The sequence below is a fragment of the Xenopus laevis genome, chromosome 3S (assembly GCF_017654675.1).
Source record: "Xenopus laevis strain J_2021 chromosome 3S, Xenopus_laevis_v10.1, whole genome shotgun sequence".
Lineage (NCBI taxonomy): Eukaryota > Metazoa > Chordata > Amphibia > Anura > Pipidae > Xenopus > Xenopus laevis.
Genome location: NC_054376.1, coordinates 44779826 through 44851914, shown reverse-complemented (window position 1 = coordinate 44851914; position 72089 = coordinate 44779826). Strand labels below are relative to the sequence as shown.

The 72089-nt window shown below is 39.4% G+C and overlaps 2 protein-coding genes across 5 annotated transcripts; one reads left to right on the top strand and one right to left on the bottom strand.

Moving 5' to 3' along the window:
• The first annotated feature begins 8502 nt into the window (after positions 1 to 8502).
• On the top strand, positions 8503 to 22887 carry rlbp1.S (retinaldehyde binding protein 1 S homeolog). The gene is made up of 8 exons (XM_018255323.2): positions 8503 to 8763; positions 10192 to 10231; positions 10818 to 10946; positions 12387 to 12591; positions 18195 to 18373; positions 18656 to 18814; positions 20229 to 20339; positions 21681 to 22887. Exons 2-8 carry the CDS (start codon positions 10220 to 10222, stop codon positions 21837 to 21839), a joined length of 954 nt encoding a protein of 317 aa, XP_018110812.1. The 5' UTR covers positions 8503 to 8763; positions 10192 to 10219; the 3' UTR covers positions 21840 to 22887.
• A 14742-nt stretch (positions 22888 to 37629) lies between these two features.
• abhd2.S (abhydrolase domain containing 2 S homeolog) lies at positions 37630 to 70792 on the bottom strand. Of its 4 annotated transcripts, XM_041588229.1 has the most exons (12): positions 70767 to 70792; positions 63825 to 64032; positions 53280 to 53354; positions 52348 to 52548; positions 51476 to 51651; positions 50774 to 50941; positions 44328 to 44511; positions 43879 to 43971; positions 42318 to 42428; positions 40313 to 40382; positions 39699 to 39783; positions 37630 to 38677 (listed from the first exon to the last, which is right to left on the bottom strand). In XM_041588229.1, exons 4-12 carry the CDS (start codon positions 52539 to 52541, stop codon positions 38478 to 38480), a joined length of 1281 nt encoding a protein of 426 aa, XP_041444163.1. In that variant the 5' UTR covers positions 52542 to 52548; positions 53280 to 53354; positions 63825 to 64032; positions 70767 to 70792; the 3' UTR covers positions 37630 to 38477. The 4 variants fall into 4 exon arrangements, with proteins under 4 accessions (XP_041444163.1, XP_018110810.1, XP_041444165.1 ...); XM_018255321.2 differs by lacking the exons at positions 63825 to 64032; positions 70767 to 70792 and adding an exon at positions 61981 to 62110; XM_041588231.1 differs by lacking the exons at positions 52348 to 52548; positions 63825 to 64032; positions 70767 to 70792 and adding an exon at positions 61981 to 62110.
• Positions 70793 to 72089: the final 1297 nt, after the last annotated feature.

Genomic DNA, 72089 nt, shown 5'->3' with positions numbered 1-72089 from the left:
TTATCCATCCTAGATACTGAAGCAGCTCGATGGTTCTGTTTAAATGCTTCTTTAACAGCGCTGCTGACACTGCTGTAATCAGCCAGTCGTCTAGATAAGGTATAAGAGTTATCCCTTCTTCTCTTAGAACCGCTGCTATCGAGGTCACAACCTTGGTGAACACCCGAGGTGCCGTTGTTATCCCAAAAGGAAGAACTCTGAACTGATAATGGTGCAGAACTCCTTTGATGAACACAGCAATCCGAAGAAATTTCTTGTGAGCATGAAAAATTGGAATATGCAGATAAGCATCTTTGAGATCCAAAGAAGCCATATAGTCACCTCTGTCTAGTATGTTTATCACCGACCTGATGGTTTCCATACGAAAAGTCTTCTTGTGGATGAACTGATTTACTTGTCTTAAGTCTACAATCGTTCTGAAAGTCCCATTTGGCTTGGGGACTAAAAAGACCTTTGAATAGGTTCCTCGCTGAATCTCCAGTGGAGGCACTGGTTCGAGAACTCTGGCTGAAACAAATTCTGTGATGGCCTGCTCGAGAGCCAGCTGTTTGTTTGGAGAATTTAAGGGAGTAAGAATAAACCTCTGAGGAGGTAGACTCAGAAATTCTATTCTGTAGCCTTCTGCAATTAATTGGAGTATCCATGCGTCTGCAATGGTTTCTTTCCATTCTGGAAAGAAAAAAATTAATCTGCCCCCTACCGGCAGTAAACTTCTGGCGTCAGAAGGATGGCCTTTTCTTTGGTGGGAAGGTTTTCCCAAATCCTCTCTCACCTCTGGAAGAATTGAATGCTCTATTGGGCCGAAAGGAATTTGTATCGTTCCTTCTTCTGTCTCTTTGAGGTGATGTTCTTCTATTCCGGAAAAAGGAATTTTTGCTCCTATTTGATTGGTTTTCCTGAGGAAGACGCTTATTCTTAGAGCCTGACAAAGATTCCAAAAGTTTATCCAGCTCTGATCCAAAGAGACGACCTGGTTCAAATGCCATGGCACATAAGCTGTTTTTGGATATTGAATCAGCTGACCAGGTTCTTAGCCATAAAGCTCTTCTGGATGCTGTAGATAAAGCCATAGTTTTCGCAGCTAGCTTAATACTTTCAATGGATGAGTCACACAAGAACTCAACTGCCATATTGACCTTTTCCAGAGATTCCAGAAGCTCCTCACGGGATATGTTGTTGTTGATATCCTCCGTGAATAGTTTAAGCCAATGCCTGGTTGATCTAGCCACTGCCGAGGCTGCCAAGGCTGGCTTACAAATAGCTGTACCCGTATTATAAACTCTTTTAAGTAAGGACTCCATCTTGCGATCCATAGGATCCTTTAATCCTGAACCATCTTCCACAGGAATGAGTGTTTTGTTAGACAGTCTGGCAATGGCTACATCTACTTTCGGAGGAGTCCCCCAGGACTGTATCTCCTCTTCCTGAATGGGAAACAAAAGCTTTTGTCTTTTTGTTATAGACGGAGGCTTTTCAGAATTTTTCCACTCTCTAGTCATTAAATCTTTCATGACTGGGTGAACCGGAAAATTTTTAGATTTCTTAGCTACCTGAGAAGTGGTTGCCTGCGAATCCTCGCTTTCCAGAGATTCCATCGTTAACCTTACTCTCCTGATCAATTTCGCAGTGCTTTCCACCGGAAACAAGGCTAAGATTTCTTCCTCATCCGAGGATGAATCCTAAGTTGATCCGTCTAAAGATATAGAATTAACTCTTGTAGGAGAATTCACAATATCATCCGCAATAGGGACTGGGCCAGGTTGCAACTGGTTAAACATATCCTTCATAGTTGATTTTATAAACTCCTTAATCCACGAAGAAGAAGCTTCAGGAAGTGCTTCAACATCCTTGTGAGCCAGATAGGACAGACAGTAACTTCAGCACACCTGATCCGCATCATCAGTGTAAACATCTCTTAACCAATCACGTCAACTCTAAGTTGCGTGTCATAGGTTATCGTCGCCATTTTGTTTATGGGCAACCCTCGGCTGCACAGTCTATTGCGGCGACGGCAAAACCTAAGAGGCCACTCGCACCTCCGACTGAAAGACCCCTTGGGTAATGCAGTCTACGGTCTTCAAGTCCCCTAGGGACCTGGCATCTTTAACCTAGGAAAAAAACAGAAAGAACGTTAATATGGCATCCACCTTTACGCGGATAATACACTCACCTGCCTACGAAGGTAGGACAAAAAAACACTAGAGGGGGTTGTGAGTAGCTGGTATTTATGGGTGGGGAGAATTAACTCTTTTTTTCTCACTTGTCCTACATGAAAGGGAAAGCAAAATAAATCTCATGGTGCTGCCGTAGGGGACGTAAGGGAATTACCTTTTCTTCATCCTCTCTGCATCTCGAGACGTGGCCCGCCCTTTTTGCGGTTAGATCCCTCAGCTCTGCCCCTTTTTGCATCACGACCCGCCCCTTTAGTTCCCGCCCCCACCACTGGCCGGTAAGTTTTTTTTAAAAGATGGCAACCCTACTGCCGACCCACAACCCGATCCTCTTCTACTACCCATGTCCCCCTAGCCAGACCTACTATGCAACACTGTCTGCAAATATCCGAGTTTGTACTTTTAACTATTGTCTAATATCGTAAATAATTTGAGCTAATTGAATATGGCAATGGAAGTTTCCTAATTGCTCCATCAACCAGGCCCGGATTTGTGGAAAGGCCACAAAGCCTGGGCCTAGGGCAGCAGAATTTTAGGGGGGCAGCATGCTGCCCAAACACGCCCACTTTGGCTTGCAAGCACTGGGGATTTGCAGGCGATACAATAGTTTTTAAAATGTCCTGTGCACCAAATCCCAGTACTCCGGACCTGATGCTGAAAATTTTTTTTGCATGTGCACAAAGGGGGGGGGCATGAACAGCAGCGGCCCTAGGGGCACTTTCTATGTAAATCCGGCCCTTATATCTACTATAGCACATTAGATGGGGTTATCCATTTTATCTAGATGGCAATTAGCATTGGTAGACAGAGTTTAAAATGGACCACATTTACCACTACAACATTATAAAGAAGTCACATGCCAACATTCCAAGTTCTGAATTAAAGAAAGGCTGTCTCCCATAGACTCCATTATAATCAAATAATCCAAATTTTTAAAAATGATTTCCTTTTTCTCTGTAATAATAATAATAATAAAACAGTACCTTGTACTTGATCCCAACAGATATATAATTGATCTATATTGGAAGCAAAACCAGCCTATTTTTATATACAAGGGTCTCCTTGATATTATCTTCATTGTCTTTATTTTTATGGGTTAGGGTGTTTTTAATCATGCTGACTAAAGGTATAATTGATTAATAAATTTGACTTTTTCTTTAACAATAAATATTTATGTTTAGTTAAGTCTAAGCATCTGTGGTTTAAGTCCTTAATGTGTTTTGGACTTACCATCTGACCTGGGACCATGAAACCACAAACCAGAAGTGACGCCACTCAGGTGCCTGCTCCGATGCGTAAGGGGGAAGAAATGATCATATACCCAGTGTAGGGTGGTTGAGATCAATAATGCACCCTAGGGAATCAGGGCTTTATGCCTAAAACTCAACCATTTTACAGGTATATTTCACAGGTACCCGACATGATGCAGGACCCCCAAGTACACCGACCTACTGTATCTTTTTATTACTCATTATTAGATGAAAAATGTATTTCTTAAACGGAACTATAGGAAACAGCACTCATGTGTTTGTCAGCTTTCTGAATAATGGATTGCCAGATAACAGATCCCCGCGATCCGACCGCCCATTGCTATTCGTTAGGATCCGATCGTTGGGCCCTAGGGCCCACGATCGGATCAGCCCGATATTCCCCACCCCAAGGTGGGCATATCGGGGAGAGATCCGCTCGTTTGACGACATCGCCAAACGAGTGGATCTCTCAGTGTATGGCCACCTCTACCCTGTATTTAAGTAAATGTATTTCTCTTTGGATCTGGATTGGGATGTACTGTGCAGTCTCAGAGAGAGCGACAAAAAACAGACAGGAAGATTAGATGTGGCTGTGCAAGAGACATTGTTTAAACTAGAACTTTGTGATATGATGGGCTTATAGCAGAAAAGTAGATATGGATGGTTATAAACCGTGACCTCTGTGAAGCAGAACATGATAATGAATGTCGTTCTACTGGGAACATAACTTGTATCGCATTGTTCCACACTGTGGGAATGATGTCAGGAAATCTGTTATTCACCTCACATTTACACGCTCGAAAGAGTCTTTTTACATGAGTAAATATGTACAAAAGCCAGACAGTTTCTGGGGTAATTATTAAAATTGTTTTTTTGCCAAATTGTTGTTTTGTACAGGGTCAACCCCAGCCTGTAACACGAAATCACATGTGCACAAATGAGTCCAGACTAGATCCAAGCCTTCAGCCAATGATTTATCTGAGAACAGTAACCACCGATAAATATGGTTTCCAAGCAAAGGGAATCTGTGTGCATTTGATTCAGTGATGGGAGCTGTCTTTGCTTATTATTATCTGTCAAAGACTGAACTTATAACATTTATAATAGGAAAACAAAAACCAGGGCACAAAAACAGCAAAGAATCTAATAGTTGGGACAACGTTCATTTTGGGTGGTTTGATAACATCAGATTTTGTTACGTAATAATTCTAATAAACGATATGTTCATTTTGTATTTTTGCAGAAAAGTCAGCCAAAAATAGAGATAATTATTTGATGCACTTTTTTAATACATCTGTGCTAGAATTTTACCATGCATTTGGTGTGACCACAAAGAAAAATCTTGTTTTTGTCCTTTGCGGTACAAAAAAATAAACCCCCACTGACTCCAATGCATTTGGCAGGGAAAACAAATGCAGAGGAAAAAAATGCCCATTGACTCCATCGCATTTGGCACGAGAAAAAACAAGGCAAAAATAGTCCATTAACTCCAATGCTTCTGGCAAAATTTTAGCCATACCTAGGCTTGGGCGAATTTGACCTGTTTCGACTAATGTTTGGTGCCAGTGAAAAGTCACTGATGCCCATTAAAGTCTATGGGCTTCAAAATATTGACGTGCGTCAATTTTTTTTTGACGCGTCAAATTTTTGTTGACGTGCGTCATTTTTTTTGACCCACGATGCCATACAAGTCTATGGGCATCATTTCAGAGGCAAAATTCACCCATCCCTACATACTAACCATATTGACAATTTTTTCATATTTTCCATGTTAGCCATACTGACATTTTTTTATAGTTTGGCAAATTTTACTAAAGTAAAATGGGGCAGTTTCACTCATCACTAGTCAGAATGTATTCTATTTAAATCAACAGTAACACCAAAAAATGAAAGTTTTTTAATGGAATGACAATATAATGCACTGGTGGCCTGCACTGGTAAACCTGGTGTGTTAAAACTATTATAGTTTGTGTAAAAAAGCTGCTGTGTAGCCATGGGGGCAGCCATTCAAGCACAGGATACACAGATAACAGGAATCCAAAATTCAAATAGGTCAGCGCTAATAAAATCTCAAGGGAAAAAAATAAAATGAAAAAAGGGAAAAATTAGATAATATAGAGTTGTAGTTCCACAACCTCTTATGGTCTTACTTGACCTTCAGTGCAATTAACCTTTTACACTTCCCCACGTGTAGTTAGTTTATTTGGGTACTTACAGACGTTCAGATTAAATTGTGCTTATCAAATTTTGTAGAGTATGAAGCTTTAAATTGTTCTCTCTTGCTAGAGGAAGTTATAAAGCGCAAATAGTATAAAAACGTCTTTATTCTATAATAATAAAAACCAATTGGTTGCACTCACATTTATGTGATTAAACCAGGCAGAACATCTCTCTCCGTTTAGTTCAGGTTGTTATAAGTGTTCTTAGTGGTTTGCGGTTTAGGTTCCACACTCGATGACGATTCCTTGAAAATCGAAACGCGCCGTAATAATCATGAATAATTTTATTTCTACATCGCCTAAAAGTTGTTCATTTGCCGTGAGTGCTCTCGCCAAGGACACTATATATATATATATATATATATATATATATATATATATATATATATATGCCAAGTAGATGTTTACATCACTGCTGAGCAGACTGTACAAATTCACACCTTATAATTTTTAAAGGTGCTGACTTTATCCAGCATAACTGAATTGTGCAAGAGCAGAAGAATTATAGATAAGGCTAGTGTATCAGAGTTATTTTGCAGAAGCAGTTCAGTGACAATGAGATCCATTTCAGCGTTTATCCAAGGGATGGATAAACGCTTGGGGATGCACCGAATCCACTATTTTGATTTCGGCCGAATCCTTCGCTAAAGATTCGACCGAATATCGAAACGCATCCAAATCCTAATTTGCATATACAAATTAGGGGTGGGAAGGGGAACATTTTTTACGTTTGACAAAAAGTCATGTAATTTCCCTAATCCCGGCCTAATATATATATATATATATATATATATATATATATATATATATATATATATATATATATATATATATATATATATATACACACACACAAATACAAGAGTCCTCTGCACTCAACCCATTATCAATATATTTAAGACAGAGACATTTTGTGCATACTTCTACTGAAAAATGTCTTACCCTTTAAACAAAACAGGGGTTGTTTGTCCATATATTGCAATATATTTAAGATGGCCAACTACGTCAAAGTCATCCCATATCTGGCCAGTCCTACGCTTAATTTTCATCTGATTCATTAAGAATTCTATTGCTTCATTATACATTTTTCAAAGGGACTAAGTTTTACCTTTCCCTTGTTTGTTAAATCTCCCCAGAGGACATTAGAAAGAAAGATGACAAGTGTAATATGTGTAATATGTGTGTGTGGGTTCAGTAGTTTTCCATATTCTTGTTGGCACTGCATTTGCAGCCTCTATGTGAGTCCTGTAATATGTTGGTTTGTCTTTAAAGGGATACTGTCATGGGAAAAAAATTTTTTTTCAAAATGAATCAGTTAATAGTGCTGTTCCAGCAGAATTCTGCACTGAAATCCATTTCTCAAAAGAGCAAACAGATTTTTTTATATTTAATTTTAAAATCTGACATGGGGCTAGACATTTTGTCAATTTCCCAGCTGCCTCTGGTCATGTGACTTGTGTCTGCACTTTAGGAGAGAAATGCTTTCTGGCAGGCTGCTGTTTTTCCTTCTCAATGTAACTGAATGTGTCTCAGTGGGACATGGGTTTTTACTATTGAGTGTTGATCTACCAGGCAGCTGTTATCTTGTGTTAGGGAGCTGTTATCTTGTGTTTGGGAGCTGTTATCTTGTGATAGGGAGCTGTTATCTGGTTACCTTCACATTGTTCTTTTGTTTGGCTGCTGGGGGGGAAAAGGGCGGGGGTGATATCACTCCAACTTGCAGTACAGCAAAAAAGAGTGATTGAAGTTTATCAGAGCACAAGTCACATGACTTGGGGCAGCTGGGAAATTGACAAAATGTCTAGCCCCATGTCAGATTTCAAAATTGAATATAAAAAAATCTGTTTGCTCTTTTGAGAAATGGATTTCAGTGCAGAATTCTGCTGGAGCAGCACTATTAACTGATTCATTTTGAAAAAAAATGTTTTCCCATGACAGTATCCCTTTAAGTAGATTTCCCTTTGGCTAGTCAGCTGCTGCATTCCCAGGTGTGTCTGAGCCCTCTCAGCCTGACTCTCACGTGATATTGACACAGCACCACACTGAGCTTAACAGAATGTGTGTTTTGACTGTCACATACTGTACATTCTGTTCGCTTTATGGGCTCAGGTGCAGGCTTTATAGAGCAAATGGATAAGTGAATTTTATATTGCATATAAAAGTGGAATCTTTGCAGTGATGTAAACATTATGCCCAGGAGAAAAAGGACAAGGCAGTCCTGTGTACGAGCAAGAAGTTAAACAGTCCTTCAGAGCTCATGAAATCTTTTGCATTTGGTTTAAAGCAGCCTGAGTGCAAACACAGCTTGTAAATATCAGAAAGCTAACCAAAGCCTTGATCAAGTATCCGATGCCCGCCAGATTAAATGGCATGCTCTACAACAATGCTGCAAAATATGGAGCATATATAAAATAGCAGCAGGAATGTGATTGTTCAGAGCCAATGGTCCCCTTCATAATTTCTCCTTGCCCTTTGTTGCCTCCAAACATTCTTCATGAAGAACAAGGCCAAAAATCTCTAATATTGGTATTACCATATACCCTGGATATTCAATCTGCTCCTATAGCGATCTGCTGATCAGAACTAGAGTGATCTCGGGTGCTTGGAAATGTAGTTCAACAAATGTTGGATTCATTTCTAGGAAGGGAATGAATGAGAATGTCACAACTGTAACCATTGTATTTAGAGAATCATTAATATTAGGGCTCATGTTGGGTGCTCAGTTTCTAGTGGATGAAAGTCCATGAAGTTAACACTCTACAGGATCTAACCAAAGGGTCGGCAGTGCATAGCAAAGCTGTAGTCTCAGTTGATTCCATTGGATCACTCTGAGGGTTACTGTCCCAGCCCCCAATCCATTCTTCTACCGACCAGTAACTTTTCTCCTCCTTTCTTGTGGCACTTAATGGCATGGAGTGTTTTGTGCTGATTTAATTAATAAGCCTGACTGAGTATTGCCTTGTGACGGATAATCCTAACCCGATGACTATAGAAAGCTTTCGCTGCTTTTTCTCTCAACAGCACAGATCTTGGTTACAGCCTGTCCATCCGTCCTGCTTTATTAACACCTTGACTTGCTTTTCGTAGCTGAAGACAAACCAGCACTTGTACCACTATTCAGCGGTGAGTACTGGGCATAGGGCAATTTGCTTGGAACTGCTGGTTTAGCTGTTTTACCAATGCCTTTAACTAGATAAGAGATTTCCCTTCTTCTAACATGACTGGTGAGTGAGAGAGAGATGATTATTCCCAGTAAGGGAAACAGATGTTTTCCATTTAATGATAACAGGGGCTTCTCAGGCTGCATTAGTACCAGCATAACCAGAACAGAAGGAAGAGTGTTTCCCTGGGTCCCAGACACAATGGGGTTTTCTTTCTGAGCATCGGAGTCTCCACTCATTACACATTGCTAGAATGTTGATGGATAGATGACCATCCCAATCAATGTTTGACGCTCTCCAAGTATCCTAGAATTCCCTTCGCCTCATCTCGAGACCCAAAGGAAATCATAAAAATATTCTCTAATGTGCCACCTGTTTTTTAAATTAAAATTCCATTCAGTGAGACTGGGGGGAAAAAAAGTGAAAGAGTGCTTAAATGTAATGCTTTCTAATGTTTCAGTTTAGTTACCATGGAGCAAAATAATCTTGCAAATCATATTCTGCGAGTCTGTTATACTAATATTTCTATTCAGACAGTGGGACTTGTCCTAATCCAGGTGGAAAATACTATATTTATGGTTTAATGTATTGTTAAAGTTATAATTATGTCCTTCAAGTTATTGTCATATTTTTCTGCATTCATTTATAGGCAATAGCTTAAACTACGACACCCTTATCTTTAACCCATTCCTATGGTAGATCACTAATGGGAAGGTTCTAAATCCAGGCTTTGGTGTAAAATGTGGCTAAATCCTCCAGCTATCTGCAGAATTCAGACCCGGCAGAATCATTATTTGTTACATACCAATTTGTGTAGTGGGTCATGGGAACTCGTTTATAAAATTTGCCTCTGGGCAATAACCCATAGCAACCAATCCGTGATTGGGTTTTTTTCTTTCAAATAGCTTTACGTAGAACAATGAATGCAATAATTTGATTAGTCGCCATGGGTAACTGCCTACAGGCAAATTTGTCTTGTGTTAATACATGACCCCCATGGAGAAGAGGGTGCCCTGCATGTAGTACGATTGGGGCTCCGGATTATGTAGAGTGGCTGGACTCTATGATTGTAAACCTAAAACTCCTTTTGGATGTCAAAGGGATTTTATGAGCTGGTGATCGACAACAGATGGAGATGTGCAAGCAGCACAAATCTGTTGTTTTAATCTATTTCACAAGGGCAAATAAAGTCTGTGTATGAGCAAGAAGTTAAACAGTCCTTCAGAGGTAGTCTTACCTGAATAAAAAATGCAATGGGATCTAGGATTGTGCCTGTAGGAGAATAGAGGGAGATTTAGAAAGGGCAGGGTGTGCTGTATATAAATATACCAAGTGTTTAAACAAACCCATTGGTGTCTCACACTTCATCTTATTGTAAATATTTTCCCAGCTCCTTGCGTGAAGACAGAAGAAGTCAAATGTCAGAGATAGTAAGTATTGTGCTAATGTTATAGAGACTAGCAATACAATCTCCCTTGGGCATGTGTGGCTTATCTGCTTGTCTTTGTTTGCTTAACGTGTGCTTTTCCAAGTGTAGGGAGCTCCTGATAATGGAGATACATGTGCGGCAATATACACCTAGGTTAGCTCAATTAAACATTTTATTTTTTTGGTCATTGTTTAATTAAGAAATATCTATTGTCATATTTCTTGCAATTAAAACCACAGAACAGTGACACCAAAACTACTTTCATTTTTCCAACACAACAGTAACAGTGAACCCCAAGTCAGGGCAGAGTGCAGCTAGTGTAATAGGTAGCCACTTACTCGGAGGCAACCCTTAGTTTAATAACATGTGCACCTACCCACAGCAACCCTATCATCTTCTTCATTTAACAAAGTCTGAAAAACACCAGTGAATCTGTGTGCTGCTTTGGCCAAATCAGAAGGAAAAAATAACAATATCAGCAAATAAAAAGCAAAAGGTTTTGGTATATAGCGACAAGTTCTTTATTTCTGACATGGTACATAGAGTTCAATTAGAAAAACACTTTGTCTTTCTGTTTTTGGCTACAGACTGGAACCTATCGCATTGTCTCTGAGGAGGAACAGTCTCTCAGGGCCAAGCTTGAACGGCTCACTACTAAAGACCATGGCTCAGTCTTTGGTAAATGCGGGAAGTTGCCAGAGTACACCGTGCAGAAGGTAAGGACAAATCAAGTGGGGTTTCTGGGTGAATTCAGTATAGAAGGGTTATTGTGGGACCTGGCTTGAAACATAGCATATTTTTTCCCTTAAAATCTGAGCTGCATTTTGCTCTTCGTTTTTTTATCACTCTCTTAATTTTGGCTGTTTTCTGCTATGTCAGCTCCTACTTACAGGACATTATTCTAGAACAGGGGTCCCCAACCCAAAGCCACATTCAAATGTAAAAAGAGTTGGAGAGCAACAACAAGCATGAAAATATTTCCATGGGGATACCAAATAAGTGTTGTGATTGGCTTTTTGGTAGCCCCTAAGTGGACTGGCAGCCTACAGGAGGCTCTGTTTGGCAGTACAACTGGTTTTATGCAACCAAAACTTGCCTCCAAGCCTGGTATTTAAAAATAAGCATCAGGTTTGAGGCCACTGGGAGCAACATCCAAGAGGTTGGTGAGTAACTTGTTGCTCATCAGCCACTCGTTGGAAGAAAGTTCTAGAAAGTTATCTCCCTACCATTCTATAAAGCTATTTCATGGGGGCTTTTGCTCCCATGGGTTTGGGTTTGATTCAAGATCCTTGCTATGAGCTGACTCAACTCTGTGACACCCCAGAAGTGAGGAGTGCAAACAATTTGCAGTATTCACTAAAAAAAAAATCACATGACTCATGGCATTCCAAAAACTTTGCATGTGAAGAGACTTGTTTAGGGTTCGACAAAGGAGCAAAACTTGCATTCATTTGTACCCATTTTTGTGAGTTGGAGTGGGTGAATCCTGGTCAGAGGGCTGGGTCTATACAGTAAGGCACGAGAAAGCCCATCTGGCATATGTATTAAAGAGAAACTGACACCAGAAAATAACCTTTTTTAGTATCTATCGTAACATTATCTTTGAATGCTATTTATAATGTTGCCATAAAAGTATTTGCCTGATGCTTTTACATTAAATTATAATTTATTTGCTGTGCCAAGAAATGATGGTTTATGCATATTTACATTATTACATAAGGATGGGGATTGCCATATTACTGTCTCAGATGAGGTATTTTCCATTAACCTTACAAGATCAGCACCATCCAGGGGTTCAATATGGTGTACTGTTCAGCTGAATTATATAATAAATGCTTTTGACAAGGCAAGCAACATGGAAGCCCTTCTCGCACATAGCCCCTTAGTTGACCTTGCCATGTAAATACGCAGTGTGAAAAAGGTTGAAGAATAACTCTGAAATATAAATTTAAAGGTTTGAAGGACCTGAGACACCTGCATTCTCCTGTCTCAGTAACAAACATGTCTTTACATAGCTATGGTCATCTAAACCCCTGCCACCATTGCCCTTTGGATCCATGCCTATAATTTGCACAATATTATTTCATCGGTGGGATAATGAGAGTTTCTACAACCACCTTGTTTAGTGCCTAGCTAGTTCTTTTTCATTTTTTCAGGCCAAAGATGAATTAAACGAGACAGAAGAGAAGAGAGAATCAGCTTTGAAAGACCTCCGGGCGCTGGTTCAGGAGAAGGCCAACGCAGGGGGGGAGCTTTGCAAAGCAGTGGCCGAGAAAGTCAAAGACAAGGAAGATGGCTTCTTCCTCAGGTTCATTCGAGCCCGGAAGTTTGATGTGAGCAGAGCCTATGAACTCCTGAAAGGTAGGATCATTCTCATAGGGGCAAGGAACACTAATGGTGGCTTCAGTTTTATATTAATATAATGGAGCCAAGGATACATTCACCTGTCTATAGCTGTTATACCTACTTTGTTCCTGTAACTAACATAAATATCTATGCATCTCATTGGATTTTTTTATAATAAGATATACTCTTATTCAGACGTATAGGAAGCCTGGAGTCAGAGTTGACACCTTTGAGTTAACTTTTAGTATGATTTAGAGATTGATATTCTGAGACAATTTGTATTTTTTTTTCATTTTTTATTATACGTGGATTTACAGTTATTTATCTTTTTTATTCAGCAGCTCTCCTGTTTGCAAGTTCATCTGGTTGCTAGGGTCCAAATTAGCCTAGCAACCATGCGTTGATTTGAATAAAAGACTGGAATATGAATAGGAGAGGGCCTGAATAGAAAGATCAGTAATAAAAAGAAGCAACAACAGTACATGTCTAACCTTACAGAGCATTTGGTTTTTAGATGAGGTCTGTAACCCCCATTTGAAAGCTGAAAAAGGAAAATAATTAAAAAATAAATAATGAAGATCAGTTGAAATGTTGCTTAGAAATGGCCATTCTATAACATATTAAATGCTAACTTAAAGGTGAACCACAGCTTTAAAGGGCAGATGTCCATTGACCTTTTACTTTAGGGTGAGCACATCGCTTCTCACCTTTGCATGGGAGGGCTTACACCCATTACAATATTACAGGTGCCCCAAGCATCTGTGACTGTGTACATAGATCTGTCTCAGAACCTCATCAACCAGGACAGGCTGAATATGTCTACTGTCATTTGAGCTGCAGCTGACCCACGAGGTTTATTAGTTGATACATAGGTAGTGATGGGTGAATTTGTCCCTTTTTGATTTGCCGAAAAATTATTACATTTTCCACGAAATTCGCAAAATGTCGAAAAATCAGCGAAGCGGATTACAGTCAATGGGCGTCAAAATTCATTTGACGCACGGCAATTTCTACGCCAGAGACAATTTTTATGCGCGTGCTTATTTTGTCAAAATATATTAAAGTCAATGGGGCAAACTTACTAAAGGCTGCCAGCATGACGTCATTTCGGCACTTCCCTGATTTACTAACAGTCGCTGGTCGTAACATCGCTAGCGAAGGAGAAAGACTCTAGCGATACTTCTCTCCCTAACATCTGGCGAACTTGCGCTCTGGCAAATGGGCGTAACTAAGCAATTTCACTAAGATTTTACTGAACGTTACCTCTTGCGCCAGACTTGCCTTCGCCACCTCAGACCAGGTGAAGTGCAATAGAGTAAATAGGACTTCCTCAAAATAAAATTTAACATTTTTCTAAGTCCCAAAAAACGCTGGTGAGTTTTTATTTTTTCAGGGTGATAGGCTGCAAAAGAGCGTAGATTTTTTTTGGGGTAACCCACTTCCCCCCTACATTTCCTAACATAAGGCACATAAACTATACACTGGGCTCATGTGTAGGGCAATATAACAACTCAATTTTCTTTTATTAAGCTTCCCTGGGCTTGTGTAATGTAATGTATTTGCTGCATATATGTCCATTCAGCTTTATAATTTCCCGCCGTATGCAAATTAGCCAACACTAGTGCAACTTCGCTTTGGTTGGCGCAGTAACGCTAGCGCTACTTCGCCAGTGTTTGTCGTCCTGGACGCAACTTCGGATTTCAGTGAATTAGCGCTGTCCTGGTGAATCTACGGCTGGCGAAGTGTTGTGCTGTGAGCGTAGCCAATGGGCATCCGAACAATTTTTATGCATGTGACTTTTCTGACGTCCCAAATTTTTTTGACGAGGCGAGTTTTTTGGCGCAAATTTTCTCTGAATTTATTCGCCAGTTTGCCGCAAATTTGCGCCTGCCGAATTTATTCACCCATCACTATCCATAGGCTAATAGTTCTCTTAACAAGAAATCCAAAAATGTTCCTGCTTTTGCCATAGATACAATATGGATTAGATTTCTGTTTTGCACATTACATAATAACATTGTGGCCTGTCGATTAGATTACCAGGTACAAACTGAGGAGCTTAGTGTTATCTTAGTGCGCGGATGTACAGGAAATTGCCTACAAGATCTGCTTTCTTTTAGGGATGCGCCAAATCGACTATTTTAGATTCGGCCAAACCCCAGAATCCTTCGCAAAAGATTTGGCCGACAACCGAACTCAATCCGAATCCTAATTTGCATATGCAAATTAGGGGTTGGAAGGGGAAAAACATTTTTACTTCCTTGTTTTGTGACAAACAGTAAAGCGATTTCCCTGCCTGCCCCTAATTTGAATATGAAAATTAGGATTTGGATTAGGTTCGGCCGGGCAGAAGGATTCTGCTGAATCCAAATCCTGCTGAAAAAGGCTGAATCCTGGCCGAATCCGGAAACAAATCCTGGATTTGGTGTATCCCTACTTTGTTTAAACCAACGTTAATATGATAAAGTGACTTTACACATGAGGCAAGAACTAATATGCAGAATTAAAAGAGAACAAACAGAACCATTATATTAACACAATACTTTAATAGCTTCTTGCCAATTTTACATAATGAATCACTAAAGAAAACAGCTTTTAGATTTGAGATTTTCTTTTTATATATTAGAAGAGTGGAACTGCTGAACATGCAGAGGGGTAGAATTTTTTTTCAGTTTGATCAAACAATACATTAATCTCCTTTCTACCAGCAGGTGGCGCCGGTGCACTACATCAGATTTTGCCAATACTCAAATGTGCCAAGACTTTACCCAAAATGGTTTGAATGACTATAAACACTCCCGTTAGTCTTTGCTGTCTCATGATTTACTCTGTATGTTGTGGTATTGTCTTTGTATTGTGTGGGTGTTGAAAGGTAAAATATACCACACAAGTAAATTCAACCACATTCACCATGAATATAATGAATCAGGTTCTGTCACTACCGTTTAGCTGTTTGCTTTATGATTAGTTTATTCCATACAGTAGGAAAACACTGCAGGATTAAACAACAAGAATAGGATGGGTGGATGCACAAGGATTTTACTATAGAGTGCTGTTCTTAGATCTACCAGGGAGCTGTTATCTGGTTACCTTCCCATTGTGTATGCTGATAGGCTTCTGGGGAAGGGAGGGGGGTGATATCACTCCAACTTGCAGTACAGCAGTAACGAGTGACTGAAGTTTATCAGAGCACAAGTCACATGACTGGGGGCAGCTGGGAAACTGACAATATGTCTAGCCCCATGTCAGATTTCAAAATTCAATATAAAAAATCAGCTTGCTCTTTTGAAAAATGGATTTCAGTGCAGAAGTCTACTGGAGCAGCACTATTAACTGATGTGTTTTGAAATGACATTATCATGTTTCCCATGACATTATCCCTTAAAAGACCAGTAACATAAAAAAATCTTTATAAAAAAAATTCTCTACGAAAATAAAACACCAAGACACTTTTAACTTTAAATTCACAAGGTCTTTATTAAGAAATAAGTTACCCATTCTCCGCTTGCGCTCCTCTTCAGAAACAGCGACAGGGAGGCGATCCATCGCGCGGCACTCAATTTCTCCTGCCTGCCTTCTATAGGAGATAGACAGGGAGGAGAAATCGAGCGCCACACAATGGATGGTCGTCCTGTTTCTGAAGAGGAGCGTAAGCGGAGAATCGGTGAGTTATATCTTAATAATGACTTTGTGAATTTAAAGTTAAAGTATCTTGGTGTTTTTTTTTGTTAAGTACAAACACAATTTTTTAAAAATGCAAGTGCTTACTAAATGACACAACTTTGCACCCCTTTCACATCTAAAGGATACACAAATAATGACCATCACATCTTTTATGACCCATCATTCTGCTCTGCATGCTAAGCTACAGTTATATAGAGGCTCTGCAGCCCAAAGATTTCGTAAATGACATTTGGCTGCTGCCTAGCACAAATACTGTAAGATAAAAAAAAGGTTCTTTTAAATGTATATGGTTATTTAAATACTTTTTAGACACTAACAACTCATTCGTCAGGTTTAAGTTCTTTTACCCCTATTTAAATCCTTTAATAGTTTCTTCATTAAAGGTTCTCTAACTCATTTTTTGGAGACTTGAAAACACAGTACAGAGGATGGAGTAACAAGAGATATTTAGGTAAAAATAGGTGCCAAACTCCCACCTGAGAGCGAGAGCAGCACCGTTCTTACGAAGTTGAGGGTCAGTGACAGAGACATATAAGATAAAGGGCATTGACAAGAGGGCAGGACCCACATGGAACCCGGGCAAAAACTTGGAACAGACAGACCAAACAAGGAACAGGATCCAGCCTAATAAATAGGCCATAAATAGCAGGAGCATGGTAGGAATAGAATCAGGAATCCAAGAACAAACAACATTCTAAGGACCTGAAACAATGAGACATAACTGGAAAATGAGAAGCACAAGGGAAGGAACATACAGGAAAGTGCTGCTGGGAGGTATTGGGGACAGAGCTCCTGCTACTTCATGCAGTGCAACTGTAAGTAATAAGCAGAGCTTGAACACAGAAAGAAGAAACCCTTAGGTGCAATAAATTCTGCAGTCTGTATTTGTAGTCCAGAGATAAGGCCAGTAAGCCACAGACCCCAAGGCCCTGGTTTTAAATCCAGCAGCTGATCAGAAGCAAATTTTTAAAAAGATTAGAGAACAGCAAGAGAGAGAAAGTACAGGGTGAATGGAAAGAGTTGGGAGACACAAGAAACAAAAAAGCTAATGAAGGGGTGCACAAAAAGAATGGCGACCAAATATGGAAGCAAGGAGAAAGAAAAAAAGAGTGTACAAGAAGGTAACAACAGACAATGTATTATAGCAGTGCTGTCCAACTTCTGTAGTACCGAGGGCCAAATTTTTACTGGCCTATGTGTTGGAGGGCCGATAATGGAAGTCAATGTTGGCCACTCCCCCTTTTAAACCACACCCACTGAAACCACACCCATGTTACCACAAGAACTTTTAAGACCATATCCACATTAACGGTAGCACACCAAAAAACCAAATGGTTGGATGTGAACAATAGAGGTGTGAACAATACAGGGGATTAAAGTCTGAATTCGAGATTTAAACAATGCAGGGGCCAGTTTATCTCTGTAGTGATACCTGTTAAAGTTTACATATGGTAAACAGACACAGCATATGGGGGGTCACAGAAGGGGGGGTCGCCAGTTGGACAGCCCTGTATTACACAATGGAAGCATAAGAGAAAAGGTGTGTGAAGAACAGAAAAAGATAGAAAGGAGAGACAGGCAATCAGAAGGGTGAAACTGGCTCCAGGGTTGGCTGGTATTTTACTGGTCAGGCTGCGGAAATACTGGCCTGGTGGCAACCCTAACTGCAATTTTGAAGTTGGAAGGAAATTTAAATCTTAAACACTCAATACATTTATTTCAGGGGAAACAATATTTACAATATGTATAAACACTACACTTGTGTTTATTCATAGCATATATTACCAACTTTAGCATTTGTAGCTACTTAATGTTAGCTCAACAAGAACAATGCTGATTTGGATCAGGTTGGTTCATGCCCTGCTGCATCAGTTGGTTGCACGGAAAATAATATTTGTGATATGAAATATTTCCCTGTTTTTTTTTCCCATTAGGATATGTAAACTTCCGGCAGCAGTACCCAGAACTCTTTGAGCACCTGACACCCGAGGCGGTGAGGAGCACTATCGAGGCCGGATATCCAGGAATCTTGACCAGCAGAGATAAGCACGGCAGAGTTATCCTCCTCTTTAACATTGAAAATTGGGACTATGAAGAGATCACCTTTGATGAGGTTTGTTGAACTGCAACTTTTTGTTATAACACACCCTGCCATTGGCTCCAATACAGTGGGTATATTCTCTCAAATACAGTTTCATGGAGATCATTGACTTAATCAGTAATCATGATTACTCACAGGGGTCAGTAAGAAGATAAGCAAGTACTTTCTGCCTTGTTCTGTAGTAAAGGCATAAAAACACCAGCTATATGTGCCCAGTATTGCATCCTTGCTTGCAGAATATTCCGCTTTACCATTGATTCAAGATAAATACAGTATGTACCCGGTGCATTTCAGATCCTGCGAGCTTACTGCATTATACTGGAGAACTTGCTGGAAAATGAGGAGACTCAGATCAATGGCTTCTGCATTATTGAGAATTTCAAAGGATTCACCGTGCAGCAAGCATCAGGCATAAAGCCATCCGAGCTGAAGAAAATGGTGGACATGCTACAGGTAAGTACCGAGAGCTAACAATTCTGTATTATTAGCTGTAAGGCAGCATTATACAGCTATTTAAGTAGTCTTTGTTTCTACTGCATGGGCCTGTAGGATTCTGTAGCTCCGAATGCAACTGATTTAATAGCAGGGGGCGCTATTCAGCTCACGGACTGATCACATTTTCCATTACTAATTATGGTGGCCAATAAAAAACATATTACGTCTCCTTCTAGCCTTTTTACTTATCATCAGAACAGTTACATAATATTGTTAAAGTCCGTAGTCATGAAACAAACCCTGCAGTCAATGGATAACGTTCCGATGACGTGAGTCATGCAAAACCAGTTGGCCTCCAAGGTTAAAAGAGGAATTGGCAGCTGAGGAAAGAAGTCCAATTTACAATTAAAGTAGAAACAAAAAGAGAAACTATATACCTCTTTGACAATTTGGTGAGCAGTGTAGATGTGGATTCAGTGTTTGAAGCTTATACCGAATTCTCAGCTACTTAAAATAAAATTAGAGTTTGTGAATGCAAGAAACATTTTGCGTTTCACGCTGTACATAGTTCTTATTTATAAGCCTATGAGTAATTGCTAGGTGCAGCATGATACACAAGCGGCTGAGCTGATGTCTCAATGAAGTCATTTTGATTTTACAAGCTTGGATTACAATGATCCTCTGGAGGACCTGCCAACTATTTCTATGTGGTTTTTCTGCCTTCCTATGATGTAGGCTCAGGGAAGGGCACTTTGACCTCATTGTACTGGTGATTCACCTTTAAAGCGGACCTGTCATCTACACATAAAATTAAACACTGAACACAAATAATTTTTTTCATTAAAACATCAATACCTGTTAGAAAGCTGTTTAAATATCTGAGCTGTCAATCAAATATTATCTGCCCCGCCTCTATGCCTGAGGCAAAGAGGTGGGGCAGTCAATTACTTTCACTTTCCATTCAGAACTCCACATTTCCCCTTCCCTACTCTATAATTGTGTAGGGCACTGCGCATGGGCATAAGGTCCCTCATTTTGGTGCATACACAAGATTTACACAATTGATACACAGGTGATACACAATTTGTCTTAATAACAGTGGCCACAAAATGGCTGCTGCCTGCTTGCTGTGATTGCGTAATTTCACTTCACAATTAAAATAAGAAGTATAGTGTACGTAAAGTTTATTTTGCTCAACTAACATGATAGTAAAGAATTTGGAATTATTTCTTAGGGTGACAGGTCCCCTTTAAGTTACTTTTAATGCGTTATGTAACCAGTATCTAATACCGAGCCAGCAATGCTGAGATACAGAGCAACAGGATACCATTAGGAGTCCTGCTATTATTGCTGGATTCCCTGTTGCTAGGTCAAAACTGATTTTTTTACGTTATCCAGCCAATGATGCTATTTGAATGTTTGCTTTTAACAGGACTCGTTCCCAGCCAGATTTAAGGCTGTGCACTTTATCCATCAGCCCTGGTACTTCACTACCACATACAATGTTGTGAAACCTTTCCTGAAGAGCAAGCTACTGGAGAGGGTGAGTTGTGCTCATAGCTCACATATGTTCCTGTTTTATGTTCATATCAGCAACATTACATTAGGTTAAGGCTGAGTGCGGAACAACTAAATAGTTTGCATAATAGTGATGTGCGAGTCGGTTTTTCCTGATCCGCAACCGCCCTCCCTCCCTCCACCCGCACCCGCCCCAACCCGACTTCCGGCTTCTCTTTATAGACCCTTTATAGGGCGAGCAGGTGCGCGGCTATAAAGCCAGAAGTCGGAAGCCAGCAGTTGAAGGTGAAGGGTGGGGAGAGCAGGAGGAAGAGCTCGACCCGGACCCACCTGCCACCTGCAAAGGGGGGTGCGTGGTCGGCCTGAACCTAACCAACCCACGGGTATACGGCCGGCCCGCACGTCACTAGTGCATAAATAATGTGACTGTAGATAGTACTATGTAACCGAAATTGCCCTTAATTGGACATAATCATAGCAATGATACATAAGGGCTTATTTAGGAAAGGAAGTGAAGAGTCCAAAATGCAATTTTAGATGCAAATCACCATATTTTCTGAACCTTATAAAGCATTAGTTTCCAGAATCCAGAGCAATTGCATACTTTGACACAAATAATCACACCTAAAATTGTCTGAATCCGGATGGAGTCATTTCTGTTTGAATTTAAAAACCAGACATTTGGCTCTTAATCTTACCAGTTACTTGTGGGGCACTGCTGTCAAAGGGGCTGCTGTAAGATGCCATAGAAAGTCACTATTTAGTGGGCTAATTGTGCTGTTTGGGCCTCTGTGTACTTGGAAAGCAAGGCCCTTTTTTGACTCCTAGTCCAGCCCTGACCACTTGTAATTGTGTAATTAATTGTATAATTTACACATAGATCAAAGAAGGTCTAAAGTTACCTGTGAGTATTGTTACAATTAGAAGACAGAAATTAGTCAACTCTGTGCAACACAGATGTGCAGCAGTTCTCAGAAACACTGCTTTTATAACTAAATATTAGTTCAGTGATTCAAAGGAAAGCAAAATCTTGAAACATGTTTCAGTGAATGTTTGAGTTTGTAAAGAACAACGCAGACACTGCTATTTTTTTTTGGAACAGCCTAATATTCCCTTTTCTTCACTTTCTGTAAAGTCCTGTAAAGCTTTCTTCGCTTTTTTAAGTACACTGCTATTATTTTCAACACAACTGTATTGCAAGTCAATATATCTTATATGTTGTTTTATAAACGTACACGGGTTAGCACAGGGTAAGGATTCTATAGAATAAACCAAACAATTCGCTTTTCTCTAAACATGGTCTTTGAAACGTTCCAGCTTTGCGTAGACACATAATATGTTCTTCTCGCCATTTCATCCTGCCTAGGTGTTTGTGCACGGAGACGACCTGGAAGGCTTTTACAAAGAAATCGATGCTGACATCTTGCCAGCAGACTTCGGAGGGAATCTGCCAAAATATGACGGAAAGATTATCGCTGAGGAACTTTTTGGGCCACGCAATGAATCAGAAGACACGGCTCTTTAAAGTGAAATGTATGTTTTAATCCCATGGTTGCTTAGTTCTAGCTCCGTCAATGTTAATTAAGCCCTTACTATTCCCTCCTAGATGTATATACAGTATCTATTTTTTTGTAAGAATGCGTCCTTCCGCTCTTTGTCCTGTGATATACAATGCACAGCCAAACAGTACGGCTATAATAATACATTACTATAGAGAAATTATATTTTGTATTAGGGGGTAGTTATATCTTTCAGCATTTCCTATAGACCAATTTAATCAGACTTGCAAACCCTATGCCCACCCAGACTAGCCCACTTTTAACCTTATTCCACCCCTACCAGTAAACCAGGGAATTAGGGACTGCAATGGAAATGTGGGGCAGCTGGCAGGTATGATGAGTTCTAAACATTAAGGGGCCCGTTCATGAAACTATTCATAATGGTGATTAAATACACCAAACATGGACTTCTAATCCTCAGGCATCACCATGTAAAAAAACAATGTATTTGTCAAGCTGTTTCTGCATAAGATTTTGGCATCAAAACCAATGGCGATGGGTTACAACATAAAATAATGGCTTATAATAATGGGGCTAAAGATGGTGATTGGGAGGCATAAAAGACAAGGCACTCATTTTTTTACCCTTTCTCCAGTGGAAATAATATTATACAGCATTATAAATAAGCCCCGAAGTGTCGCAATCAAGGATGTCCTTATATAGATCCTATGGTTCTCCAGCAGGGTCTCTGACTTAAGTGTAATTTCAATATTTGCTTTCAAATCTAATCTTCTTACTCAAGGTTTGGGGATCAGTGGGCCACTACAGCAGACTCCTTTTTTGCATAAAACAGAAATGTCTACCTCTGGGATATTACATCAAAATGATCGTCATCCACCCAACAGCTGGATAATGGATATGACAGTTGTACTTGATCTCAGTACATCCCTGGTATAAAATAATCTAAGGGAAACATTAGCCATGATACATACAGTGTTGCTCAAACAATTTATTCTACAGGTCTTACAAATATTTTTATTTAGTCATGAACTGGAATAAAAGTATTATATTCAATATGCCTTTTGTCTTCTGTAATTATACTAAACCATATTTTGTGATAAAAACCATATTCAGAAAAATGCATATATATATATATATATATTCCAGTTGCCCCAATTTGTACCTTTATTCTGGACTCTATGGGTCAAATTTACTAAAGGGTGAAGTGACTAACGCTGATGAAGATTCGCCAGCGTGACATCATTTCGGAACTTCCCCGATTTCCTAACGGTCGACGGCATAACTTCACTAGCGAAGGAGACAGACTCTAGCGGTACTTCGCACTCTAACGCCAGGCGAATTTGTGCTCTGGCGAATGGACGTAACTACGCAAATTCACTAAGATGCGGATTTTAATGAACGTTACCTCTTGCGCCAGACTTGCCTTCGCCACCTCAGACCAGGCGAAGTGCAATAGAGTAGATAGGACTTCCTCAAAAAATTGTTGAAAATTTTTCTATGTCCCAAAAAACGCTGGCGTCTTTTCCTTTTTTCAGGGTGATAGGCTGAAAAAGAGCGTACATTTTTTTGGGGGTAACCGGCTTCCCCCCTACATTTCCTATCATATGGCACCTAAACTATACACTGGGCTCATGTGTAGAGCAATATAATAACTTTAGTTTATTTTATTAAGGTTTCCCGGGCTTGTGTCGTTTAATGTATTTGCTGCAACATATACGACCGTTCAACTTTAACTTCCCGTCCATGCAAATTAGGCAACGCTAGCGCAACTTCGATTCGCGCAGTAACACTAGCGCAACTTCACCAGCGTTTAGCGCCCTGGACGCAAATTTGGATTTTACTGAATTTGCGTTGTCCTGGCGAGTCTAGACCTGGCGAAGTATTGCGCTGTGAGTGAAGCCGTCACTGGCGAATTTTCGGAGGTTAGTAAATTTGCCCCTATCTGTGCCAAGTGCCATTGCTTTCCTACTCTGCTCAAATGGGAATGTCAATCAACCACAAGTATTGAACACCTTTACTCTTTAAAGGAACAGCAACAACAAAAAAACAAAAGTGTTTTAAATATGGCAATATAATGTAGTGTTGTTCTGCACTGGTTAAACTTGATGCAGTCCGACGCTGCAGTAGTTGAAAGGGAACTGCATTTTGGAAAAACAAACCATAATTCAAACATAATTTAAATAAGGCAGAAGTGGAGCAGAAACCATCATGAGTATGTGCATTAATTACTCTCTCTTGAGTGCTCTCTTTGAACATTGGTTGGCACAAAAAAACACATACATTCCCACAAATTATAATAATTAGGGAATATCCGGTGATTTACATTTGCAATGAATAGTCTTCTCATATCATGTAAAAACCCTTAATTTGGCAAAACATATATAAGTAGAGAAGAACAATGGCACATTCTGGAAGGAATGCCTGAACAAATTAAGGAGGCATTTGGTTTAATGTATTTATTTTTTGTCTGGGTTCAGGCAATCCTTTGGAAATATTAGGAACTGATATAACTTCTGGTGAAACCACAGTAAAATCAATCATCATAAGAATAAGGTATAAGCTTGGCTTTATTAGTCTATAAAGTTATATAATCCCAGCACTTCAACACATGGATTGATTTGCCGAATAAGCCCTTCGTCTCATTTTTAATATTTCCATGTATCACCCTGCTAGTGATGTATAGGAGAAGTAAAGAGAACAGTAGCTCAGCTATTGACATGACCCATCACAAGCACAAGCCAGACATTCATCTTTTAATCTGGCTGTGATTCAAATCAAACAGGATGTATAGAATGGAGTTGCTTATAGAGAAGGGAGTCCGTTGGTGAATGAGCAGCACTGTACATGTTAAGTAAAGGCATTCGTAAGATATTATGAGTTCCAAGGCGGCTTTATAAAACACTGAAGTTCCTTTTGCCTGTTTTATTAAATTACAAAGCAAGTAGAGATGTCGCGAACTGTTCGCCGGCGAACTTGTTCGCGCGAACATCGGGTGTTCGCGCTCGCCGGAAGTTCGCGAACGTCGCGCGACGTTCGCCATTTTGGGTTCGCCATTGTTGGCGCTTTTTTTTGCCCTCTCACCCCAGACCAGCAGGTACATGGCAGCCAATCAGGAAGCTCTCCCCTGGACCACTCCCCTTCCCTATAAAAACCGAAGCCCTGCAGCGTTTTTTCACTCTGCCTGTGTGTGCTGAAGAGATAGTGTAGGGAGAGAGCTGCTGCCTGTTAGTGATTTCAGGGACAGTTGAAAGTTTGCTGGCTAGTAATCGTTTTGATACTGCTCTGTTATTGGAGGGACAGAAGTCTGCAGGGGTTTGAGGGACATTTTAGCTTAGGTAGCTTTGCTGGCTAGTAATCTACCTTCTACTGCAGTGCTCTGTATGTAGCTGCAGTGGGCAGCTGTCCTGCTTCTGATCTCATCTGCTGACTGCTGCAATAACAGTAGTCCTTGTAAGGACTGCTTTTATTTATTTTTTTGTTGTTTTACTACTACTACTACTACTACTACTATAAGAGCCCAGTGCTATTAGTCTAGCAGTGTTGGGGAGTGGGACTGGTGTGCTAATCTGCTGCTCCTAGTAGTTCAGCAGCACCAACTTTAATTTTTTTTTTTTAATATTCATTTTTTTTTTATTTTACTTTTTTTTATTTTACTACCGCTGTAGTAGTGTATAAGTTGACCTTTTAGGCATTATTTGCCCTGTAGGCATTATTTGCACACTGTTTTCTTCAACCCGCCATCGAGCTGTGTGACCTTGTTCCCATTCTGTCTAAATATCCATAATATTACCGTCTCCAGAAAAAACACCGGAGTCACTTTTTTCAAGCAGCATTCATATATTTTACGTAATCCGTATCCACCGCTGTAGTAGTGTATACGTTGGCCTTGTAGGCATTATTTGCACACTGTTTTCTTCAACCCGCCATCGAGCTGTGTGACCTTGTTCCCATTCTGTCTAAATATCCATAATATTACCGTCTCCAGAAAAAACACCGGAGTCACTTTTTTCAAGCAGCATTCATATATTTTACGTAATCCGTATCCACCGCTGTAGTAGTGTATACGTTGGCCTTGTAGGCATTGTTTGCCCAGTTTTTTTGGCCGCAGCCACTGAAGCACAGAGGCCAGAAAAAATATGCCATATAAATGCTGAAAATAGTCATTTTTTGCCATACGTTGACTCAACGTATATGGCAAAAAATGACTATTTTCAGCATTTATATGGCATATTTTTTCTGGCAACTGTGCTTCAGTGGCTGCGACCAAAAAAATGCATATTTTCTGCATTTATATGGCATAATTTTTCTGGCCTCTGTGCTTCAGTGGCTGCAACCAAAAAAATTTATATTTTCAGCATTTATATGGCATAATTTTTCTGTCAACTGTGCTTCAGTGGCTGCGACCAAAAAAATGCATATTTTCTGCATTTATATGGCATAATTTTTCTGGCCTCTGTGCTTCAGTGGCTGCAACCAAAAAAATTTATATTTTCAGCATTTATATGGCATAATTTTTCTGGCAACTGTGCTTCAGTGGCTGCGACCAAAAAAATGACTATTTTCAGCATTTATATGGCATATTTTTTCTGGCCTCTGTGCTTCAGTGGCTGTGGCCAAAAAAACTGGGCAAACAATGCCTACAAGGTCAACGACGTTGACCTTGTAGGCATTGTTTGCCCAGTTTTTTTGGCCACAGCCACTGAAGCACAGAGGCCAGAAAAAATATGCCATATAAATGCTGAAAATAGTCATTTTTTGCCATACGTTGACTCAACGTATATGGCAAAAAATGACTATTTTCAGCATTTACGTGACATATTTTTTCTGGCAACTGTGCTTCAGTGGCTGCAACCAAAAAAACTGGGCAAACAATGTCTACAAGGTCAACGTATGGCGAAAAATTACTATTTTCAGCATTTATATGGCATATTTTTTCTGGCAACTGTGCTTCAGTGGCTGCGTCCAAAAAAACTGGGCAAACAATGTCTACAAGGTCAACGTATGGCGAAAAATGACTATTTTCAGCATTTATATGGCATATTTTTTCTGGCAACTGTGCTTCAGTGGCTGCGTCCAAAAAAACTGGGCAAACAATGCCTACAAGGTCAACGTATGGCAGTTGTTTAAAGAGAACAGTAGATTACTAGCCAGCAAAGCTACCTAAGCTAAAATGTCCCTCAAATCCCTGCAGACTTCTGTCCCTCCAATACAGAGCAGTATCAAGCAGATTACTAGCCAGCAAACTTACTATCATCTGTCCCTGAAATCACTAACAGCTCTCCCCCTACACTATCTCTTCCAAGCACACACAGGCAGATTTTTCAGATACATTTTTGCCCTTGATCCCCCTCTGGCATGCCACTGTCCAGGTCGTTGCACCCTTTAAACAACTTTAAAATCATTTTTCTGGCCAGAAATGTCTTTTCTAGATGTTAAAGTTCGCCTTCCCATTGAAGTCTATGGGGTTCGCGAACCGTTCGCGAACCGCTCGCATTTTTGCGCAAGTTCGCGAATATGTTCGCGAACTTTTTTTCCGACGTTCGCTACATCCCTAAAAGCAAGTCTCAGTAAGTTATCATTCACCATCTCCAGATAAAACCATATCATTCCCTCACAGTTATTACCCTGAAACATTCATCAGATTCTTTACTTTTCCCTTTTTTTGCACAGATTTACCAGAGCAGGTAAGTCGCAGCTGCCACATATAGGCAGTACAGTGGGCAGTTGGACCAAAAATGATTTGCTGGTGATTCACATGAAATTAGTAACAACATCACTTCTGATGATACAGATAACACCCCAGGTAACAACAATACAGAGTGCATCACACAGCTTAGGGTTCATTTGCTAAATAAGTGCAGAGTGAAACAAATTATCCCATAGTTTTTTTTATCCACATTATGCAACATTTTCCCCAGAATTTCAGCATACGTTTGTCTACTGCAACCAGCAATGGAATATGACTTCCGATACCAGGAATGCACAGGTATGGGACCTGTTATCCAGAATGCTCGGGACCTGGGGTTTTCTAGATAATGGATCTTTCCGTAATTTGGGTCTTCATGCCTTATGTCTACTAGAATTTCATTTAAACATTAAATAAAGCCAATAGGCTGGTTTTGCTTCCAATAGGGATTAATTATATCTTCGTTGGGATCAAGTACAAGCTACTGTTTTATTATTACAGAGAAAAAGGAAATTTTTAAAAATTTGGATTATTTGGATAAAATGGAGTCTATGTGAGACAGCCATTCCGTAATTCGGAGCTTTCTGGATATCGGGTTTCCGGATAAGGGATCCTATACCTGTATATGGATGTGCACTTACACAATTTTTAATTGCGTGTGATTCAATTGGCACAACATCATCACAGAGGAAGCTATTAATCCAGGTTGTATATAGGGGAGGAGCACACCAACTCAGACTGGCAATTGCCTTTATCACATTTTATTGCAGAAGTTGAAGCACAAGCTTTCGGGGACCAACCCCTTCCTCCTTTGCACTTAAGGAAGTGGTTTGGCCTGGAAGAGGTCTGGGAAGTGAATGCACCCCATAGAGACAAGTAAGTGGCGTGATGTAGAATCGGTTGTTGTTGGAGTGTTGTTAATACCATATGGTCAAGCTACAGGACCCCCTGAAATATATTTCAATAGTGTTGGGTCTCACGTTTTAATGCCAAAAGCTCACATTTCAGTCTCTGCACTCAAAACCTTTTTATAAAGGAGATAAAAGTGGAAATAGTTTTAAGGAGTCATTCTAGGGGGCATGTATTAGCTAAGGATGTATTGGGAAGGGGAGCTTGGGTTTGTGCATTGTGGAGGTTCATGTGCATGCATATTAATTAATAAATAATGGGTGCTGTCCAGGATGGGACCTAAAAAGAAAAGAATAAAAAAACAGTTATCCCTGACCTTAAAGGAGAAGGAAAGGCTTGGTGCACTTGGGGGTGCCAAATGTTAGGCACCCCCAAGTGATTGTAGTTACTTACCTGAAACCATGGGCAGAAAAACTGCACCGGCTCGGGGGTTATACCAGTGAGCACCACGGAGCGATACTCTTCTGGCTTCTTCTTGCTTCAAATTTCCTGGGGCAAACGCATGCCATTGAACGAAATAGCAGACTTTTTAATTAAAGTTCGGCTTTTCGTTGTACTGAGCATGCGCGGCCGTGAGAAGAAAGCAGAAGAAGATTGCTCCGTGGTGCTCACTGGTATAACCCCAGGCAGGGGGAGTTTTCTGCTGATAGGAGCACCGCCCGAGGCTTCAGGTAAGTCAATACGATCACTTGGGGGGGCCTAAAATTTGGCACCCCCCCCCAAGTGCAGGATGCCTTTCCTTCTCATTTAACTTTGGGAAAAGTCTGAACTCTGGAAATGTGAGCACAAGTCCATTTGGCATTTGCTGCCTTCTGGGAATATTAATATGCAAAAATATGCAGAATCGCAATGTAGCCATCTACAAATATTTTCTTCCTAATCTGTAAATTGATGGTAAAAAATTCACAGTTTAGGCAAGATAATTCCCCAAGATGTTTTTTTTAATGCACACTTGTGCTTTTGTTCTTCCCTTTGCAGAGCTGTGAAATGTCCCCAGGGTGCCTGTTTCTTTTGTTGGCGGATAGAAAAGATTGAACAATTCTTTGCCTGGACGCCATTTAAAGCAACAGACATACATTTTTGCCAGCATCAGTTTGTCTCTTTTAATTACACATTGGGAGAAACAGTTAATTATGTAGCTTTTTTTCACTGATCTAACCCAGATATGTCCCTTGTTATACTCAGCTTCTAGTATACTACAGTTACTGTAAGTATTTCTGTCTGGAGATTGTTGTATTTGTAGCTTTGGTTCTATTCTTAGGTACTTTGTAAGTCATTCTCTGTGCCTTAAAGGGACCCTGTCATGGGAAAAATGTTTTTTTTCAAAATGAATCAGTTAATAATGCTACTCCAGCAGAATTATGCACTGAAATCCATTTCTCAAAAGAGCAGATTTTTTTATATTCAATTTTGAAATCTGACATGGGGATAGACATTTTGTCAATTTCCCAGCTGCCCCTGGTCATGTGACTTGTGCCTGCACTTTAGGAGAGAAATGCTTTCTGGCAGGCTGCTGTTTTTCCTTCTCAATGTAACTGAATGTGTCTCAGTGGGACATGGGTTTTTACTATTGAGTGTTGTTCTTAGATCTACCAGGCAGCTGTTATCTTGTGTTAGGGAGCTGCTAGCTGGTTACCTTCCCATTGTTCTTTTGTTTGGCTGCTGGGGGTGGGGGGAAAGGGAGGGGGTGATATCACTACAACTTGCAGTACAGCAGTAAAGAGTGATTGAAGTTTATCAGAGCACAAGTCACATGACTTGGGGCAGCTGGGAAATTGACAAAATGTCTAGCCCCATGCCAGATTTCAAAATTGAATATAAAAAAATCTGTTTGCTCTTTTGAGAAATGGATTTCAGTGCAGAATTCTGCTGGAGCAGCACTATTAACTGATTCATTTTGAAATTTTTTTTTTTCCCATGACAGTATCCCTTTAAGGCAACAGTGACCACTTTTACCAGTTTGGGCAGTATGGCTACATTAGTCTTGACTTGACCCTCCATCTACATTACTGAAGACTGTCCAGACTGAAGGGACTAGGTTAAATTGAATCAAATGCCCTACTGCTGTTCTTTTTAAGCCTCTGTCTCACACTGAAAGTGTCCAATGTACTAGTATTGAATTGACATAGAACATGGATCCCACGTTTTTTTACCTGCGAGCCACATTCAGATGTAAAAAGAGTTGGGGAGCAACGCAAGGGTGAAAAAAGTTCCTGGTTGGTGCAAAATAAGGGCTGCGATTGGCTATTTGGTAGCCCCTATGTGGACTGACAACCTACAGGAGCCTCTATTTGTCAGCTAACCTGATTTTTATGCAACAAAACTTGCCTACAAGCCTGGAATTCAAAAATAAGCACCTGCTTTGAGGCCACTGAGAGCAACATCCAAGGGGTTGGTGAGCTACATGTTGCTTCCGAGCCACTGGTTGGGGATCACTGGCGTAAAAGTAAAATGTCAATTCACATCCTTTTTTATTACCATAATAGCAACCGGGGTGAGCCATAGCCTTTGAGCATTTAACTGAGCCATCCCCTACGTTATCCAATTGTGGCTAAAGTTGGTCTCTGATGGATACTGTATTTTCTAAACCAACTTGTGATTTTTAGAAACACATGAAAAAAACATAGGCCAGTACTGATGTGTGCGGTAATATGCTTATAATTGTGGTCTAATGTAAATATGACTCCATGGTTAGGACTGTTTCATTGCTTTGCAGGGGTCCTGAGTTGATCCCAAACTCTGTAAAGAGTTTGTATGTTCTCCCCATATCTGTAAGGATTTCCACCAGGAACTTTGGTTTCCTCCCACAACAAGTCTCCTGAAGTAACTTCTGCTAGTGTGAATGTGATAGGAACCTTAGACGTGAGCTCCGCTTGGGGAGAAGCTGCTGTGAATAATGGACATTTTAATGGAATAATCTTATTAAAGAGTTTCAAACATCTGTTGGGACACTGTTTTATTATTACAGAAAGTAAATTTTGAATTATTTCAGTAAACTGGAATGCTTGGATGATGGCGATTGAGAGCTTTTTGGATAACGCGGTCCTATACCTGTAATTTATTTTCAAAAATAAGTCTGCAGACACAAATACATGAAACATTTTTTATTTTTTATACTTATTTCAGTAAGGTCAGAGTTAACAAAATGACATTTTCTGACTGCAGTGAACATTTTCAGGATCACAAAATTAAAGTCACAAAAAATGAAAAGTAAGTCAAAGAAAATATACATTTTCAAAGTAAACCATTTTTAAAATTTATATTGCATTGTTAGTTGCAATTCTCCTCTCTACAAGTGTCTGGCCCCTGGCACTTTCCATTACAAAGTCCTAGGCCTGGACTTAAAACAACACTTTATATCTAGGGCAGTATTTAAGTTCAAAACAGAATAAGAAATCATATGTGTTTTTTCTCAATGTCCAGGAGCAACGCCAACTTAGTTGGATGAATCACATCCGTTTGCACGTGTCTGCACCGGTGTTGATTGTTTAGTGCTTAGTAAGGCAGTCGTCTTGGAGTAAAAATAAAACAAAGAGGAAGATTAATGGAACATTAGGTTATATGTATATATCCCTTTATTTATAAGGCGCTACTTGTACAAGTTCAGTAGCAATAATATTATGTCTATTGAATGTTGTTGATGTGATTTATTCTGCAAGGAGGGAATGTAAGAAAATGGAATATAGTTATAAGGATCATGGCAGGTTGGAAAGACGGCACCTCAACAATAACTACAGATATGGCTTGCTCCAAAAAAGGCTTTTTGCTTATTCCCCCAATAAGACTGGAAAGTAATAAGTATTTGCCATAAAAATAGAACAAGCTTGCAGTAGTGGCGAGAGTGCAGCAACGTTCCAATTTCTGTTGAACTATCAGAGTAAATTTTTCCAGCTGAAACGGATTCCTCGGATTTGGTTTCTCTCTCCTAAACACTAAGGGGCAAATTTACTAACCTCCGAAAATTCGCCAGCGATGGTTTCGCTCACATCGCAACACTTCGCCAGGCGTAGATTCACCGGGAAAGCGCTAATTCACAAAAATCTGAAGTTGCGTCCAGGGCACAGAATGCTGGCGAAGTGGCGCTAGTGTTACTGCAGCAAGCGAAGTTGCGCTAGCGTTGGCTAATTTGCATATGGCGGGAAGTTAATGTTGAATGGACGTATATGTTACAGCAAATACATTACACTACACAAGCCCAGGGAAACCTTAATAAAGCCAGCGTTTTTTGGGACTTAGAAAAAATGACAACTATTTTTTGAGGAAGTCCTATCTACTCTATTGCACTTCGTCTGGTCTGAGGTGGTGAAGGCAAGTCTGGCTCAAGAGGTAACGTTCAGTAAAATCCGCATCTTAGTGAATTTGCGTAGTTAGTTCATTCGCCATAGTGCAACTTCGCAAGGCATAAGGGAGCGAAGTACCGCTAGAGTCTATCTCCTTCGCTAGTGAAGTTAAGCCTTCGCATATGTGAATAAGTGTAGTGGTATTGAATTTACGTCTGGTGAAGTGGTGCGAAGTATGGCGGAGCGTTCACTGGTGAGCTCTAGGTGCACTCACATCAAGAAGCTTTTTCACTTGTGTAGTACTAGTGAAGACAGTCGCTATCCACCGGTCACTGCTCATATTGTCATTTGCTGGAACGTGCTCTGGCTCAGGCACTCTGGGCTGACAGGCAGAAGTCTGCCCAAAGAGGTCCATCTATCACATCAAATCAGAAGTGGCCAAGGTGAAGCTGATTGGCCAGAAAATAAATTTGATGCCTTGGTTTTGCCCACTAAGCTATAACAATAAACTGCTATGTAAACAAAACTGCATGGAGGCACTGCTTTAGAGAAACACTACAGGGCCACAATCATATCACAAACACACTGTAAGACGCGCCGGGGCTGGCAGGGCACGGGCGCTTCCGGTGCTGACGTCATGTTCTTTGAAGAGACGGTGGCGTCGTTTCGCCAGTGTCGATGCTGGGATTCATGACATCATCATTTGGTGCAGAGTTAAAAAGCCAATTCTTATTTTGACAGTTCCCAAGCTGGCGACTGTTTTCAGATCCTGCCGAGGCATTTCTACTATTTGGAATTTCCTGGTTTTTTTAACTCCTGCCTGTTTTTGACTCCAATTCAAGCGCCTGTCTTGACACTTATTGCCTGTTTCCCGGAAAACGTCTTGCCTAATCCTTGCCGGTACCTCGTTTACGGACTTATACTATTTCACGCACTAACTCCTTGTTGGTTACGCAGCAGAAAGCACAGGGCTATGAAAAAGGGCGTTGGTGAACACCAGAATCCACAGGGGTTCCCTGTGCATCTGAGTGTACCCACTGCTTTCAAAATTTCTAACAGACCAGTACGTTACACACACATAGAAGGAGCGGGATCATAAGTCAGAAAATTTGATTTTGATTGTATTCAAAGAGAATAAACACTTATGTTTAAACACATGGAAAGAAAAAATGTTTAGGGCACTCACCAATATCCAAACTGCTTCCGAAAATAATTCAAACCGGTTTTAGAATTTCTCAGAAAATGTTAAACTGCCACTGATTAGCTAGGCTTTTTCTGTGTACCTTTAAATTAGACAATAATGCTTATTGACACTATGAAATCCTTCAGTCCATTATGAAGGGCAGACATTCCCCAAACATTGCTCTAACACAAATACAGTAGAAATGTGCGCACAATATTGTAGATTTCACATAGTAGTCACATGAAAGCAGCTACACACAAAGATTCATTGGCTTTATTAAATTGACAAAACTACTGTACATATTCCTACAGCTTAGTGCTGTCCTAATTATGTTCAATATCATTGATTCATAGATTGCACCTTTGATGTCTTGAAGGGATACTGTCATGGAAAAAATGTTTCCATGACAGTATCCCTGTCATGGTGCTACTACAGCAGAATTCTGCACTGAAATCCATTTCTCAAAAGAGCATACAGAATTATTTATATTTAATTTTGAAATCTGACATATTGTCAGTTTCCCAGCTGCCCCCAGTCATGTGACTTGTGCTCTGATAAACTTCAGTCATTCTTTACAGCAAGTTGGAGTGATATCACCCCCTCCCTATCCCCCCAGCAGCCTAACAACATAACAATGGGAAGGTAACCAGATAGCAGCTCCCTAACACAAGATAGCAACTGCCTGGTAGATCTAAGAACAACACTCAATAGTAAAATCCAGGTCCCACTGCAACACATTCAGTTACATTAACTAGGAGAAACAACAGCCTGCCAGAAAGCAGTTTCATCCTAAAGTGCTGGCTCCTTCTGAAATCACATGACCAGGCAACATGACCTGAGATGGCTGCCTACACTCCGATACTACAACTAAAAAAAATTTCACTTGCTGGTTCAGGAATTACATTTATATTGTAGAGTGAATTATTTGCATTTCAAACAGTGTCATTTAGAAATAAAAACTTCATCATAAAAAGCATTACAGAATCCCTTTAATGAATTGTATCTGGATATTGGTTATAATGTAGATTTACATCCAGAAGCGAATAGAGAGTTTCCATCGAAGGTCTTTAGTAAAAAAGATGTACAATTTCAATGCTACATGAGTGGGGTGTGCAAGTCAAGGGATCAGAATTGAACAACTTGTGTTTGGGTGTAAGAAGGGTCAAAAAATGGAAAAAAAAAAAAAACCCCTTCACAACCAGCACAATTGTATTCAGCCCAATTAATTCATAAGATCAAGCCCAGTATAGTTTGGTTACCATTTATGTGTAAGGGTGGCTCTTGCACTCTGCATGGCTTTCTGAACAGGACCCTGCCTGACAAATAGATTTTGCTAAAGAAATCACTAGCCCCGATAGAATATAATTTATATAATTATACTATAATATAATTTATAAAACAGGCCGGATTTCAGCAACCAGCAGCTCTAATGATCATCCGGACCGATAGCTCTGCTGACAATGAGTGATAAAGTACAACAATATCTTTAGGACCACAGGGTGCTCATCTTGAAGATCGTTTCCATCCCAGAAACTATGATCTATTACAGGAGGGTTACAAACGTATCATCACTTCCACTTCCTGGCTGGATAAAGCCACTTTAGTCAATGTAGGGTTTTAGGAGAAACCGTCCATACGTGAAGTGTGTAAAACTTAGCTTATGTTCGCACCTTAACAAAAAGGGACATGGGGGGATCGAGGTACAATAAGTACTAAATCAGTGTTCTCTGAAGCTGCAGCTTATTGCACTGCTCTCAAATGTGTTTGTGCAGCACAAGGGCCCCCCCTGCAGTGACAACATTGGATTGTACTTTATCGCTTTATTGCTGGTTACAAAAAAAACAAGCCAATCCAAATATGAAAAAATGCACCATGGAATCCATGGATGCAAAACTGGAGAATTTTAATGCGCAAATTCACTATCAATCAAACTTGAATTTTATTAACAAGCACCATAATATAATCTCCACTGCATAATTTAAGCAGTGCACAGGTTTGAATGCCATCCTCACTTTCAGAAAGTGCCCTTAACCCAGGACAACCATTAACACTAGCACTATCCCTGAGTGTTAAATGGAAAATTTTGCAAAGAATGCCTTATAGCTCCATTTATTGGGTCCCAAGATATTGATTGACTATAGATCCCAATGCGCTTTAATGGGGAACTATCACGAAAATGAAAATGTAGTATAAGCTTCAGCATACGGACATAAGAAGTTTTCTAAATATAATCAATTAAAAATTCTGTAGCGTTTCTGAAATAATCAAGTTTATCTTATCTATCCCTCTCTAATCATATGTTTTTCTTCATTCTCTCTTCATGCAGGAGTTGGGTGTCAGATAATCAATGACAGTTAGATCCCATTTATCTTACGGGGGGGGGGATCCTTTTGCCTAGGAGATGTATTAGAGCTCAATCTATTAAAATCACCAAACATCATGGGGCACATTTACTTAGCTCGAGTGAAGGATTAGAATGAAAAATACTTCGAATTTCGAAGTTTTTTGGCTACTTCGACCATCGAATTTGCTACGTCGACCTTCTACTACGAATCGAACGATTCGAACTAAAAATCGTTCAACTATTCGACCATTCGATAGTCAAAGTACTGTCTCTTTAAAAAAAACTTTGACTACCTACTTCACCACCTAAAACCTACCGAGCACCAATGTTAGCCTATGGGGACCTTCCCCATAAGCCTTCTAAGCTTTTTTTGATCGAAGGAAAATCCTTCGATCGATGGATTAAAATCCTTCGAATCGTTCGGACAAATTTTCCTTCGATCGTTCGATCGAAGCATTTGCGGTAAATCCTTCGACTTCGATATTCGAAAAGGGAGTGTAAACACTAAACAGATGATTTTAAGCAGTAAATAAGAAAGAGTCACACGATATTAACTATTCTTCTCTATTCTTCTCTAGGAAGTACAGTGTCCAGATTATGTTTCCTGATATCAAAATAAAAAATCAGTACCAACTAGAAAACGTAAAAAATGTCACTTCTGCTAAATAGACTTACTGCAGTGTCTTGATAAACAAGACAAATAATATGCGAGTAATAAGGCATAGCCTCACCATAAACATTTTATAGATCCTTTATAAAGGAGGGAATGTGTTTGAACAGGGGCTGTACTAGGCACCCTACATGAAGGCAAACCAACACATGTAGGGGCAGATTTATCAAAGTGTGAGATTAGAACTCACCACAGAAAAACTCACCCATCTTCTATTCATTCCAATGGGATTTTCAAAAGCATATTTTTCAAATGATGAACTATCGTAGTGATAAATAAGATTCTACAAATCCCTCAGGATTCAGTGGCAGTACAGTCATTCAAATAACACATGCAGTGAAGCAAACCGACCTCATTCAACAACCAACCTTTGCCAATGTTATTCCTTTAAATCTACAAAACTCTGTGCCTTTCATTTAGCTTGGGGTGAAAATAATCATATTAATGTATTCTTAAGAACATTAAGGTGAGTTCTTGCTCTTCCTCCCAGGAGACCAAGCTGCCATTTGTAATCTTATGGAGGTTGCCAAAAGGTGAGACCCAGTAACAAATTTGTTTACAATGATGATGTTGAATGTAACCATGGCATCATAGGACTGGGAGTAACTCTTCCTGATAGTAGGTTTATACCTCAACCCTATTTTGGCTTGTAGAGAACATTTAAGGTTTATTTGGGTGAAATGTCAGGAGCCGAAGGATGATCAGTCTCTGCCAAAGAGCATATTCCTTTTACAAATTAAATACCTAAACCTAAAGAACAGATCAATGCAACTTAAATATTGACATACTTTAGCTTTGGTAAATGCAGAACAAAATAAAAGAAGTGCTTGTATAGGTACCACTGCATAAAGACTTTGCTCCAAAAGGTAACCTATTCTTTAACAGCTGTTCCTTTGAGTCAAAAAATAAAGAAAACACAATATTATATCATTCTAACACTATACTTATTTTAGGTTCAGTCTCCAATAGGTAGGTGCAAACTTTACCTTGATATTTGTCCACCAAGTCATTGCCCTGTTATGTGCAAAGGGACTGCCCAATGTTGCAGCGGCCCCCACTGGCACGTAAAGCTTACTAGGCACTAGCCAAAGCAAAAATCCTTCTATATATATATGCAGGTGTGTTACTGCAAAACGCAATGACTTGTTATAGTCAGTCAGTCCATTATGCAAAACATGTACTTTTACAAAAAACAACTTGTAAACAGAATTCTCAACATTTTGCTGGAATTCAGTTCTCAGCAAATCCTACAGAAAGAAAAAGTTCAATATAATATTGACTTCAATAGGGCCAACTATACCTGTACATGGAAATGGAAATGTACTGCCCAATGGAAAATACAGCAAGAAAACAATAACAACTAATTAATGCACTTCAGAGATCAAAGCAAAGAGAACTGTGTGGACTGGAGAGACTCACAGTGGGAACATGGCCTCTTTCCAAGTTGAGTTACAATGGGCAGACCCCTAATTAGAAAAAAACAAAAAACAAAGTAGAAAGATTCCCCTAAAAAGTATGGTCTCTGTAGGTAAATCTAAAGTCTCTTTGGGAAGATGGTTGAAGAGTTAATTTCATTTATGGTCAGACTCAGCAGCCTGCTTCACATCAGAGCACTGTGGTTTATTTCTCTCCCACTGGCAAATGGCATTGGAGTACTGTACTATAAGTTTATCCATCCATGTTAGTGGTTCTGGGAATAGAACAGCACCCTCAAAGAAGCCAAGGTGCCCTCCATGTAGAGGCAATACCACCAAAACATTTTCTTTCTTTTCTGTATTACCGAGAGAGAAAAAAAACAAAAAAGTTACTTCTTCCAACCAGGTTGTACCATAGAACAATTCATGCTGCCCTGGCTGTATCCAATAATTAGGAAAACTATACCCCCCAAACAATGTAGAGTTCCGTCTTTGCTTCCACACTTCTTCCTGTTACAGTTAGAGCTACAGTATATCTGGTCAGGTGACATCTGTTGCTTAACTATTCGTTTTGGGGGTATTGTTTTCCTTTAACAATGCTTGGCAGTGATGCTGACAAGGCAATATGGAATAACTATTTAATGCAGAAGTGCTATGACTAAAGGTGGCCATACACGGGCAGATTAAAGCTGCTGATATCAGTCCTTTAGATCGATTCGGCAGCTTATCTGCTCGTGTGTGGGGGCTCCCGACAGGTCCTCCCAAACTATATCAGGCCACAAATCAGGCAGATATCAATTGGGCAAGTTTGATTTTTTTCTATGATCTAAGACCGCATCTGCTAGTTGATGCCCATTCGCAGCATTGTAATCCGATCGTTCAGCCCCAGAGCCGAATGTTTGGATTCACCCGATATTGCCCTGGCATTAGTGTACAAATAGGGTTAAGATCCACTCATTTGGTGACCTCGCCAAACTAGCAGATCTAATATTGTATGGCCACCTTAAATATCCTAAGGATTTCTTTTTGTTTTGTAGAAATCTTTTTTTCAGGGCTACAGTAGCCTAAAAATACAACTTTGCCTCTTCATGGGGCATTGGAAATTGGGTTACTCCAACAGGGAATAAGGAACACCAACATGACTTCCAGTGCTCCATCAATATAAATTTAACATAGATAACTTCTAGATTTACTGCTATAATTAACTAAACCTGTACATTGATTATAGATCTATATTTCCATTTTTTAATTTTAACACACACTTCAGTAAACTGTAACTGCTCAAGCCATAATGTCTTCTGTTTAACACAGAAAAATTCTACCATTTAAAACCCCAAACCTAAGGTTTAATATCGCTATACAGCATGATCTACTGACCTGCAAGAGTCTTTGGAATTGTTAACAAACTGTCATGTACCAATGGATCATCCACTGAATTAACCAGCATGAGGGGAACATGAATCTGTACAGAAAAAGGAAACAATTAGGACAAGATATTCCAAATTCTGAATTGACACGTTAAGCATGTGGTTCTCCAAGCTAATGAGGAAAAATAGCTATTTTCTTAAAACTTTTATATTTTGTCTCATGTTTTAAAGATAACATAGAATGCATTTAAATTTGTCAGATAAAGACAGACTATAAGAATATTTTTATATGTATATAAAGATTATATATATATATATATATATTAAAGAAGTGAGAAAATTAGTCATCCGTAGCAGATCAGTTTGAATGATCATTTGTCTTATTATCAAAATATGAAGGTAGGCAATTTCACCGTGATCAAACTGGATCTCGTGAGTAATTGGTTTAACTTGTGGCGATCTTAACGTTCTGCTTTAAAACGTCTTTTACGGGAGATTTACTGCAGTAGCAAAGAGTTACCATGTGCCATTGCCCTAAATGTGACACTACCCTCCTGTCATCAGATGACCATAGTGTTCCCATTTGTGGCGTGACCAATATTCTGATATATAACTTTAACTTACGTTGTGCAAATAACGAATGCAGCTTTCAGCTTCATAATATTCCTGAACAGTCTTGTAACCGTGGAATTTCCTAGAATCCAAAAGTAAAATTTTTTAAGTGTCACCACGTGCAAGCACTCATCTGTACATTTACAGTTCTTTTTTACATAATGGAACGTTTTCTGTGTTCATTTTATTATTGTACTTTGTCTCTATTTGTATCTATTACATGTAATGTTTGTTATATTAATTTATTGTACAGCTGTAGTGCTGTGTAGTGTACATAAGTAGTGATATATATATATATATATATAATACACAAAAGCTATGAATATCTTGTAAATTATATCCTTATAAACGGTGAATTCTGATGTCATCAGTTATAAACGGTGAGTTCTGTCACATGACTTGTGTATTATAATAAATAAAGTACCCTCTGTTGCAAAATATGAGGATATTAGAAGTTACCTCAGAGTTCCATGCCTCGTGTTTTTATATGGTCATGAAACTCCTCGGTAATTTATAATATCCTTATATTTTACAAGAGGGGGTACTTTATTCACTATATATATACATACATGCATACACATACAAATGCATGTTTTGTGCCTACCAGCAATAAAAAGAAGTGGGGGTACGTGGCTACGTGGCCAGTAGCCAGAAGCAGAAGGACTTTTCAGCAGCACTATGTATGAAGCCACACTAATATGCTTGTTCTCAGTCTATTTCCCCTTTAACAAGCATTGTTACTGTATGTTTGATCACACTCTCCAAATGGCTTCCATGTACCCAATCTTTCAAACTATAGGGCAAATTCACAAGGACAAATTTTATATGGCGAAGGCTTCACCACACTTCGCGCCACTTTGCCAGGTGCAAATTCGCTACCAGTACAATTATTCGCTAAAATGCGACGTTGTGTTTCAGCAGTGGAACGATGGCGAAGTTTCGCTAGCGATGATTCGTCAGCGTGAGCATTTCATACCGAACTTTTGCTAATGTTCATTTCTGCCTAGCGAAAATTGTCCAAGGAAGCAAAATAAAGACAAAAGAGATCCTCTAATGCCCTAGACATGAGCGCATCCTAAAACAAATGTGGCATGCCCCTCAAATGGTACAAAATTTAAAACAAAAATTTGTAACAATTACAACTTTTAAAGACAATCCCCCTTTAAAATATGCAAAAAATGCCAAAGTTTTTTTATCATTTTAATAACTTTTTGGCATACAGGATATGATATGACTGACTTAAGATTGAGGAGGATGTAACTTCTTCTTATCAGTTCGCCATATCTAAGCTGGGGAATGAAGATCTGGCGAAAGAGGTAATGTTCTGTAAAATTTGCACTTTAGTGAATTTGAGTAATCATCATTCGCCTGATCGAAAATTGCAATATGGTGCAAAACTACACTAGCGACGGTCTCTTTCTATAGCGAATTGTCATCTACATTTGTTAGTAATTTTGTCCCTGCGGATGGGATTTCTGGCAAATTTTCTCTAGCAACAGCCACTTCACCCTTCAGTAAATCTGCCCCGATAAGCATATATTTGATATATACAGTATACTTGTTCTTTGGACACAAGTGAAACCAATACATTAAAAGTAAAAAATGGGGTTCTTTTGGATGACAAAGTGGTGATAAAATAAAAGTTGCAAAGTGTGCTTAAGGTCTACTTTTTTCTATATATCAAAATGAACAGGTAGCATTTACCGAAGAAAAATAGTAGTAGGAATTAATTTCAGTTTGTGCACACAGCACCTTGCCAGTAGGTAGTGATAATTAGTTTGGGTGGTGGAAAGAAGGGGGTTTCTTACTACTATTTTTCTTTGTTAAATTAAATGCCATTGAGAAATGTATACCGCCTTCTTCCCAGGAAGAGAATTCCTGTAAAATAGCCAAAGTTCAATATTCTCCCTTTCTTCATTAGGTAGCATTTTCCGGTCAGCAAACTGTCTGTTGGTTGCTATGGGTTACTGCACCTGGGCAAACTTTCTGGATGAAATTTTCATGCAGCTAAGCTTACCTCATTACAACATCATCTATCTGCATAAGAGAAGTTGCAGTATAGAGACGGCTTAAATCTGTGTCTTCTAAAACTCGATTTGCTTTGCTGCCATCACCGAAGAGTATATGTCTGTTCAATGAAATAAAAGCATTATAAAATCTTATATTTTTCAATGGGAAAAAAATCTTTGCAAGTTTCTGCTTCCTGAACTGTATGTACACAAGATATCAGTCAACACATACAGTAATAGTAAATGTAATTTTAAAACAAATGTAGAACACTTCATAGTCTTACGGATTTCGTGCATTCAGCATTTAGTCATAGTGAGCCTGTGATTAAGTGCATAAAACAGCTGGTGTGCCCTACATTTGTTTAAAATAAAATTTACTGTTAATTTTTACAACTGCTGTCTGTGGGATCTGTGAGTACCTGCTATTATTATTTTACTGTTTGTGTGGATAAACCTCCTGAGGCAGAGCTCCTAAATCCCACTTTGCTATTGGTGACTTCTTTGCAGTGGCTTTAGACACCGTTTTCCTTATTTTTCACCTACACTGTATGCATGCAAGTATGAAATGCGAATTGCTACCTCAGTGAACTTTGCACACCAGTACACCTCATATAAATCATCTATCACTGCAGCACAGGTAATGTCACATCTGCAGAAAAAGTGCTGAATGTTCTGATTGTTTGAGGATCAGCCCACTGGGATTTACAGATTTTCTGGAACATGTATTTCTTATTTTAAATAGATAATGAATGGAGTGTCTTTTTCCTCCTCTGTCCTCATAGCGAACATGTCCAAAGCAAAATACTTATTATCATTCTGATTTCTTCCTTGCCATTAGCAATTGGTAGGGGTTTTGCGTCAGGAGTAATTCCAATTCAAGGCTAGCTCCTTTTCTAATATTCATTCTTGTGAATTGTTGATTTGACACAGAATGACCACATATTTTTATGTTGGTCATAGTGATGATGCCAAAATGTAATCTGACAAATGTTATATATTAGGCTATTTCTGTAATAATATAAGATCTGTCCTACCTAATCAGAGGGTCCTAGAATACCTACATAAAATCATCTTTATAGAATCAATATGACTAGTCATAACTCTTTTGAGATTATCTTGTATGTTTTTCAGTTTGTGTACAATATTATACAACTGCATGGTATGCATCTCACTTGTATTAGAATAAAGTTTCATCTGAACTTTGTGCCCCACACAAATATACAAACCAAAAAAACATGCTGCTGTGTTTAGGGATGCACCGGATTCGGTTGAACCCCCGAACCCTCCGCAAAATATTCGCCCGAATACCAAACTGGGTGGAAGGGGGAAACATTTTTTACTTCCTTGCTTTATGACAAAAAGTCACGAAATTTCCCTCCCTGCCCCAAATTTGCATATGCAAATTAAAATTCGGATTAGGTTCGGCTGGGCAGAAGCATTCAGCCGAATCCTGCTGAAAAAGGCTGATTCCGGGCCGAATCCCGAACCGAATCATGGATTCGGTGCATCCCTAGTTGAAGTAGGTTTTCCTAACATAATGTCGCCAGGAGAAAGCCCCTTCTGATGTACCTGTGAGACAGGATGATTTTCTTCATGTTGTCAGCCATTAGAAAGTTGTAAACCCGTCTTAATTGATCCCATTGTAGAAAGGTATCTTGTGCACTGCAAAACACACAAATTATATTAACCAAACTATTCTATAGAAAAATAGAGTTTGTAAAAGGGAAGAAACTCATTAAGGTGTCTCATTAAGAATGTAGAAATTTATGAGGTCCTGCCACAGTCCAGTCTGAAGGAGAGGCAATGACAATATTTTGATCATTTGGCCTTTCCAAATCTTCACTTAATTCAGGCACATAACAGAACATAACATAATGTCATAATTATCTACTAACATCTAGCAGGTTTCACTTAGACATTTTTTTTTTCAACCTCATCTATGTTACTATGTAGTACTTTATTTACTGAATTAAAAGTTGCTTTTTTTAAGGAAAGACATCCTATTTAGCAGTACTTACTGAGATGCACTGTACCCCTGGCAAACGCTGACACAGCACATCACTCTCTCTTGGTTGGATGCAGTCTCGCCAAGATATTTGCAAACAATGTTTCCTCCCAGACTGAAGCCGACAACAATTAACTGAGTTTGAGGAAAAGCCTTCCTGATGTAGTTTACCATAGCTCCAAACTCCCATGTGCATCCTAAGGCAAAGTAAAATAAAATAAAAATGAGTGCAATTAGTACAGCCAAACATTTTGTACACACTTTTTCAATACATGGTAATGGTACCTAGTCTCAAGTTGAAGAAGACTAGAAGTGTAGTGTTCTCCCAGCAACAGTTCATTCTTACCTAATAAACTCTTTGTCTAACATGTTATCGAGTGAGTACCAGACTCTCCAACAGCTAAGCACTGGCATAATTGAAATACAGCTCAGATCAACTTGTTGGTGCTTTGACTTTCTATAAATCCCTTATTAAAGTACATAGCTAAGTAGCAGATAAGGATCGAAAGACTTCATCACCCATTCATCAGATTCAAACTTCTGCTCAGTGTATGACTGATCTAGACTGAGGAAGTTGATAAAACCCCATGTAAAGCCATCTCCAATTTAACTTAGAAGGTGAAAACAATTCCAGAAACAGCCAACATCAAATCAGTACTCTATGTTTAACAGCCCATTATAGAATGATTTGCTGCTGCCCAAACCTAGAAAGCATTACCGTCAGGCCCGGGATGGGATTTAAAATAAGGCACTTGTAAAACCAGCTCCCCACTAGCCCAATAAATAGTCTATGACATGTTACAGAAACACCTTTGGCATTTGCCAGAATCCAGAGATTGCTAGTCCAGGCCTGAATTCACAGTTATGATTTAAGAACCAGGAAAAAACACAGGAAAACAACTACTAAGGCTTCTTGCGCATTAGTATTTGTTCTCTCAATCAGAGGGTCAGACAAGTAGCATCCTTTCCTAGTAATGCACTGAAAATAACACATGGTCTGTAGTTTGACTCAATCTGCTATATAAGAAATAGCATTACCTTCTTTTAAAATCTCATGCATATCTATGGATCCATTTTGATCCCGTTTTACACTTAGAATGCACCATTGCCTTTAAATATCCAATATGGGTATGATCAAAAACATTAGGCTTTAATACCACCTTGTCTTTGAGGACAATTGTTTATTGTTCAACAGATGAGAGAACAGAGAGAGAGTCAACGGAGAGAGTCGTGCCCATCCCTGCAGTGTGAAGTGCAAAGAAATGATAACATCTCAATTAAAAACATAAGAAAGAAAAGGTACTAAGTGCTAATTTAGAATTTAGTGTTTCAGAGACGCAGCCTCAAATGTTTCATAACTACTAAACGGCGGTCTCAAAAAAATATGCAAATAAAAACAATAAGAAAAACAAAATATTACTACATAAGGAGAAAAGCAACAAAACCAAACTTCAGATGAAAAGTATCATCCCAGATTTTTGTTTTCCCCCAGAAAAGCTAGGGGGGTATTACAGAGGTAGTCAATCAAACAATTTATTCAAATGTTATTGCATTCAGGTTTTTTAAGAAGCAGTTACTTCAGTGCTACTTCAGTTCTTTAGTGGCAAATCTACAAGACCAAGCATGAAATCATTTGGATCTGATTTACTTAAAGGGATACTGTCATGGGAAAAAATTTTTTTTCAAAATGAATCAGTTAATAGTGCTGTTCCAGCAGAATTCTGCAATGAATCCATTTCTCAAAAGAGCAAACAGATTTTTTTATATTCAATTTTGAAATCTGACATGGGGCTAGACATTTTGTCAATTTCCCAGCTGCCCCTGGTCATGTGACTTGTGCCTGCACTTTAGGAGAGAAATGCTTCCTGGCAGGCTGCTGTTTTTCCTTCTCAATGTAACTGAATGTGTTTCAGTGGGACATGGGTTTTTACTATTGAGTGTTGTTCTTAGATCTACCAGGCAGCTGTTATCTTGTGTTAGGGAGCTGCTATCTGGTTACCTTCCCATTGTTCTTTTGTTTGGCTGCTGGGGGGAAAAAGGGAGGGGGGTGATATCACTTTAACTTGCAGAACAGCATTAAAGAGTGATTAAAGTTTATCAGAGCACAAGTCACATGACTTGGGGCAGCTGGGAAATTGACAAAATGTCTAGCCCCATGTCAGATTTCAAAATTGAATATAAAAAAATCTGTTTGCTCTTTTGAGAAATGGATTTCAGTGCAGAATTCTGCTGGAGCAGCACTATTAACTGATTTTTTTTCCCCATGACAGTATCCCTTTAAGGGACAATTGCCTTTAGAGATTTATATTGGGGAGAATTGCTGAATAAAGGTTGGACCAGACCAGGCATGGCCAAAAATTAACTGACAGGCAATAAACCTGAATTTATCAGAAGACTATCATGTTTCTATAGGTAAAAAAACGGGTTTAAAAATACCCTTATTCATCTGTCATGGCTTCTCAAATATTCTGCCTGCTGCAGATGAAGGCAGACCTGAAAACAAGCTTCTAAGTATTATCAACCTATTAGACTCATTCTCAACCATAGACATAACCATACAGGTCCATTAAACATAACACTGCAGAAACACACATGCAATTCATAATAAAAATAAAAATGGTCTTTATTATAATACCAGTGGTCTCCTAGCAACCTCTTCTTATTGGCACTAAAATCAGCATTAAAAGCTGATTAAATATGTACTTATAACTCATTCTAAGTACAACTGAATCCTGCCTACTTAGCTTATTTAATTAAACAAGCAGAAGCAAGATAATCGGTAGAACATGTTCTATTAATTATTAACAAAGCCACATTACATCCCTGGATTCTTGATCAAAACACGAAAGGCATTACCGAAAACGTAACCAAAATCGCAGGGGGTGATTTATCAATGTTCAAGTTTGAATTTTTGCCGTAATTAGAAAAACTCACAAATTTGAATTATATTTTCAAAAATTTTAATGTTTGGTATTTATTAAGCACAAAAAAAACTCAAATGTAAAACTTCAGCACCTAAAAATGTGTGAATTCATATAGAAGTCAATTGGAGCTGTTCTAGGCAAAATTCAAGCAATTTTTTAAATTCAAGATTTTTTCTGAGTTTGTATTTTTTTTTTTTGAATTTGTAAAGTCACACATTCAAAATTTTCAGGGTTTTTTCCCATTTTTTCCCATTTTACATTCGTATTTTTTTTAACTAAACAGACAATCGAATTTTTTTAAAGTGTGAGTTTATTTGAAGTAGAAAACTAAACTATAAAACCTCACAAATTGGATTTTTGATAAATAAGCCCAATAGACGTCATCTAAATGGTTTATATTTGCGATTGCATTTTCACATCCAGAAAAGTATTCTAATGCTAATTTCTATTTTGTAAACAGTTTCTGTTTTTTGAAAATGGACAAATTATTCCATCTAAATGGCAGGACAATGATCAAAACATAATATGGGCCTGTGCAGATCCACCAGAAGAAAGCCGCATGAACAGGCTGAAGTGGTCCTTTCCTGACAGGATTTTTAAACCTGCCGATGGATATCTGGTCAATTTGAAGCCAGATCTCGTCTGGGAGCCCACATAGGGATCAAGAAACAACTACCTCCTTTTGGAGGTATTAAGGTTGTATGGTATTGTATTATCGGCACTTGTAAGGCCAGCTTCTGAGTGCTTAAGCAGAATATTGACAAGTTAAAGGCCGAAGCCTATTTTGGCAAAATTGGGAGGGAGGGGGGCTCATCTCCAGCAAGAGATTTTGGGCATATTAATATCTCTCAGGACACAAAAGTGTGGCTAAGGCCTAACTCTATATATCTTCTCAACATGACACAATAAACAGGACTGGTTAACAATTGATTCTGTCCATTCTTTTGATCCATCTTTTATTAATTTTTTCAGTTATTCTTTTGAATAATTATTCTGTAATGAGTACAGTTTATATAAAGACAAATGGAGACAAATTCTGCAGCCTTTGTTAGAATTTGAAATCAGGAGTAATTCATTATACAGAGAGAGTCTCACTGGACTGGAATTTAATTACTTTCTCCTCCTCCCACAGTTGCTCTCAAGAACCAATGATATCTGGAAAGTGAAAAATGTCAATGTCACAGGTACATGATTTCAAATTCTGTGGTGTAAAGAATTAAAATGATTTGTCCATATAGTCTTCTGATTATTCAACATTTGTTATTTATATATCTCAAGCACCTGAAAACGTTATTATCTAGCCAATGCTCAAGGTTGTAGCATGCCTAAAAGCATGCCATTTATTAAAGGAGAATTAAAGTGTAACTAAAGAAGTAGGCTACAAATGCTGCACATTATGTTTTGTGCTTCTGTACCAGCCCAAGGCAACCACAGCCCTTTAGCAGTAAAGATCTGTGTCTCCAAAGATGCCCCGGTAGCTCCCCATCTTCTTTTCTGCTGATTCACTGCACATGCTCTGTGCTGCTTTCACTTACTGAGCTTAGGGACCCACTCACAATATACAGAACACATAGGGGCAAATTTACTAAAGGGCGAAGTGACTAACGCATGGAGAAAATTCACCAGCGTGACGTCATTTCGGTACTTCGCCGATTTACTAACGGTCACAGGCGTAACTTTGCTAGCGAAGGAGATATATTCTAGCGCTACTTAGCACTCTTACTCCAGGCGAAGTTTCACTCTGGCAAAAGAGTGTTACTTCGCAAATTCACTAAGATGCGGATTTTACTGAACGTTACCTCTTGCGCCAGACTTGCCTTCGCCACTTCAGACCAGGTGAAGTGCAATAGAGTCGATAGGACTTCCTCAAAAAATAGTTGAACATTTTTCTAAGTCCCAAAAAACGCTGGCGACTTTTCATTTTTCAGGGTGATAGGCTGCAAAAGATCGTAAATTTTTTCTGCGGTACCCGGCTTCCCTCATACATTTCCTAACACATGGGACCTAAACTATACAGTGGGCTCATGTGTAGGGTAATATAACAACTCTATTTTATTTTATTAAGGTTTCCTGGGCTTGTGTAGTGTAATGTATTTGCTGCAACATATATGTCCATTCAACTTTAACCTCCTGCTGTATGAAAATTAGCCAACGCTAGCGCAACTTCACTTTGTTTGCCGCAGTAACGCTAGCGCAACTTCGCCAGCGTTCGGCGCCCTGGACCCAATTTCGGATTTTTGTGAATTAGCGTTGTCCTGCTGAATCTACGCCCGGCAAAGTGTTGCCATGTGAGCGAAGCTGTCACTGGCAAATTTTCGGAGGTAAGTGAATTTGCCCCATAGAATATAAATGGCACAATATAAGGCTGATTAGTAATTAATACAGATAATTACTACATGGAAGCACAGAAACCAGTGCAATTAGCATCAGAGTGTTATAATCAGCCTTGTAGCATCATCTTATATTACAGCAAACCTCATTTTCTGCGTGATAATTTGTGACAACCCCCTAAACTTCGCTTCTCACTAGCTGATCAAAGCTAACTGAGCATGTGAGTGTCGCAGACACTTTCCAAGATGGTGGCCCCCTGTGACAAGTTTGAAGTCCTGGATCATTGCTGCTACTGAGAAGCTGAAACTTTAGGCTGGCGCAATGAGTTCAGTATATAAAATATGGTATTTTTAGCCATATTTATTTTTAGGGCTTAGTTCTCCTTTAAACCAAAACCTTATGCACTAATTAAAATCCTAAAGAGTAATATGAAGATTAGCAGGAAAATACAGAAAGCTCCAGTAATATAAAACCACAGCTCTTACTCAATCACTAACAACAACTACAAATGGAGAATCTATTTTATCTGCCTCTCTGTTACTAACATTAGGCTAAGTAACTGCTATTTATTATTAACAGTGTTAACATAACACTGACATCTCTCCAGTTCTCTGGCACAATTCCTATCAAGAGGGTTTTAGTTCACCAAATTCTAGAATTGACTCCAAGAATAGTTAGCTTGATGCTTCACCTTGGTTTGACTGCTATCATTTACTCCATTATCTATACTTTAGGATTCTGATTAATTATTTATGGTGCCATAATAGCAGTCCCTCCCTTTTACACTTATTCACACATCTAATACAAGATGAACATGTTTGTTATCCAAGTCAATGGCAGATATATATTAGATGAAATATACAGGAGGTAATTTCATAAGCACTTTTCAATATAATTGCTATTTTGCTGCTGAGCCCTGAACCAAGCCACTAAACTCTCCAACTGGCAGTTGCTCATTACTTTATCCTACACAGGCTGGAATGTAGCAGTCATTTATTCAAAATACCTAAGATTTCTTGTGCATCCATATATATTTTGAAAAGGCTTCTTTAATCTGGAGAGATCTTAATAGCTAATCTCCACGTCTGATAAATGCTTTAGGATAGGAGAAAATGGACAACTTTCCTGTAGCTATGGGAGCACTCCACGAAGTGAAGATTTTAAAGGATGTACTGTCAACATTAAAAGCAGTTTAAGGTCATACCATAAGTGAACATGCGTGGAGAAGTCAATTCAATATTTGTCAGCGCTCCAAGGTGATTCAGTACCGCACATCTATAGCCATTTTTCTGAGCATAGTCGACAAAGGTTCGAATATACTGCTTCTCACTGTGATTGGCTATTCCAGGACAGATTACCATGGTGACATTTTCTGCATAAAAACATATCAACAGGTTGAGAATCAAAGGCAAGCAAGTAACATGTTAACTTAAATCAGTGATCCCCAATCAGTGACTTCGACAGTTGCACTCCGACCCCTTGAATGTTGCTCTTAGTGGCCACAAAGCAGGTGCTTATTTTTTAATTCCACGCATGAAGGCAAGTTTTAGTTGCAAAAAAAAACAGGTGTACTGACAAACAGGGCCTGCTGTAGGCCACCAGTCCATTAGGGGCTACCAATAACCAGTTATACTCAATATTTGGCACCCCAAGGAACGTTTTCCTTGCTTATGTTGCTCTCCAACTTTTTTTTTACAATTGAATGTGGCTCACAGGTAAAAAAGGTTAGGGACCACTGACTCAGACAGTAGTAAAGAAGAGTATTTTTATGCTGGTATTTCCAAGTATCAATCAATCTTTGTTATAACTACTATGATCTTCCTATAACCAAGAGGTATAAGGCCTTCATATTCAGTGTCCAATTTACCACTATTGGCTTGACCCAACAAAGCTACTCATTACTAACCTCCTGTGCAGTGTTCAGCTAATGGTTCAAATAGGTCAAAGGTTGCTGTAGCTCCATCTGGCATTGTAAGGTACTTCCTTAGTCCATATGGATGCGGAGAACTAACTCGGCCCATCTTTCCATACAGGGCTGTCTGGATATGTCCACTTTTCCCCCAGATAATAGGTGGAATGTACCTAAAATAAGAAAAGAATGTAGTAAAAGCATTAACTTCGTGGAGGCGTTATTTTGAAAGAAAATATAGCATTGTCGTAGTTTCTGTAGATCATGAGCAGTGTAAATATTTGGTGAGATATCAATGGTCCTGTAATCACAGTATTTCAGACATAATTCCAGATCAGGCCCTGAAACAGTGGCAGATGTGAAAGACTTTAGAAAGTCCCTGTGAAGAAGTGTCTTGGGTTTCCCATCAGCTTTTGTAAAGCTCTTTTTCATGATCCTCTTCCCGTCTTCCTTCAGTGATGATACCCCTTCTTTCTCATTCATTTTCTCTTCTTTAATATCACATTCTGCTTTGCATGTCACCCCAAGAATGTCTCCTAAAAACATCAATGTGTCATTTCTTATCTTTTGGTCTTTCTTGCCACTTAAATTCACATTTATTCACATCTCTCACATATCACAGACTATTCTATACTTCTTGTTTACTTTGTAGGGTCTCCCACCTTCCCATCTTTCTTTCCCAAATTGATAGTTTGTGTGAGTATCAACTGCTCTGTTGGAGTTGTACCACCAACAACTGGTCAACTGCAATAAGTTACCGACAGTTGGTCACTTTATTTGCCATTTTTTGGGGCACATGATACACAAGACAGGTAGAAATCAGTACCTGAATTGTTCATTGTAAGCCTTTAATTTTCAGTTTTACTTACTCTTTGGTCAGCAAGGGGCAAGATTTTATTAGGTAGCGAGTCAAAGCAGTGTCCTGATACAGAAGATCAGGTGGAGCAGTTGGATTCTTCAGGTTTAAAGAACGTACAATAATGTACAGAAAAGCAGCTACAGCTGCCAACTTCATTCCATCAAAGACGGCAGGCATCTCAGGGGTTTCCACTATCGCATCCATCTTGACTCTACATAAATTAAATGATTTCAATGAACTTTGAATATGTAAAGCGTGAGTGAGTGTTGATGTAGAAGTACTATATAGCCAAACATTTCCTTAAAAAAACTTTAAAAAGAGTCTTTGGGAGTCATATTAATGTAATGGAGATCCCCAGCAGTCAATACACAATTATCTACCTGATATTTGTTTGCAGTCAAAAAATTGGCACAGCCTCGGCTTCTCTCTACCATGCAAAGACAGGGTAGAACAGAGAAAATACAGGCAGCAAGCCAAGGCTGCACCTCATGTGACGCTAGACTAAGGGTCAATATATTAAATCAACAATACAAAAAATAAATATTTTTTTCTGCTTTTAATATCTTGACTAAGGTTTCAAAGTGAAATTTGTTATATATTTGCTGGTCATGCTAACATTTCTATTATCTATCCAGGGGGAAAGTATATTTTTATATGCAAAGTCAATAACTGAGAGCTTAGGCTGATCACACACGTTGCTGTTTTTATGTTTTCTCCAAATTTCACTGTGCTGCCAGGCATTGACTATGATAGAAAAATGCCTAAAACCAATAGTAGCAGGTGCACAGCCTGATTTGGACCCTTTAGAAAATGGTATGTGTGCCATTGTATCAGCCTTAAACAAAACTACCTTTTTTGCCCTCATTTAAGAACTAAATACACAGATAAAGGCTTTTATGTGCAACAAACCTTTGGAATTCTGAATACAGAAACATATCTTACCGATTTAAGAGAATCGCCACCAAAACCTAGTTGAACACGTAGAATCAAGGCTCAGAGTGACAAGGTCAGCTTATTCTGTTGAAAAACAAAAACATCTCAATCATACAGAATATTCCAGCCAGCTGGATATTCAAAAAAGATCAGAATAACAGAAAGATAATCCAATAAGAATAAATCTTCGTTGGTATAAAATACAAAGTACTGTTTTATTATAACAGAAGAAATCATTGTTAAAATGTTTTATTATCTGGTTGAAATGGAGTCAATGGGAGATGGCCTTCCCATAATTAAGAGCTTTCTAAATAATGGGTTTCCAGTATATAAACTGTTCCCTTCAGAAATGGTATACTTTGGGCATTTATGATGGTGCCCAAGTAACTTTCTGCATTTACCATTGTAGTCAGGTGTTATCTGTAGATATGGTCAAATGCTTGGTGCGCTATAATCCTTAAAGGGATCCTGTCATCGGAAAACATGTTTTTTTCAAAACGCATCAGTTAATAGTGCTACTCCAGCAGAATTCTGCACTGAAATCCATTTCTCAAAAGAGCAAACAGATTTTTTTATATTCAATTTTGAAATCTGACATGGGGCTAGACATTTTGTCAATTTCCCAGCTGCCCCTGGTCATGTGACTTGTGCCTGCACTTTAGGAGAGAAATGCTTTCTGGCAGGCTGCTGTTTTTCCTTCTCAATGTAACTGAATGTATCTCAGTGGGACATGGATTTTTACTATTGAGTGTTGTTCTTAGATCTACAAGGCAGCTGTTATCTTGTGTTAGGGAGCTGCTATCTGGTTACATTCCCATTGTTCTTTTGTTTGGCTGCTGGGGGGGAAAAGGGAGGGGGTGATATCACTCCAACTTGCAGTACAGCAGTAAAGAGTGATTGAAGTTTATCAGAGCACAAGTCACATGACTTGGGGCATCTGGGAAATTGACAAAATGTCTAGCCCCATGTCAGATTTCAAAACTGAATATAAAAAAATCTGTTTGCTCTTTTGAGAAATGGATTTCAGTGCAGAATTCTGCTGGAGCAGCACTATTAACTGATTCATTTTGAAAAAACATTTTTTTCCCATGACAGTATTATTAATGTTTATTAACAACAACCTACTGAAATAGGTTGTAGGTTCTCCTACCAACTAACCTTTGATGCTCAATCTTTTACCATAACTTTATTCGCTTTCATCTTTACTCAGACCCTTTTCCTATGGACGCAGATATAGAACCCTCCCTGATGGGGGTTTGAGATGTTAATAATTAACATGGCCTTGGGATGTTCATGTGTGTGTGTCAGTGTGTGTGTATTACTGTATGTACATGTACTGTCTCTCCAGAAGTTTTTCTGCTCAGTGCAAACAAAACTGCCTCTACAATGCAAATTATTGGATTAGAAGCTTTAGATCCTCCTTTGCTTCTCCTTATTAGAATTTTTGGGACAGCAGCAGAGAACTGGGGTATTAAGAAAAATAGCTAAAATGTGATATAAGGACAAGAAAAGGAGAAAAGAAAGACAATACTATAACTGGGAAGCTGAAAAAGAGAGATAGACGAGAAAGCCCAGGAGATGATAAATAATGGAAATAAAATGTGAATAATGGAAAAAACAAATAGGAGTAATAATCAAAAGGAAACAAGAAAAGAAGCGGACAAAAATGTGAGATAAAATGGAAGGTTAAAGCTGGTCAATACATGCCCAGATTTGGTAAAGCAGTTTGACAAATGTTGACCACTCTGTTACAACAGAATATTTTGAACATTGTGTTGGATTGCAGATTATCTGAAATGTTTGAAAATGTCATATGCTGATGTTCCATGGAATAACGATAAGGTGGTTATATGTGTGTATGGCCATACTTATGGTATCTGTCTATTCACCCTATGGGTCAATCGATCAAATACCAAAGAGGAACAGCCCATGTATGGCTACCTTAACAGGCATGTTTTTAGGAATGGGCGAAGATATAATATAATACATATAATTTCTCATAAATTTCTCTATAAAAATATTTACTACATTCACTTGTGTTAGCATTTGAATTATGTTTTGGAGACTTTTTTTAAGAACGGTCTCTTACTTTTTCAAAAATCTTACGGGCATATTTATCAAAGGATCGTTTAAGGTTGTTCCTGGATGTGCAACCAATGACAGTTTACATGTTGCACATAAAAGGAACACTGATATTGAAATTAAAAGAAAAACATAAAATGTAAGACAGTCAATTTTGCCTTTTTAAGAAAAATATAGGGTAACGTTATTTAGTAATAAATAATGCATTGTGTAAAGTGTATTTACATAGCTTGATTTCCAGTAAATTCCATGGGGAACTCTCCCACTGGGGAAGAGAGAATATATAAATATTACATTATTTCAGTTATTATAAAAGAGATAAGAACTATCATGGCACAGGGTAGAAATTATGCTCTAAACACAGACACATTTCTTACGATAAGAAATATTTGTTCTATGAATTAGCGAGAAAATTCATGAGAAGCATGCAACTTGTACTGTCTGTAATTCCACATATGATTCACCACACAACTGTTTAGCAAGAGTCAGCAAACATTAAATAATCCAGCAAGTGGTTTGTATATATTTAGATCCATTAACTTAAAGACTTTAAGACTTAAAGTGCTTAAATTGAAAACATATTAAAATTACTGGATTCTTGCAAATATGAATGTCCACCTGAAGACATTTACCTACGTGCCCAATACGCCACCAACTGAAGAATTCTAAGCCTAAACCTGGCCATAGACGTGCAGATTTTAGCCTTGTTTTGACGAACGATCGTATGTTCCACTCTCCCGATCTGTCACTAAGCGTTCAGATTAAATAAATTAATAAAAGAACAAATCAGACAAGGTTCTAGCCCTACAAAAGTTATGTCTGACAAATAGTAGTGACAATGGTGCATCCATGCTGATGTAGTCAGCATGGATGCACCCATACACTATTTTCCTTCCAGCCCCTAATTGTCATATGCATATTAGGAGTCAGATTCGGTTTGGCCAGGCACAAGGATTCGCCCGAATCCTGCTGAAAAAGGAATCCTAGATTCCGTGCATCCTTAATAGTCAGATAGGCACTGCACATGTTAACGTTAGCGGTCAGAAATCTTCTAACCTGTCCGACCGACTAAACGACAGATCGCCATGGTACGGAAAATGCCGGGACAATCCACACATGGTCCACATATGACCAGCTTTATGGCACATGGAGCATTTTTATCTGCTAGTGTATTTCAGCTGGTGAGAAGTATGTGAAACACACCTGCCACCTCCCTTTCATTTGAACAAAAAGCGTTGACAGTTTCACTTTTTTATCCAAGAGCCTCTTTAGAGTTAAAAGCACTGGTTTTGGAAATTATTTTTATTATTGTTATTTTACATGTCTGATGTGGTAAAATATGCAACATGAGTGGTATTTTTACTGCTATGTGCTCTCAAACCTACAAACTAATGGTAGCTACCACACCATAAAACTGGAAATTTTTGAAAATTTAAAAATTTAGTGGTTTGTCCTTGTAACCATGGTTACAACACTAAAAAAACACTAATTGTACATTTACTTTGTTCAATGTCATTTGGGATCTCCATCCTCATAACAAAAACAAGGCCATACTTGGTATACTATACCCTTAGGTAGCTGCACGCCAGATTGCCCATGTGTATAAATGCTCACAGGACAACTAATGATATGTTACAAATAATTTTCCACCTTTATGTTAGCTGACAAACAGCTCCCAAACAGCATGTAGCATTTTTGCAAGTGCGCACTTGCCAACTTCAGCGTATTTGATGGTTAGACCACCAACAGCCAGATGACATGATGTCTTAACAAATAAAAAAGGGGGGTGTTAAGCAAAAAATAAATGGCATCTCTCACAGATGTTTTGCGCTGGAAAAAATGTACACCAGTATTTATGCACTAATGAATGGTAGTATATTTAAGGTTTCCACCCGGCTTGTATTTTTTGTAAAGGTCAGCAAAAATTAAGCTTGGTGCCAATCTTATTAGGGAAGAAAGTTAAAAATACAGGCCAGTATTTTTTTCCACAAAAGTTCGCAACTCTAAGTAACATAGTAGGTTAGGTTTAAAAAACGACTTTTTTAAGTCGTTTAAGCTGTCAACTCAGTCTAAAGCTGGTCATACACTATTAGATCCGCTTGTTTGGCAAGGTCGACAAATGAGCGGATCTTAACCTGATATGCCCACTAATGGCAGGGCGATATCAGGTTAATCCGAACGTTCGGCCCTGGGTCTGAACAATCGCATTACAATGATGACAATGGGCTCCGACGGGTCACAGGACTGCATCAACTAGCCGAAAAATCAAACTTGCCCGATCTATATCAAGCCGATTTTTGGTCTAATATCGATCGGGGGACCTGTCAGATCAAACACGAGAAGATAAGCTGCCGTACTGGTCCAAAGGACAGATATCGGGATCTTTAATCTGCCCGTGTATGGCCACCTTATAGGACTCGTATAAGGCCACTTTTAGCCTCAAAGATAAGTTGCAGAATAGTTCAAATCCACATATAACAATATGGGCCATTAAACTACTGCATCCTAACTGCTGCAATTTATCTATATATTGCCTATATTTATGACAATAATTTCAAAGCTATGACTTTTATTATATTTAAAACAAACAAATTAAAGCTAAATTATCTAAGGTTCTACTTCACTCAGAGTGATGCCAAGATGAACATTGCATTGCAGCTCTACTGATGAAAGTTTCTAACTAGGGCTACTCGTGTCCATCCATCTCAGTAGTGTAACCAGGGATCCTCTGGCTGTAATGCAGAATCTTCCTATCTTTGCTTGTAAGGTGAGACATGTGTGATCACAGCATCCACTGCTTTTGTGAAATGATGATACAAGCAGTTCCTTATTTACAAAGCAGGCAAGGCAGCAACGATAAGATAATGAATGACACACGACGCTCTATGACTAAACTGTTGCAATTATACTTTCTAAAATAATGCACACTTGCACATTACTAGATGTCCAAGCAGATAACTTTTATCATTCAAAGATATATTGATATAGTGCAGGTAGGGGTACAAGCACAGAGATATGATACAGTACAGAGAATATCACAAGAAAAACAACCAAACATTATCTGTATACGCAGCTTTGTAATTTTTAGTTAGTCATGGTTTGTGTGGTGTAACTTAGTCATGGTACTTAGCAGGAAGGTAGCATAACCTTGTGAAATTTTAAAAACATATGTTATAATGGGCTGAACCTTTCTCTAATTCTTTTTTGTTTTATAGTCTCACAACATTGTTTCCAGGTTCCCCTTATATAAATACTCGAATGAATGGAGATATAACACCGAATATATATATATATATATATATATATATATATATATATATATATATATATATATATATATATATATATATATATATATATATATATATATATCTGCTCAGTAGTCATATTTCCTCAGCAGAAAGAGTAACAACTTTTATTGACTTGAAGGACAACTGACTGTAACTGCTCATGCAGAAGGGTTTACACCCAAAAATGCTACAACAGGTGGAAGCAATGTAAACCAATGGCAGGAGGGTTTAGACAGGTTTTGGGCCATACTCTACAAAACAACCCTGTGTGCCATTAGCCTAAAGTTAACTACATGTCTTTATGAAGCATATAGGTAGCCTTTGTAACTGCTATGCAATACAGTCACTAAAAAACCTATCACACAATATCACACTAAAATACTGCCAATACTAGGACCATAACAATTGGGAGTTAAAGCATGTTGTGTGTTCAAAGCAAAAGTTTGGTTCTTGTCATAAATAGTTGAATGGATGGTTCACCTTTAAGTTAACTTTTAGTATGTTATCGAATGACCTATTCCTTAAAACTTTGTAATTGGTCTTCATTGTTTTTTGTCATACTTTTTTAATTGGTTGCCTTCCCATTCTACAACTTTCCAGATTTCAAATAGGGGTGCTTGACCCAGGCAGCCAACAATTATTGTTCTGTGAGATTACAATGTTTTTACTGTATTATTGTTAAAGCCCCTCTCTTATTCCCATTCTCTTTTGCAAACCACTGCCTGGTTGATAAGCTAAACAAGACCTTAACAACAAGATAGCTGCTAAAATTACAAACTGGAGCTGCTGGACAAAGAGTTAACTGAAAAAAACTACAAACAATAAAAAACTAATTACAAACGGTCACAGAATAACCATGTGCTGTCTGTATGGTATGTGCCATGAAAGGTGAAGACCTGACAAACCATGCTCAAAAATATTTCCATCAGCGTCTTTATATTTCTGCCACATTATATCATGTAAAATATACTTGGTCAGTGTCCGTTGTTTCTGTAGTGTGTGTGCTGCCATTTTCCATTATCAGACAGGAAAAATAAGGCGGATCAGATGATAATTACATTTGGTTACCTGATATTCTTGCAGCTGCTTTTTTATTCATCAAGAACAAGTAGAAAAGGATTGTGGAAAGAAAGCTTGCGTACTTAGAATAGCAGAGTCATGTGTCTTATCCAGCAAATAAGTACAGTGACTATAAAGTGAGTCATCTATTAATATAACCCAGATTTAAAAGATATAGTTTGTGCAGGCCAGGAAGGCTCTGCTGAGAAATTCTAGATAAGGTGAAAGTAATCCTAATAAAAAGATTAAAAGGCATGTTTAATAAAGTAACAATGGAGTAATAGCTTACGATTGAACACTTCATTTATTGGAGATGCTTAAGTAGAGTTAAATATTTGAGGTGGTTTTAAATTAAAATGATATCATGCAAATGTTTGTAGAGAACTTGAGTAGACCAGAGGGGCCATAAAATACCCCTTGAAAGACCTCATCCAGCAAGGTCATCAGGTTACATCAGCCTGCTGTAGATCCTCCCATCCACAAACCCCTAATGAGAAAAAGCCCCCTACATAAGGTCCTCTAAAGGGTCCTAGGCGGTCCAGTCCAACATTGGTAGTAATTGAGTATACTCTAGAGCAGAGACCCCCCCAACCAGTAGCTTGTTACCAAAATGTTGTTCTCCAACCCATTGGATGTGACACCCAGTGGCCTCCAAGCAGGTGCTTACTTTTTTAATTTCTGTCTTCATGGCAAGCTTTAGTTGCATAAAAAACAGGTATACTGCCAAACCGAACCTCCTTTAAACTGCCAGGTCAAATAGTGGTTACTAAATAGCCAATCACAGCCCTTATTTATCACCCTCATTAACTTCTTGTGCTTGTTCTTCATGCTTGTGTTGCTCCCCAACTCATTTTACAATTGATTGTGGCTCATGGGTAAACAAGGTTATAGACCCCTGCTCTAATGGTTGACTCAAACCCTTCTAGAGGTGGAGATTAGCACAGAGGGTTTTCCTTCATGTATTGACATTTTAAAGGGAATATCCCACAACTGTGTTTTTGGTCTGTATAATAAAGCAGATTTATTTTTACAAATATAAATAAGGTTCGCCGCAGTTCTGACACTCTATAGTCCCATTTTAGATGCAGCTGCATGGGGGTTTTCCGTGCATGCAAAAATGATAGAATATTAAACTGAAATGGAATATTGCAAAATGATTATATGGCAAGGCCCTAGGAAGTAAAATAGATGCATTCTGGCATCTATGAGATCAAAACTTAATATTTTAGGAAAAGATCTGGAGCACAGCACCTTAGAGACCAATCCAAATATCTAAATAAGTGAGGGAGGGGTAAATACTTTCTCTTTAGGAACCTTACTGTAAATATTTAAAGTATTAATTATGGCAAACTGGGCGAGGGGGTAGGTTACTGTGATGTTGGGGGTGGGCAGGTCATAGATTGGCTATCAGTGATTGACTGATCGCCGCGCCATTCACTGAAATGCCATGTCTGGATTTCCTAATGTGGAAATCTTGACAGACAGTTTTCAACCAAACAGGCCTCCCGGAAATCGGGCTGTTCTGGTGGAAACCGGATAGGTGGCAACCCCTATATATGGGTCCTCTCTTGACCAGACACTGAGTGCAGTACCACTGGCAAATGTGGCAGCTTCCACAAAGACAAATACAGGACTAATGCTGTACAGCAGATGTGTGTTTGATTGTTGTATCATTCTCTATTTCCTAGTACAAGTTGTGTGAGAGCACAGAGCAAAGCACTAAATACACACAGACAGACTGCCAAGGGTTGTCTTTAGTGTGCACTAAACAGGTTCCACCTCTCTTTTCCCTGTGCTGCTCAGAGCCCAAATTACATGTTTCGGGTTCATGTATCTCCAAGCGCTGCCTAATGTGTTAGCTCTGCTCTTTCATTTACACGGAGTAAATTCTTTCTGAAAACCAGCGTCTTGCTGTAACATCAAGGGCCCATCATTGATCCTTGAACTGATTTGTTCTTGACGAGTATGCCCATGTTTGAGAAGATAATTGTCCAAACACTATGTTTTAATACAACCTGTATTTTCCAAAACAGTTTGCCTAGACAATGCCATTTCTACGGGAAAAAGATGTTATACACCAATACACCTTCCATCAGGTTATTTATGTGAATTGTAGCTCAGCAAGAGGTGGACAGAACCATTAGAATGAAACCATTTAGTACAGCATTGCCTAACAGGAAATGTAGTGTTAACACATAGAATATATATTCCATAATAAGGAATTCATTCCCTACCCCATATAATATAAACTGTACAGAAAGCAACATGAATTCTCTCACCTTTCATCCGGTCTCTTCCTTTCCTCTTGCTCTCCCTTCATACACACAGTGCAGCCACAACCTCCGCACTCAGACTTTCCATTTCCTACTCCCTTGTCTACAGCTGCTTCCCTGACAACTGGGCTGAGTCTTCTGCATCTCATTGGAGAAGAGCTTTGTCAATCATAATTACCAGTTTGTGATTGGTGTGAGGCAGAGCAGCGTCATAACAATATCTCACAGGCATGCAGATACTGGGAGCCAAGAAGCTTAGCAATTGGCTACACTGCTTGTCACTCAAATGGTTATCTATCTGCTAGTGGCTGTGAATACTGTTCTCTAACACTGTCAGAGGAAATGTTGCTGTTACAATGGTTTATTTAAATAGATACATGTAACTTCAGAAGAAGTCTCTGTATGGGCTGGACGGGGAGTTCAATCAGAATAGTATGCTGGAAAAGAAAAATGCCAGTGTACTGGGAGTTTCTCTGGTGGCCCCCTCACTCCTTTCTGCAGGACACAGCATTAACTCTTTAGTACAATTTCAAGGCTCTGTTTGTGTTTTTAATTACTCCCAACAGCTTTCCTAATTTTTCCACGAAATAAAAAAGTATCAAACTTCTCAAGCTTTAACCTGGGGTTCACAGAAAAAATAAATTTTGATACAAAGATAAAAATAGAAGCCAAATAGATAAGCAGGGGAATCCAGGGAGGTTGTGAGCTATACAGGACCGTCATGGTCCTGTAGATCAGGGGTCCCCAACCACCGGGCCGTGGCCCAGAACCAGGCCGCGGACAGTCCTGAACTGGGCCACCGAGCCTAGTCCACAATCAACACCAGCACACCAAATTGGACATGCAGTTGCCGCTGGCCACCCAAACCTCCCCAATCCCTCCCGACCCCCTCCCGTGCCCCCCAACCACACCTCACAACCCCCCCGATCGCCCGACCCCCCCGTCCTTGCAAAAAAATGATCCTTTACACCAGTCCCGGGGCCAAAAAAGGTTGGGGAATGCTGCTGTAGATCTCACAGTATGTGAATTTGCACAGTATAAGGCATAATGCCGTACCATTAGAGTTTAACACAGATTCTGCCCCTTACCATTTTTACGTGTGTATTGTGTATTGACTAGAGTAGAACCCACCTGTTACTGCAGACATGGTGCAGTATTGGCCTGTTAATTCGCCAGCAGAGATACACTGCCGAGGGAAGGAACAATGTGCCATACGATTTAATGGGAGACCAAAGCTAGTGCATTAGGCAGAACTTATACCTAATACATCAGCCGAAACAGCACAGGGGCTGAGAGCTTCAGCCAGTTTAGTGCACACTGTCTGTCTGTGTGTATCCACTGCATTGTTCTTTGTTCTCACACGGCTTGCAGCAGAACATCATGAGTCCTAAATCAGCCTTTGTGGAAGCTGCCATACTGGTTGGCATAAAATACAACACTGGTTGTATAAAACATTTCCTATGGACCTCAGTGCATGGGGGGGGGTGTGGTGCTGCCCACCCTTCGCACTGAGAGGTTTGCCTGTATTCTACCCACATAAAAACTCAGGCAGGACACTGCCCCCCATTTGCCTTTGGCCCCTGTTTTCTGACACCTAGGAATCTCTCAAACTTGGGCAAACACAGCAAGAAGAAGGCCGGCTAATGATTAGTGGGCCTTGATATCTACTTCTCTGGTACCCCAGTCTGCTGCTGAACAGATAGACTGCGTCATTAGAACAAAACCCATTTAGAGTAGTGTTGCATAATAAGGCACATAACACAAATTCCTATTATATGTCCTATAAAATAGAAATCACTCCCTCTCAAAAATATACACTGAAAAAAGCAATATAAAAAAAATGCTCTCACCTTTCATCCGGTCTCTTCCTTTCCTCTTGCTCTCCCCTCATACACACAGTGCAGCCACGACCTCCAACCTCAGACTTTCCATTTCCCAGTGTCCAGTCTACAGCTGCTTCCCTGACAATTAGGGCTTTGAAAGTCTTCTGCATCTCATTGGAGAATTGTCTTGCCAATCATTTTTCCCAGATTGTGGTTGGTTTGGAGCAGTGCAGCTCTGAATGGACCAAAAAATTACATCTTACAGCCATGTAGTTATTGGAAGCTGAGAAGCTTAGTGATTGGTTACACTGCATGTCATTCAAACAGTTATCCAAATGCTAGTGGCTGTGCATACTGTTCTCTTACACAGTCAGGGGCTGGAAGAGGATATTTTGCTGTTGCAGTGGGTGATTTAAATAGAATCTTTTACATGGAAGGTGAAGTAAATGCACAGTATAGATAAATGGTGTGTGACTGAAATGAAGAAAGGCACATCCATTTAAACAAACAAGGTGGCAGGGTTGGCCTCTCAGAAAGATTTTGCACAGTGTAAATGTGACTGCAAGGGCTACTGCATTAAAGGGCACCTATCAGTGGAAAAATGTTTCCCCCACCAGAGCTACAGGCTAATAGAGACCTACTCTGGTTAGGGAATATTATAACGTTCCAAAAAAAATTAATCCATTTTATTTCATCCAAAAAAATATTACAAAAACATTGGTCCGTTGTTTTTGTAATTTTTTTTTTGATGGAATAAAATGGATTTAATTTATCCTTGACTGTGCAATTCTTCATCTTTTTTGGAACGTTCCACATGCCCTGGAGACTCTGTTGGGGAGTCCCGCAAGTATTGCACCTCACATTTATTTGGCTGGGAGTGAGCCTTCTGACCCTTCTTTTTTCTGGGGAAACATTATAATTCTTTGCAAAACAAAAAAATGCTCCTAAAGTGCGTTATGGAGCTTCCAACACGGGGGAGGTTGCTGGGCCGATGAGTATTGCCTAGGGTGCAGATAATATTTGGCCCGGCTTGCTCAGTGGGTAGCAGTTCTGCTTTGCAGTTTTTTGTAGTTTAATACTGTTCTGGACACTATCTACAAGTAGGGTTGGCACCAGGGCAGTATTTTAACGGCCTAGCCGGGAAAACACCTGCCAGGGCTGGTATTACAAAGTTACCGGCAATGCAGTTGCGGGTAAATTTGTAAAACCCTAAAATGCAGCCGCTGGCCCTCCCCGATCTGACCCCTTAAGTGCCTCATCCAGTAAAAACATACCTGTCTCTAAAGGTGGCCATAGACATAGAGATCGCCAAATGAGCAGATCTCTCCCCAATTTGCCCACAATGAAGTGGTCGATATTGAGCTAATGCGATCATGGGCCCTAGGGCCCAACTATCAGATCAGAATGGATCCGATACAGGCGGTCGGATCGCGGGCCAGATATTGATCGGAGAAGCCCGTTGGATGGCCCTATACACGGGCCAATAAGCTGCCGACTCGGTCTGTCGACAGTTTTTATCGGCCCGTGTATGGGAGCTTTTACTCTTCATCCATCCCAAAGACTCTCTCAGAAGTCTGATGATGTCATCGCCCCCATCCCTCACCATCATCATCCCACCCCTTTAGGTCATCATACCGCCTCCTGGTGTGTCACCACCCCCACTGGCCGGTAAGAATACTTTACAAGTAAGAGTACATCTACAAGTAGTGTGTAAATGTGATAGGGACCTTAGATTGCAAGCGCCACCAAGACAGGGACTGATGTGAATGATGTATAATCTCTATAAAGTGTTGTGTACATGTGTCAGTGCTATAAAAATAACGTTAATAATAATATAATCTGTGTTGCAACCAGCGCAGGGATAAGAGAGGTTTAGCCCAGGGCAGGAAATAGGGGTAGGCAAAAGAGGCAAGTCCCTAGGGCATAATGGTGGTGGGGGTGCTGGGCACATACTGTACCTCTTCTATCTGTATTTCCCTAGGTCCAACCCCTCTCTTAACCTGGTATACTGTATAGCATACGGTGCACAAGAGCAAGTAAGCAGTCTCCTAGCCCACCCCATCCGCCGAGAAGAGCTGTGGTGTTGAGAGTGTGAGGGTGGCTCTGATTTCAGGTGTGGGGTTAGCCTTGCATGCCCTCAGCTGTAGACCCAGCACTGGTTCAGGCTGTTTAAGGCCCACTGTCTCCACTTGCATAGCTCTGTGCTCTTTGTATTATGACATGGATCATAATACAACAAATAGAACATACAGCTGCCCTGTTATTAAAAGCAATGGATCTGTATTTGTGGGAGCTGCCACACTGGTTGATAAAATATTTCTATAGACCTTAGTTAACTGGCATCCTGTAGTATAGACGGCACATTGTATTGTTTAAAAAAAAAATACAGTGCTTACTGGTTGTATTAAGCAGTAAAATTTGAACAATGCGCCTCTCAAACATGGGGATACTCGGTAAAATGTTTTAAGGCTCGATAATGATTGGTAGTTCTTTGATATCAGGCCTTCTGGTGGGCCCTTGGTGTTCCACTCTGACACTAAAGGTGATAATTAATGACCACCATTTAAAATAGCATTGATTTTACAGTTTGTGTGATACAAGGTAATGGTCAGCCATAAATCATAGCCTCTTTCAAAAGAACCTGAGATCTTAAAAGGTCTGCTGCTGAGTTTACACTTAAAGGTGGTTTTACACAGGCACATTTATGCTGGCAATACGAGTTCAGCAGCTTATCTGTGCATGCATAGGGACCTCCAATGGGCGTCCCTGACAGATATATGGACATAAAATGGCCAGATATTGATCGGGCAGGTTTGATTTTCCATCCAGTCAAGGACTGTTTTGACTAATTGATGCAGTCCTCGATCCGTTGACGCCCTAGGGCCGAATGATCGGATTAGCCCAATATCGCTTGCTTTTGGTGGGCACATTGGGGGAAAGATAACAGTTTGTGGAGCACGAAACGCGTTAGTTCTTTGCACTCCCACTCTTTATATACCACTGTGTATTTTTAAATAAAGCCGCTTATTGATATTAATCCTACCGCCTCCCGTGGATATGTCCGCCTGCGCTGCCAGCGGGTATTTTTCTGAATGCATTCAAGTACTTGGCTGAAAGTTACCGAGATCCCGCGATAGCTGCGGCGGATGAGGGTGAGAGGAAGGAGTGGGGAGAGCTCCGCCATCGACTCCTCTTCTATTACCGACATTGGGGGAAAGATCTGTTTGTTTGATGTATGTTGTTTGTTATATGGCCTGACAGGCCATCACAAAAGCTTAAATTATTAGAATTCCCCTCAGTGACTGAGGTGGACATTTGAATCCTATGGCATGATGAATATGAAAGTAAAAGCATAAGATTTGTGTTTCCTAGGGAAATGTTATTTTACAGCGCCATGAACAGATACACATTGAGGCCAGAAAAGAAACAGTTGGCACATCTCCTCTGGCCATCACATGATTAATTTTAAAATCGCTTTGTAGGTATTCCACATATGTTCCATTTCCTATATTCACAGGGCAGCTGCCTGGTTAGTAATTTACCAACCTACCCAGGAAATTACTGCAAATGGCCAGGGCCAGTATTAAAATTGGCAACCTTATTGTTATGCCCCCAAGTCACCTAGTTTTACCCTTGCCCAAATGCACCCCCCATCCAACCAATTCCCACCCTGATGCACCAAAGCCCACCCCTTTACGTTACCACTTTGCCCCCTTGCATCAACACTGGTAATCTTTCATCTGAAAAGATGGCAACTCTTAGAAGGCTATTCTTTTTGTTTATTGTTTTATTATGTAACCTTTCAGTCATCTTTCATCCAACTTCATGTTGCGTCCTGACAAGTGAGTTCTCCTGCATTTGAAGGTGATTGACCTACAAGAATGGGAGGTGGATTTAAAGTATTTTGTCCCCTAGAGCTACTAATAAATGCAGTGGCAAAATGCTTAAAAACGTACCATTAGGAAAATATGCCCTAGTTATAAATGGGGCTTACATTTTTAGTATTGGCCAAAAATATACTATATTTATATGTATAGTGCACATGTTGTGAAGGAATCATATCCTTCTTGCAGCCTAGACTGCAAAATATTGGTACCCTTCTTTGCCGATTTTTGCCAATTCAGTCAGTTATCCAGAAACCCGTTATCCAGAAAGCTCTGAATTACAGAATTCTCCCATAGACTGCATTTTATCAAAACTTTTAAAAATGATTTCCTTTTTCTCTGTTAATCTAAAACAGTAGATTGTACTTGTAGAAAGTTTGGACAATGAAGCGCTAAACTTAAGATTTACCAGTCAGTTCAATAGGGAGACTATCACCTTCCTTGACTTATTGATACATACTGAAGAGAGCAGGATTGTTACCACAGTATACATGAAACCTTGTGCGGGGAACTCCCTATTAAGGGCAGATTCTTGCCACCCGAGACATTTTAACAAGGGGATCCCGAGGGGGCAATTCCTGCTTTTACGCAGGAATTGCAGTACCGAAGGGAAATATATAGAGGAATCCTGTAAATTACATGACAAATTCTTAAGTAAAGGGTATGATATGAAAATTTTACAGGGTGCCTTCGTATCAGCCCTCAAGATGGAGAGGGGAGACCTGATTATGGGTGGTAGCAAGAAAAGTATAAGGGACCGTGGACAAGTAAGGAAAGTAGGAGATATAGCCCCATGGAAACAAGAGGACCAGAAAATCACTATGAGCATGACATATAGCGCTCAGTATAAGCAAATCAGGAATATATTTTTTAAACATTTACCGGTGTTATATGGTGATAAGATGTTTAAGAAAATACTTGAACCAGGGGTTCGGGTGGTGGCCCGGAAGGCCCCTACACTTGGAATGGCTTTAGCGCCGAGTCTATTTAAACCGGACTCCAAGCCAAAAACCTGGCTTCAGAGCCAAGGAATGTATGGATGCGGATCGAAACGCTGTTTGACCTGTGGTGTTATTCAGTCATCTAATGTTTTTGAATGTAGCGTTACACATGAAACATTTCAGATAAGGAGCTACATAAATTGCAACACAAGTGGGGTTGTATATTTAATCACCTGTAAGAAGTGTAGAGTCCAGTATGTGGGATGCACAATGAGAAGCTTAAAAAGCCGAATTAGGGAACACCTTAACACCATCAAGTCGGGCAGTGACAGCACCCCAGTCTCTAGACACTTTGGAAGCTGCAATAAAGGGGATCTACGGTTCGTTTCGGTTCAGGGCATAGAGAGAGTGACTTTGGGCCCAAGAGGTGGGGACCTACAGGCGAAACTGTTGAAAGCAGAAGCTAAGTGGATCTTTAAGCTATGCACGAGACAACCTAGGGGCCTAAATTCAGTATTTGATATCAGCTGCTACTTTTAAATATCAAATGTAAATATGAGATGTATTGTATGGAATCGCTATATGTTTACAAGCGAATGAACCTAAGTAAATGAATTGACTCTTTATATTAAGTAATTATATCCGTACTGGCATTTAAGATTGCAACTTTTCTACCGTAATATATTTGAATGAGGGTATCTTAACGTATGTGATTAAATGAAAAAATAGAAAGCCTTTTGGAGATATGGAACCTTGGATATTTAATTTACTCTACAGGGAACAGATTTATGTACGAATAAGAGGAAATGAGGTCTCTGATGAAGTGCAGTGACACGAAACGCGTCAGACCTCATGGCGCAGGGTTACACAGTTTGTTAAAATGTTAAATCTTCAATAAAATCAAAGATTTTTACCAATGATCTGAAGACCAAGCGATTCCTTGGGTGATCCGAAGAGTGCGTTGCCCAGAACTCTTGTTTGTACTTGATCCACACTAATATATAATTAATCCTTATTGGAGACAAAACCAGCCTATTGGGTTTATTTAATGTTGATATGATTTTCTAGTAGACTTAAGGTAAGGAGATACATTATCCAGAAAACCCCAGGTCCAGAGCATTCTGGATAACAGGTCTCATATCTGTACCACATATAATTTCATGTGTTGTGTAATAATTAAACATTGTACCTGTATACTGAGGGTGTTATGTGTAAAAGTGTAGGAGGAGTAAATATTGCATAATACAAATATTATAAATATTTAGCAATCACTTTATCAAAATGAATCCACTCCCATATGTTGCATGTAATATGTATATATGTTGCTAAATTGTTGCAGAAAAAAAGTCATACCTCACTGTCAGATTTTGAGTTTTTCAAAGAAAAAAAAAATGTATTTTTAGTAATTATAATATATATTTATAAATATATATTATAAATATAATTTAGACGTTAGTAATTATGCTGCTGCTAATAATAATAATAATAATAAACTATACAAAGTAAGTAATGAAAACTAAATGGAAAAGTTGATTTGAATAGATGCTAGAGACTAATCTCCTCCGAATGCTTTCCCATAGGCAATTCGTTTCCTTGCCCCGCACTAAAGGAGATTAATCATGCGGCAACTAATCTCCTTGTGTGTCAGTGGCCTTAAGAGTATCTATGGTGTCCCCCAAACCAGTAGGTAATTGTATCACTAGGGGTCATGAAAAATAAACAAGACAGGTAGACATGTCTGCAATTAGCAACCCAATGGACAAAACTATGAGGCACCCACGTGGAGACTCAAGTGTTTAGTGGACAGAAGGAAAATTATTTGTGCATTGAAACCGAGTGTTCCTTTTTTATAAGTGGTGTAACGTCACTCGTCCAAACGGTGCCGTCTCGGGTGGTTTAGGTAGATTGCAGGGATCGGATTGGTCTCAGAAAACCACAGTTCACACTCAGCATTGAGTTTTAGGCTGACCGCAATCAGCTTTATTCACACATAACCGGCACACAGGAGCATATTGGAAAACAAAACATAAAAAGAAATCCTAGCCTGTCCGGCTCTAAATAACATACAGTCGCTCCCTCTCTATACAATAGAGAGGATCTAGCATCCAACTCTACAAAAAACAGTTGTTTGTTTGGTTACTCACTGTGTCCGGCTCTCCCCTTACTGCATGCAGGCAGTTCCCCAGGAAGAGAGAGTAACTCTGAGACACACTGTTTAAAGGGGTTTCCCCTGAAGTCTAACGAGGCCACTAATTAGCCAGGCTTCACCAAAACCTGGATAGCCTGGTGAATGGAAGTCCCACCCGCTCACTTCCATTCACTCCAGGGCCCTTTTTACCGGCTTTTCCAAAAGCCAAATGCAGTGAAAGAACACTCTTTCACTGCTGACATACTTTCCCTGGAGCTTAGTATATATAAGAGAGAAATCTGGGAGAAATATAAACACCTTCCACCAGATGCTCTGCACCTTCTCTGATTTGGGATAGTACTGCTCCGACCCCCACATCGGATGCATCAGTCTGTACAATAAATGTCTGTGTGAAGTCTGGGGTTATCAGTACTGGTTGGCTACATAAGGCTTTTTTCAGGGTCTGAAAGGCCTGCTCTGCCTCAGAGTTCCACTTGATCATTATGGACTTGGTCCCTTTTGTAAGGTCAGTCAGAGGGACAGCTATAGTAGCAAAGTTAGCTATGAACCGTCTATAGTAACCAGTGATCCCCAAAAAAGCTCGAACCTGTTTTTTTGTGACTGGTCTAGGCCATTCTTGAATGGCCTGCACCTTGTTAAGCTGAGGCTTAACTAGCCCTCTACCAATGTTATACCCCAAATACTTGGCTTCTTCCAGGCCTATGCTACATTTTTTTGGGTTAGCCGTCAAACCGGCCATTCGTATGGAATCAAGCACGGCCTGTACCCTAGGTAGATGGGATTGCCAATCCGAGCTATGGATAACGACGTCATCAAGGTACGCTGCTGCGTAGTGCCTATGGGGCCTTAAGATTTGGTCCATGGTACGTTGGAAGGTTGCCGGGGCTCCATGTAACCCAAACGGCAACACTACATACTGGAACAGACCTTCAGGAGTACTAAAAGCAGTTTTCTCTTTGGCTTGATCCGTCAGGGGAATCTGCCAATAGCCCTTGGTCAAATCTAAGGTTGTCAGGTATCTAGCCGTCCCTAATCTCTCAATTAACTCGTCCACACGAGGCATAGGGTAGGCATCAAATTTGGAGACCGTATTTAATTTTCGAAAGTCGTTACAGAAGCACCAGCTCCCATCCGGTTTAGGTATTAAAACAATGGGACTGGACCACTCGCTATGCAACTCCTCAATGACTCCCAACTCTAACATCTTTTTAACTTCCTGAGATATGGCTTCTCGTCTAGCTTCAGGCACCCTATAAGGTTTTACGTTAACCTTTACTCCAGGTTCAGTTATGATGTCATGCTTTACCAAAGAGGTTCG

Coding starts and splice junctions, on each gene's coding strand:
- rlbp1.S (XM_018255323.2), top strand. Junction 12,592..18,194: donor AGCCTATGAACTCCTGAAAG/GTAGGATCATTC, acceptor TTTTCCCATTAG/GATATGTAAACTTCCGGCAG. Junction 20,340..21,680: donor AGAGCAAGCTACTGGAGAGG/GTGAGTTGTGCT, acceptor CATCCTGCCTAG/GTGTTTGTGCACGGAGACGA.
- abhd2.S (XM_041588229.1), bottom strand. CDS start 52,541: ATGGATGCGATAGTGGAAACCCCTGAGATGCCTGCCGTCTTTGATGGA. Junction 40,383..42,317: donor ATAGATGATGTTGTAATGAG/GTAAGCTTAGCT, acceptor TTTGGATTCTAG/GAAATTCCACGGTTACAAGA. Junction 39,784..40,312: donor GCATTCGTTATTTGCACAAC/GTAAGTTAAAGT, acceptor TTTTCTGTACAG/ATTCATGTTCCCCTCATGCT.